Source organism: Bactrocera oleae, chromosome 2, assembly GCF_042242935.1.
Source record: "Bactrocera oleae isolate idBacOlea1 chromosome 2, idBacOlea1, whole genome shotgun sequence".
Lineage (NCBI taxonomy): Eukaryota > Metazoa > Arthropoda > Insecta > Diptera > Tephritidae > Bactrocera > Bactrocera oleae.
Window position 1 is genome coordinate 9131927 of NC_091536.1, and position 71775 is coordinate 9203701.

A 71775-nucleotide genomic window follows, 5' to 3' on the forward strand; every position below is an offset into this window, starting at 1 on the left:
TTTATCACCCCCAAGATAATAAATAAAATTAAAGTAAACATATTATAAAAAATAAATATGTTCATATGGGCAAATATTTAGACTTGTTGGTGGCTTAAATTCTACTGTAAAACAGTTTTTCTTTCAGCAATTTAATGGTTAAGACAGAAGTCTATCTGCTGTATAACAGTGGTATATGATTTTTTGCTTCACTTGTTTAAAATTTTTTTTTTTGTTGTTTCAAGGATTGTACTTTTACACAAATTTCAACTTTTGCTTAGTCTAAATCAGGGCTGCGCATTTTTTACTTCAAAAATTGGATTAAAAAATACGAGTTTTAATTTTTAATCTCAAAATACGGAAATAAAAATTGAAAATTTTCCAAGATGTTGGGATTAAAAATTAGATTTTCAACTATTATTAAACATTTTTTAAAATTGAAAATTTAAGTTTTAATCCAAAATGTTTAAGATTAAAAATTGCAAATTTTATTTTTCAATTTAATAGTAAAACTTGAAAATTTTACTTTTAATATCAAAATCAGAATAAAAAATTGATAATATATCAATCGTTTGAATGTATAAGTTGGCCGATTAGGGCTCTGGAGTATAGAAAATGGTGGCTCTGTGCGAGTTTTATTTTAAAATGGTAGAACATGAAGTACGCAAACACGAAATATGTAAATTTTAAAACAATTTTTGTTTTAAATCTTCATTATATGCTTGGGATTAAATTTTTTTCAACCCAGTATTTTGCGATTAAAATATTTTTAATCCCATACTTCCGATATTTGGCATTTGAAATTTAAAAATAATTTTTAATTTATATTTTCGTGATAACAAAAACGAATTTTATCTCAAATGTTAATTCAATTATTTTTTTAATGCATTATTTGCAACCCTGGTCTAAATGCGATGCGAAAAATTTTAATAAATTCAGTATGCTGTTATGCATACAACAAATTAAGCGGAATATCTAATGTAATTGCGTTTGGCCACCTTTTTGAGCGTTACGTTGATTTTCTATTTAAAAATTAACCTATTTTGTGTAATTGTATCACAGATTTGTTGCGCTTAAAGCATTTCAATTACTTAATCTAAAAGTTTGCATTACTTTAACTGTAATATAAAATTAAAAAAAACAAAACTGGCATAAATATAAAACATAAAAGTCTGTGAAACTCACTTTCACTCTTTTTGCTTATGCCAAAGCGAATCGTTGCCGCTGCATTCACATATATATTTGCATATATTGATTGCTTAATGTAGGGATTGCGCTGTTCTTTGCGCAGTTATTATCGTTATTGTAGTATTTTTTATTTTATTTTTTTTTAATGTCTGTAATTTGAAGTAAAATTAATGAGTTACAACAATTTGGGTACTACTAGCTTTTTATTGAGTTTAAGCATATACTTTTTGTGTTTTTTCGTAGTTAATATTTGAAGTTCTAACTTGCAGCATTTCTAAACATACACCATATCCAATTTCATGTAAAATAATTGCTAAAATGTTCTACAATGCGTTAATGTTTTGAAGTGTGCTTGCTTTATATTTTTTTTCATATAGTATATAAGTTTTTAGTGTTACACATATGCATATTTTGTTTAACAGTGTGTTATCAATTCTTTTTTTATGTGTGGAAAATTAATTTAATATTTTTAAGTTTTTATACAAAATGTATGTAGGTATATTGTTTAGTCATTAAACAAAAATAAAACATAAATTTGTCGGCCACGAAAATATGAATTTCAGCTTAAAACTAAATACCTATAGCAATTTGGGGGTCACTACAATTATCAACTAATCTATTAGTTTCATACATTCGGTCACGCTTTCGCCGAAAGTCGCTTAAAATAGATAAAATAAATTTGCTTCTTCCTTAGTTTGCCTGCACTGTATTACAAAAACAATAATAATAATATAATATTCGTTCCTGCTAATTAAAAATAATGAGTTTAGGTGCAATTCATGTGTTATTTATTGCATAGTCATTCAATAAATTGTATTCTAGTCAAAATTTTAAAATATATGTATATCGAAAATTAATGGTCAAAAGTTAGCCTTAAATATAAGCTAAAATAATTCATCAGAATTATCTGGTTATTTGCATAGCAAGTTACTTCTTTTGTCCGTTTACTTTTTGCTTTTTTTTAACCGAGTTGTGAGAGGATTGGTTGATTGATTGGGACGCTAATGGAGGGAGGAGTTACGGGACAAAATTCGCTTTTATTATGTTGATAATTTATGAAAAAAAAAAATAAAAATTTGATTACTTTTCTTTCTTAACACTAAACATCTAGTAGATCAAATGGATTATACATTATGTTGCTGAATATTGCATATGATATCTTAATGCACATATATGTATATAGTGGCTTTTCACTTTAATAAGAACTTTTAATTCTTGTATGTTTCATCAGCAGTTTCTTTCAACGCACTATAGTATAATCATCCATATACATATAGATTTTTAATTGTTTCAATTTTACTTACATCTAAACGTTAAATAATGAAGTTAATTTATATGCTCATCATATTTGGCATAAACTCTTACATGTTTTCACTTTCACATTCTATTCACACAACAATTGCAACAGTTACCGATTCCTTCCTGCAAATATGTATAATTTGGAAGTTTTTTACGCACAGCGTTGAATTGTGTTCCATCGTCAAATAGTTTCGAATTTTTGTTTTAATAATAGCCAGCTGCATTTGAATAACCTTGCTGATACTGTGAATCTGTTTTAGACGAATTGGAAAAAATTGTGAATAGAATTAGAAATCTTCACAAATTATGACTGTGTTCAAACTAAATAAGATTTTGCACTATTTATACGTAACTTCAGTTGTAAATTTGTGTGGCAGTGAACTTTATTTAATTGAAACATATGGAAGTGGAACTTACCATATCCAGCGTAAGCGCGCTCGTCATAAGCTTGCTGTCCATGCTGCGAATAGTCTGCTTGAGGTGCTGTATTGTAATCAACAGCTGGCGCACCATACTGCTGGGTATAATCTTGACCGTACGTCTGGTAACGCGTATCTTGTTGTGTGCCATAGCTACTAGAACTGCGGAAATAAGCCAAAATATGTTTACACAATATTCTAAACGTAAAATTAATTCTTACCTATAGGTTTGGTATTGGCTTTGATCGTATTCGGTACCCTGTGTGGAGTAAGCACTACTGGCCTGTGGTGCTGCTTGTGCATGTGTAGCATACCCACTTTGTCCATAACCATTATAAGATGATTGTGTTGCTGGCGCAGCATACGATTGAGCATACGGATCGACTGCTTGGGATTGATCATGTGTCGCATAACTATGATGGCTATATATGCATATAAGCAATATTAATAAGTATCATTTATACAGTAGCAATAATGTATACCTTTGTTGTTGTTGATGGTGACTAGGTGGAGCACCATAACTAGATGGTGGAGCCATTGGAGCTGCATGTTGCATTGGCTGGTGATATTTTGGCACCATTGGTCGTTGTGAATAAGGACCACCCTCGTAACGACCACGTTTTGGTCCCGGTGGACCACCTGGTGCACCACGTTTCAATGATGGTACTGGTGCAATTTGTGTATTAGCGCTATGCGGTTGTGAGTGCATAGGAGCTCGCGAAATTGATTGACCATAGCCACCGCGACCACGTGGTGGACCTCCGCGTCTCATTGGCATTTGAACATGTTCTCCACCAAGACCCATGCCATGCATACCACCATTTAGGTGGGAATTATATCCGCCACGTCCCCGAGAGAAGGAACCACGTCCACGAGGTGGTCCTCGAGATGGCAAACTACTTACACTACCATTAGAACTAACTGCCACCGGTGCTGCAGCAATGACTTCAGGTGCTGTAGCGCTACCATTGTTCGTTTCTGCCAATTCTGGGACTGTGCCATCAGCTGCTGGGGCTGGAGTGACTGAGCTTGCTGTTGGTACAGGTGAAACTGTTTTATTGTTTTCAGCACCCGTATGTTGCTTTGCTATTGTGTGTGTATTGTGAATGATTTCATTGATATAAACAAAAATCTAATATATACTGCTTTACTTACGTTGAGCATATATGGGTGGGCGTCCACCGCGCATTGGTGGTCCACCTCCGCGTGGCATATAACTTCCACGTCCCTGATAACCTGAACCTCTTGGCGCACGCATACCACGTCCCCCCGGACCCATACCTTGAGGTGGGGGACCACCACCTCCCATCATACCACCACCCCGACCCATATAATGGCCCCTACCCATGCCTCTACCGCGACCGCGTTCAAAGCTTCCACGCATTGGTCCACCTCTGCCGCGATAACCACCACCACGTGGTGCTGGTGGACCTGAGGGCGCGACCATACCTGCTGGGGGTGCTTCCATTTTTATATTACTTCAAATTTTTTATCAATAAAACCTTTCAACGGTTCCTTTTAACACAATTCTTTTCTTTTGTGTATACTTTTATAGATACATTCAACCCGGCAGTTGTTCAGAATGACAAATTTCTTATGCAATTATGTTATTAAATTAATTGGTTGCACACTTTTCACTTATTATGCTAAGATATACACTTATATTGAATTTTATTATAATTTCATATTATTTTCAACACTTTATTCCACAAAATTACTAGATTTACTGGCAGAAAAAATTACACCATTCAAGAACTTTGTGAAAAAATATGGCGTCGCATTTGATATCGATTTTTAGTTAACAGGGATGTATTTAGTCCACCTCTCAGTTAAAGTTGTCACGACTAGATTATTCACACATAAACGTTAAAATTTCATGTCTATTTTATTTTTTATTTAAAAATAATATAAATATTTTATAGGTTTATAATGCAAGAACGAGAAATACAAATTTATGTTTGCTTATAAGAATTTTTTTATATATTTTGCTCATTTTATTAAAATATATGTAAAATTTTAATTTATAACGACATGATGATAATTTGCGTTTTTATTTAATAGCATTATTGTATTGAATATATATATATACCAACATAATATAAATTTTATAAAATATTTGGAAATTACGCGTATGTTAAGTAATTTCCTACATGGCTCCCTTTACTGATCCCACTTTTGACAGCTTTTATTAAATATTTTGAGAACAGTATGCATAGATTTTCCTCACAATAAATTTCCGTGTTGAAAGGAGGTGCAGTTTTCTTTTAATTTAAATTAGTGCTAATAACTTTTGAAAATTTGAACATACTTCATTCCAGGAAACCGAGGGTTTTCTTACTTTCATAAAGGCGATCGTTGTAGTCGGCACACATTGCTGCAAAGAAAGGAATTGCATTGATTACTGCTAGCAACGTGTGTTATATCGTTCGCCAAAATTCAGAGCCATTTGTGTCTGCATGTGTGTGTAAAATAAATTTAAATCGGTCAGGAGGCGGGGGAGCACCAGCAGTGATAGTCAGCAGCTGTTAAAATGCCAGGCAAAGTCGGTGTAAAAATTAAAGCTGGGCGCAATTTGCCCGTAATGGATAGAAGTAGTGACACCACCGATGCATATGTGGAAATAAAATTGGGCAATGTTACACATAAAACGGATGTCTGCCGTAAAAGTTTAAATCCACAGTGGAATACTGATTGGTAAGTGGAAGTAACGACAGTAGACCTGCGGGTTATATGAATATGCTTCTTTGTTCACGCACCAAATTTAAAGTATGTAGCAATCTGATCAAATTTGATAATTTGACAAGATAAGGTAGTATAAGCGCAGAGATATAATGCCAGTAATGTTATTGTTTTGTATTTCTTAAATAATTAAAATTCCACAATCTTCATATCTTAGTATGGACTCGTAATAACTTAAAGCAAATTTATAGACCCTATAAAACATATATATAATCGAACTAGTCCCTCAGTTTTGTAGACCTCGATTGGAAATTTTGCAAACATAGAGTATATACATATGTAGCTGCCATACAAACTGAATGATTTAAAGCAGGGTCTTGTCTGGCAATATTTTTTTATTAGACAAAATATCTCCACAAAATTTGCACGGATTTTTTTCAAAGGGAACAAATCTTCTTCGAACAAATTGTTCAGATCGGACCAGTATAGCATATAGTTGCCTTACAAATTAACTTATCAAGTTTTGTATAGAAACCGAAGTTAACGGTTTTTCTTGTACTAATTAAATCTTTGAAATAGGTTTCGCTTCGAAGTGGACGATGCAGAATTACAAGACGAACCGTTGCAGATACGTTTGATGGATTATGACACATACTCAGCAAACGATGCCATAGGAAAAGTGAATATAAGTTTAAATTCGTTATGCTTGGAAATGTCTGGACCAACAACCCACGGAAAGGGTACTGTACTATCTGGTTGGATACCAGTTTTCGATACCATGCATGGCATACGCGGCGAAGTTAATGTGATAGTCAAAGTAGATTTATTTTCGGATTTAAACAAATTTCGACAGAGTTCATGCGGTATACCGTTCTTTCACTGTGAGTTACATGCTACCGAATGGTTTTTTTGATACTAAAGAATTTTTGAATTTACAGCACAATGTATACCTTATGGTTATCGCGCACAGATGATACATGGTTTTGTCGAGGAACTGGTAGTTAACGATGATCCTGAATATCAATGGATAGATAAAATACGTACGCCGCGCGCTTCCAATGAGGCAAGACAAGTGGTGTTTCTGAAATTATCGGGACAGGTATGGGTAATACAAAATAGCGCTGCATTTTTAAATACTATATCAGTTTTTGTTATATATTTGTCTACATATATATTTTTTCTCTCACAAAGGTGCAACGAAAAATGGGTCTAAAGGCTATTAATATGGGTGCAAATGCCGTTATTGGCTATACGCAATGTTTCGACTTGGAGGGCGATGTAGGTGTGGTGGCGCGTGGAATTGGCACTGCAGTGACCTTGATCAAAGATACAAGCAGCAGCCAACCAGCGGCAGGCACAGCTGATAATGCGCTAATTGAAGAGTGAGTATTTCCTTTTTATATATACATACATATGTTTCCACATACCTATGTATGTTCACTAGGTGTGTATATGCATGTTTATGTGTTTATGTGTGTGTGTATGCCCCGTTTGTAGCAGCATAAAGCGTGTTTAAAAAATTGCGGCTGTCATCACTGTTGATGATATAAGTTTATGAGCAAACAAATGTGTACGCACACAGACGCATACAAATACATTCTGGTGTTTATGCAGGTATTTTTGCCATAATTGCATGAACATTGGCAACACATATTTACACACATGCTTAAATAAGGCATGCATATACAGATGTGTCTCATTAAAATTGATTGTAAAAAATAACGGCAATATGGAGTAAAGAAAAGTGTGATGATTTGATATGTATGTATGTGCCATATCTATTAGCGTACATAAGTATGTATAACAAGTTATGCTTTGGCGCTAGCTTGGTCAAAATAGATTCCGCCGCGTCGTATAAGTAACATAATTAACTAAAATGTTTATATGTTTTTCGATTTGTAGTGTATTAAGTTTTTTTTTAAATTAATTACATTCCCTCTGTGTTTAATGTTGTTAAAAGATAATTAAAATTTATTGCATAATGTCAACTTTTTAACATAACTAGAGATTTAACGGTGACCAAACTCAAAATTTTAATAAGGGTTATTGTTGATATTATCATAGTGCTGAACGTCTTGAAGAACGTTAGGAAGAATTTTTTTCATATTAAGGATATAGGTTTGATGTTAACCCATTTTAATTTAAAGAAAAATTTAATTAAAAATTAGAAAAAGCGTTAACTTAGGCTGCACCGAAGTTAAAATCCCTTCACAAATACAAACGATACTAACAAGGACTGGATTCTGATCGTTTTTATGGGAGCTATATGCTATAGTAGTTCGATCTGAAAAATTTCTGCAAACATTGTACCGTTGCTTTAGAAAATGCCAAATTTCGTAAAGCTATCTTGTCAAAAAAAAAAAGTCTTCCATACAAGGACTTTATTTTGATTATCAGATCGACATATCAAAAACTAAGGGGCTAATAAAGTCGCGTATATATAGACAGACGGACGAACAGACATGTCTGAATGGACTCAGCTCTACACGCTGATCTTTTGTATAAACATACATATACCATGTAGGATTTCCGACGTTTCTTCTTCTATACCCTGCTCAAGATATAATAAAGTAGACATGCAAAAAAAAAAAACTTTAAAATGAAACGAAATGTGAAACTATGTGCTAAATAATTATAAGAATTTATTTTTAATTTAAATTTATTTTTAAACTCTTATTTCGACATATCAAAACAAATCTTCATCCAGTTCTCAATTTATTCCCAACTTTCATCAAGTTATTTCAGCATGAAATATCTTCTATTTATGCTAGTTATCAGCCTAAATTTTGTGAATTTGTGTCAAATATTATACTACATATATATTTATTAATATTTCTTCAAACACAATCATAATATTAAATTTATAAATATCTCTTCCCTTTCCTTTAAAACCACCAAAAAACCAAAACAAAAACTTCTTCTCACCCCAATCATTTTGTGCGCTGCTAATACAAAATCTTTAACGATGTATGTATGTAAATAAATTCAAATATTATAATTCTATTTATGAACTGTCCATATTAAACTCGAACCACTTTCATCAATATATAAATCAAATTAAACACAATAAAAATTTATTTGTTGTACTGTATTGTAAATCCCGAATGGCTCGTATACTCGCCACTACGTTCGCATAACCTATGGGCTTATGTGCTTGCGTACATCATATGTACATATAATCATTTAACCTGCTCGTACTGTGTTATTTTCTCGTTACCGTTATTCATTATGTTATGCTCAATAACAAAAATTACGCCCCCTCTACTTACCCCTTGAATTGAACTTGATACTGCTATTCATTTGCATTTGAAATGCCAATGTTGTTGTTGCTGGCTTCAGGCGTACGATGAAGTACATAGAATTTCTAACAGGTTCGCACATCAATCTGGCCGAACAACCGCCACCTTGTGAACTGCAAATACGCAAATCACGCTCATCGACACTCTTCGATCTGCAGCACGCCAATACGGGCGCAATGGAAGATAATGAAATTATGCACGATCTAATGCGACAAGAGGATGAGCGCGGTGAAAAGCCGGCGAAAAAGTTACGCCATCATATGAAACGATTCACACACTCCTCACGAAATATACTCAACGAAAAGTATAATGCATTCATGCGTAAATTCGGTGAGAGCGTCGAGTCCAAGTCGCCGAGTAGCACTTCACGTTCGTTAAGCAGCCTCTGCGCCAGCGGCGGTCTGATAAAAGATGACGCCATTGCCTCAGGTTCATCGAGTCGCAGTTCTACTGGCACTGCGTATGATCTGCGCCGGCGTCCCAGTTTCAAGGCTAAACATAAAATGTTTGGCGTTGCTGTTGGCGGTGTCACAGCCAAGCCAGCGTTCTTGCAACGTCAATCGACGGTGAAGCGTAGTAGTGGCAGCGGTAGTACAGGTGGTAGCGCAGCTGCCAATCCACATGCCATTTTGCGCTCGGTGAGTGCCGAATATAATGCAGCGAACAAGACAGGCTCACCGGCTATCGCGTCGATATCGGAGTATTCGGATAGTACACGCTCCTCCCCTAACATTTGCAGTGATGGTCACGATGATAACGATTACGATGAAGAGCAGTTAGCAGCAATGCTTGAGCTGCAACGCGCACATGGCAAACAAACACAATTAAACTATTGTCATAAAAATTACGATTATAAAACACCATCGCTGGCGAGTGGTAGCTGTGATCGTAGCGATAGTAGCAGCTGTGTGGATGTGTTGGCCGCTATTGGTGGCTATCATCCATTTGGTGAATTCTCGCAACACGAGCCGCATCAGCTACAGCTGGACGTACACGATACAGTCACGATTCGTTCAGGCTCGCCGAATACGTTTTCGCTAAGCAATTCAGACAGTTCTGGTTCGGAGGCAGAGTTGGCGCGTGAATTGGCGCGCGGCGAGGCGGAGGAACGTATCAAAATGCAGAAATATTTGAAGATATGCAAGGATACCGAAAGAGTTGATGCCAAGTGGATACAGCCGAGCGATTTGGAGGGTTTCGATGACAGTTTAACCGATTTGACACCACGGCGCTCATTGCTGCGCGACCTGAAGACATTGTCGCAACATGTGCAGGTGCAGTTATGGGCGTGAAGCGAGTGAAACTATATTTCCCCAAAAGTTTTAAGTAGCCAAATCGTTCTTTAAATGCTTTTAACTTTAGATAGCTCGGTGGTTGGATATGTTAAAAAAGAAAATTTGCAAAAGATTGGCCAAGCCAAGTAAAATTTACTTGCTATACTTTTTTTCTACTAATGCGCCAAAAATTATGAAATAGCAAAATTTCATTGTCTACCATTAGGCGTTATAGTAAAAAATTTAAATTAATTGACCTGTCAAAATTCTGACTGTAAATTTATTTATTAAAAAATATTGATATAAAATTTATAATTTGATTACTAAAAGTTTTCGGGAAATATATCTCGAAATATTCACGGCCTTCGTGTAGTCTAACGGATATACCGGAATCTCATTTAAGTACGTCCATTTAAAGCCAACTGCTTACCTGCCTTGCTGCTTCTTTTCCAGGATTTTATACATTCAAAGCCAAAGAAAGTGGAAAAATCACCAACGCCATCGCCACAACAACAACGTCGCGCTGCAGCGCCATCTCAGGAAAAAAATACTTTGCTCCTACAACCGCCATCAGAGGCGAGTAAAGCATATTATTCCTCACAACCGGAGATTTGTCTAAATTGGGAAGGCGATATGTGCGCACCACCACCAACCACACACATTTCCCATTCACGTTCGCTTATCAATCTTAGACGCAGCGACGCCAATTCGCCAACAACAACATATAACAATGCTAATGCGCCAGAGCTTGACTTAACCACCACAAAAGATGATATGTACGCTACTAATGCCTATGGTTATGGTTACGTTTCGGATTCAGATTCCAGCTCGGCTTATCTGCCAGTCACCGTTAAAACATTCGCTAGTAATGCCAAATGTCCTGTATTTAAAATTTGTCCCTCCACCCCCTCACCTTCGGAGACAGATTTGAAGATACCTTTTATAGAAGATGATGCCTCGACTGTGGTGGATGACAGCGCCTCTGAAAGCACCGAAATACCCACACCGATTTTAGGCAACAGTACACTTAGCATAGCTACCGTTAGCGCTGCAGCGCCGCTAGACGTTATGGATGTTATTGCTAATTCCCCTGTAAATAGCAGAAAGTACGTAGTAGGCAATACATCCAATAGTAGTATTAGTAGTCCACAGCGTTCTCCTAGTACTCCTAGTGTTCCCAATCCATATTATTCAAATGCAATTAAAAAGTCTACTAATCATAATAGTAATAATATTGTAAATTCACACTTGCTTGCACCACCGCCATTGCCATTGCCATTACCATTGCCGTCATCGCCCACGCTATCATCATCGCGCTCGCTATCGTCAACGCAATTGTTCGTAAACGCGCCCGTGCCTACCTCATCGCCATGTACACCGCTACTTTGCACCAAAAATCGTCAACATCGTACGCGCGAACATCAATCGCCACATCATAGGTCATTGAATGAAGTGAACGCCGCAGCAGTAGCTTCCAGCAATGCCTTTGTGGCAGCAGCAGCCGCAGCGTCGTCGGGCATCACAGACAGTCCCAGTTTGAAACGTTTCGCATCACCAGCACAGGCCGCTATAGTGGCAGCAGCTGCCGCCATGCCCAGCGCCAATACAATAGCCAGTGCGCCGTCGTCAGCATCACTTGTACCGGGGCCCAGCAGCAACGGTGGACGTGCCAAACTCACCGCAAGTCCGTCGAAGTTGGCACTGAATTCAGTAGGCGCGACAGGCGCAAGCAATACAACAACAACTGCGGGCACTGCACTTAACACGAGTATTTCATCAACGGCTTCGACCACAGATGGTGGCGCAACAAACTCAATACCAGCGCCGTCGAAGGATACGATGCCTACGGAAATGTGTCGCCGCTCATCCGACTCCGACTTGAGCATAACGCCAAAAGGTAAGACTGATTTTTTTTGTTACTATTTATATCTTAATTGATTACAACGATTAGTGCTTTGTAGTGTGTGGTGAAAACGAGTGTAGTATGCCTGAATGTATGCTATCTTTATATACGATATATATATGTATATTATAGGCGAAACGATCGATATAATAAAGTTTTTAAAATATATTCAGTGTACAGCTAGTTTAATCGAAGTAAATTATATAAAATATTTTCTTTCTTTTCCCGTTCTTTTCTCCAAAATATCATGTTTGAGATCGGAGAAACGTGTTCACACATTTTTTCCTCTCACCTGCCACTAATGTGTCATATCCCATATATTTTTTTGCACAATTTTTATCTCTTAGAGTCATCTAATCGTGTCTACTTTTGCGTAAAGGTCTTAAAGAAAGCTTAATTAAATGTATTTACATAAAACCCTGGTTTCAATTAATTTTTTTTTGTAGCATTATTTCTATAGCATTGTTGGTATTGTCCACTGTACGTCAAAAGACATCCCTGTCGTCGTAACCACGCGCGAATCCGCATAGTATCTCTAAATATTCCTTCTTCCTTGAAAGAGCCGTTTTTTTACTTCTAACTAAACCTGTACGAGTGTGGTCCGATAAGTGCTTATTAGAAAGACCGTTTTCCCGGCTTTCTCGGCGAACCAGAATATTTCAGCGGAGTAGAGCTCTGCGACCCTTTCGTCTTTTCGTCTGCTTGATTTTAATGTAAATATTATATTTCCATATATTTTCGTTAAGTCTGAATATTGAAAAAATCAAAACAAAAAAGAAACGTTATTTTTAAATGCATTGGTATGACTGAAGAACTTTTATAGAGTGCTGCCAGCGTACCATAAGTTGAATTATGAATATAAAAACATACAAAAATACTGACATAAAGAAATAAATATTGAGATGTTAAACATAAAATAAGTTATAAAAAATAAAATAAACTTAAAATTATGACAGCATTATGAACTGAAATTTAATTTCTTACTTAATTTAAATTATTCAATTTGCCAATTTTTATGGATATTGGCCGAATGAACTAAATTTTTGTTCCCGACCACCGCAAGGCTAATGCACCAAGCCGATATTTAAATAATACATATTTCTGTGACATATCAATAACTTCCAAAATGTATTATTATGATAAAGCGTCCTATATTTTCTTGAATAACCACTGGTAACTGATCATATTATCAGTGGTTTAAATGAATATACTCGTATTCTTACTGAAATAACACCCGCAATTTGTTCTCTTCTCATGCTATCCGCACAAAAAAAAAAAAACAAAAACAAAAAAAAAACTATTGTCAAAATAAATACAGTTTTACATCGCAAAAGTAAGTAGAAAAAAAAATGGTCTTGTGCCTCTTTAATTTTTGTCTCTTTGTCTTTGCGCTCTCTCTATTTTACCCGTAATTAATATTGATGTAGTGTGTAATTTTTGCTGTACTGAAATATCAATACAAAATATTCGTAATTCTTGTCTAAGCCTAAGTGCATAGTAGAGCGACGAAGTGCGTAGCCGATTCACTTAAATTACAGTGAAGCTCGACACAGCTCGTCCTTCGATAACATATGAGTAAAGACGTGTTTTAGGTATAATAAAAATTTTGATTGATACACTCAAGATCAAATTTGACTGGACAGGTCATCGCACTGCGGGCGCATACCGAATTGGTAAACATTTTTTTCCTAGGTTACTGTCATATTTTTTATGTTCAGTTTCGAAAACGGAAAAAATATCGAACTTCACACGAACATAGAAAAAGGTTATACCAATATACGAAAAAAATTGTATCGATTCGGTTTGGGTGCGCTGTTTAAATAGGCCAGTCCGGGTGAAATTTGGTCTGGCGGTATTTCATCCAATATTTTTGTAAATTAATTATTATTGTATAACTTCACAATAATATTTTTATGTTATTATTTTACCTTCTCGTTCTTTTATGGCTTGGGCTTTACTTTAATAAATATCGATTTATGAAACATTGTATCGATAAAAAAGTAGATGTTTACATTTTTCATATTCGCTGTTCTTTTTAATGTTGCTCGATGTATTATATTTTATATACACTCAAACTGAATCTAGAAACAAGGATTGCATACAGTTTCCATCCAAAAAACCGTATTAGGCCTTGAATCAATCTTATTATTAAAAGGTAACTTCACTTTAAATAAATGCTTGATTCTCTAATTTTCGATATTCGTAGTCTTATTTTCTCTAAAATGTAAATCAGCCAGCTGATTGTTGGTGTGGGCAGGTTTTTTTTTAATGCTAACTAAATCCTCCTAGCAAGTTCAATGAAATGCTGGATTCGAGCTTTTAAATCGCTAAAACTTACGATAAGTACATTAAAGCAGGGCCAATACCCCCAATTAATACCGATTTAATAGGTAACATGTAATATATTTGCAAAACAAGCGTTTTACCGCTGGAAATAAAACCAAATCTTCGTTATTCGAGGAGCGCTTTAATGAATTCAGATTTTCGTTGTGCCTCATGTCATGATATTCCCTTTCATATTAAATTTCAATTAATTCAAAAAATTCTTGAAATATTTAATTTTTCACATTTGTTATTGTTTATTGTAACATATCGATTATCAAAAGACGATTATTCAATACCATTTCATTGGCGCTGTTGACAACAAAATAGCGGAAATTTATAGAACTATTCAACTTTAAAACTAAAAACAAAACAATAATCAAAAATTAATTATCAAATTAATTTCGATACTCATAAGTGGTTAGAATATTTATGAAAATTTTTAAGCTTAGATTATCCTAATAGAAATTGGGACAATGTGCAAATGTTATTAACTTGTCGTTGCTAATAAGGGGTATATGTTTAATATTGTATTTGGTATGAATGTGGCATGTTGATTATTTTATATGCATACATAGTTACATATATCTCCTCAGAGCATGCGCATATTTTTGTTTTAAATACATTCAGTTAACATCAATATAACTATCCATACAATGTCTTTTACATAAAAATACATACATATTTGTATACTTACTTGTATATTAAAAATTAATAATTATTATTAAATATATTTTTTGGCTCATGGAATTCGAAAAACATTTACATACCTACATATTACCTTCAGAATTTCGATAAGAGTAAACTTTTAGGAATCAGAATGAATTCATTTTCACAACAAGTCTGCTTTATAATTTTGCTTAGAATATCAGAGTTCTTTAAAACGTAGCATAATTAGTGGACGATTGTCAGAGGATATCTACTTTTTCGGTATTCAGAGGAATTTCTGTTATTCGGCACACGGCTCTACATTGGTTGGCGTTATAATTTGAATACTAAGTTCACCTAGACTACTAACTAGAAATAGAACTATCACAATGTTATTCACATCCCTAGATGGGGTGAAAACTTCGTATTGTTTTATTATATAATATATTGGTTCTATAACTGTATTCGTGCGGTTTTTTTTCTTAAAAATTTTAACGTTTATTTAAGAAAAATGTATGTATGTATTATTCAAAGTACTGCCCATTTTTCTGACCATTTTTTGAATTCAATTCCAAACGAACTGCGCCAGCAGAGAGCCATAATAGCCAATATTTAATATCCTTTTCCGATGTGAGCCGTATTCCAGTGAGGGCTTTCTGCATTCACTTGAACAAATGGTAGTTAGAGGAGACAAGGTCTGGGTCATAAGTCGGGGGAGGCAAAACTTAACAGACGCTGTTGTCTAAATAGTTTTTAATCGGTCATTTTGATGAGTTGTTGTCGGTAGCATTCCCCATTAAAAGTTTCACCCGATTTTAAATGTTTATAATATAGCACGCCCTTCTGATCCCAACAAATACAAAGCATTGCCTTGGCGTCATGGATATTCGGCTTTGCCGTTAATTTGGCTGGTAGTTGGTCAGGTTTTACATACAATTTTGTGCGTTAAGAGTTGACGTAATGAAACCATTTTTCACACTCACAATCCTATGCAAAAACTAGTAAAAAAAAACAAGCAGCATTTTTACATGAAAAATCGTCTTTCAATGCTTTAATTCAGATGACAACCAATTTTCGTGCTTTAAAGTGTATCCGGCTGTTTTTAAACGTTTCGTTGTGTGAGTAACTCCGAAATACTTCGCGAGATCTTCTTGTGTTTGGCAGTCATCGTCATCAAGTAATGCTTCTAGTTCCTCATCTTTAAACCTTTTAGCCAAACTCACTAATTATGCACGAAGGCCATACATACACCACCCTTCTTATTGCGATCTTCCAACTTTTCGTATTTCTACTACGATTCAAAACATCTTTTCAGCGATAATTTTCTTGAGATCTGGGAACAGTCAAAAGTCGTTGGCACGTTTCTGCAGAATTCGGTGGCTACAAAAGCAATTTTATTTTACGATCGCTTTTCATCCACTTCTCATATGATCTCTACGAAATTTGGCAAATCACCCACGAATGGTTACTTCGCTTGGCTCCGAGCCGAGTTAATGCTCATCAAACAGTATCAGCATCATTTTTTTTTTCCTCAAAAATTATTTTTTGTTGTGTCTTTAAGGGTTAAATACTAAATGTTTAGTTTGCGTAACAGTTGTTTTCGCTTAATGGTTTTTGAGCCCTTGAAAGCCTTAAGGAGACATTATTGTTTTTGCTTTGCGAAGACTGCATTGTCTAACCGGAACCGAGTGAGGCGTGTTTCAAATTTGATAACATTCAAATAAATTACACCCGTTCACTTTCCGACAATATTCCGTTATGTAGTTTTTATAAAATATATATCTGTCCTTGGACATCTGTCCTGATTAAAGCGCATACAAACTTTAGGCACTGTGTATTTTTTATGGTTGCTGTTCGTTAAAAGGATAATTTCGTAAATGATTCACGACAGGTTTATGTATTCCGATGTTGTTCAAGGTTTATTTATTAGTTAACATGTTTTGTAGAAAACAAATCGTACACTGTTTCCTACTCAGAAGTGAAACGACGTTTAAATATTATTAAGCATCTCTTCAAGCCAAATATTTTTAGCGTTGTTTCATGATATCAAAAAACTCAAGACTTCAGTAATATTTATCCATCTATCTGTATGTATGTATGTATGTAAGTCGGTGGTGTACTTTACATCTCAATTAATTTGTTGTATTTCTCAATGTACCCAATTGTTACCGCATACAAACACACACAGACACGCCCACACAAGGTCCTTAAATCTCTGGTACCAGTTGATAAATCTATTTTTATAATTTTTGCATTATTTAACACACAACTATTAATAATTTTGCTTTCCTTTTGCTTAGGAAACTCATTGTGTGTGGCCAGTGAACGTCTGGTAGCCGCTACAGCGTTGATGCGTCTCAATCAACCGTTAGGCGCTAAAAATACCAACACCGATGGCATGGATGGCCTGTTGGAATATCCCTTCCTAACCATGACAAAATATCCTCCCGGTTTCATATTGCATCTGGGTGCGACTGTAGCTGCGCGTTCGGTGAAATTATTGGAACGTGTTCCCAATCCCGATGAGCCGGAGGTGCGAGACTCGTGGTGGACCGAATTGCGTATGGAAATACGTTCGCATGCGCGTGCGCTGGGTTGCAATGTGGTGCTGGGTTACTCCGAAGCGACGACCATTTCGTAAGTGTAAATTCTAAAGTTGTATCAGTATTGTGCCCTTTTCATCGTATATATAATCGGCAAATAATATTTTGAGTGGAGCGTATTAGTTCAAAGCAGTTGAAATTGATATTAGCCGCCTTAATAAATTTGTGGCAGGCTCTAGGCGCTTTGTCGATATGCGACGTTTTAGCTGTTCAAATGAGATTTTTCATAGTCTCACGAAAAAATCAACCTATTTACCTAATCTAACCTAACTTATTAGTGTTGGTATCACATTTCTATATTTTTCAATTCCTAACCTAACAGTAATGACTTTCGAAATCATACTTCCAAGAAAAAACGTTTACTTCACCACAGCAGAATTTGATTATTTTTGTATATCTTTTGAATGAAAATAATTTATATTTTGATCCAACCATAAACAACAGTGTAGATGTTTAAGTGCACCTATTATAAACTTGTTCTAACTTAAAATATTATTTTTCCTTATGTTCGTACAATGTTTTCTACTTTTCCAGTGACGATGTTTGCGTGCTCTCTGCAACGGGCACAGCGGCCGTTATTAATATGGCCTACAATCGCTCCGTATCCCAAACTGATATACTCAACGCAGCGGTAAAGCCGGTCGGCATTGGTTTCGGCATAGGCAGTACAGGTGGCACAATGTCAGCATCGCTCGAAGAACGCGAAACGCTCAAAGATATGCGTAACGGCATTGCAAACGAAACAATTTTATCGCATACGAAAGATACAACGATATCCTCATCACTTGGTACTACAATATACAGTTCGGTGGGTAAGAAAAATGGGATACCGGCCAGCATGGGTGTCGTGAAAAGTTCCGCGTGTAGCGTCTGTCATGTACCGTACAATTTGGCGTCGGTGCCGTTCAATGTGAAAATGAAGAAATGCGCCATTTGTCGGAAAGGACGCGTGCCAGATGTGTTATTAGCGACACTCGAGGTGCCGGAACGTCTGCATGTCACCGGGCGTGGGTGTTTCATGCAAGCACAAGTGGTACGCGCTAAAAAAGACTTACGTTCAGAGCTAAATGCTAAAGAGATATCGGATGGTTTACCATTTCTAGAATACGAATTACATCGTGTGCTAATCAATAAGTTGAAGGCGAAGGGTATGAATGCCATATTCGGTTTGAGAGCACAAGTAGCCATTGGTGAGCGAATGATTGCGCTCATAGCGACGGGCACAGCACTTTTTCTGAGTGCTTTGCCAGTGCCACAGGTGCCGAAAATAGTGGCTGGCAATTCGTGGACGGACAAGCAGAAATTGAATGAATTGCAAAAGAAATTGCAGGAAACATTCGAACGCAATCAGGAAGTTTATCAGCTCAAATGTATTGATCCGGATGTAATAGGCGGCGGTGTGGCAACGCTCGACAAACAATCCGATACCGATGAGTCGGATGATGAAGTAATCGAAATCGATTTGAATTGTGGCAATAAGGATACCTGTGTGCTGGAAGTAGACGACATTGAAGATTTGGAAATTATTTCTTTGCTCATGGAAACATATCCGCCAGAAGGTTTCCACGTTGTCAACACACAAAGTGTGCCCGGTATACTGGAAATGGAGGCGGTAAAAAATCTGCAGATGTTCACACAAGTATGGCGCGCCAAATTGGATGTCAACCAAAATATTAATGGATTCCCCAAACACTTTCAGCGGTGAGTATTCCAATTGTTTATACAGATCAATAAAAAATTACATCGAAATTGTATTTTCAGGATTTTACAGACCATTTACTTTAAACTGCGCACAATGATACCCTGTGCCATTTGCGATCTGAGATTCCGACTCGATCTGCCCGAGAGTGTAAGTATTTGCTTTTCATTCAATTTCTGAATAATTTATTTATTAACCTTGAAAATCCGTAGGATCAGATACAGCTGCTGGTCACTGGCATGGCACTCGGTTTGGATGATGCAAATAAATTTAAATATCGTCGCAAAGCGGCCGTAACTAGTTTTACGAATGGCACAGTAACCGATGCGCCCGATGCGAATGGTTTGAGTGCAGGCAATAAGCGTACGCTACAGGAGGAGGATTACATTTTCCCGCTAGACGAAGATCAAATGGTGGAGACGCCAACACCGACTTCAAATCTTCCGCCTTACGGTTTGAATAGTTTTAAATTGGCGAAAACTTCTCCATCACGACAGCATAGCAAGAAAGGCACTCTTATTAACCGCAACAATTACGTGAGTGTTTACATTAAAAAAAAAATTGGTTTAACCAGTAATACACTGTTTATTTTTATCAGTTCCCATTACGCGATCGCTATGGCGTTGATATTACACCACTTAGTTTTGTGCCAGGCGGTCGCATTGACAAATATCTCGGTAATTTGAACTTCTTTTTTATACGTGAAACGACTTCGATACGAGAGAATGGCGGCATTAGCGGTTTTGTGCATTCGTTTATAACGGAGGTAAGTAAAACCGTGGTGATATTGTTATAAATTGTATAAAAGCTCAAGGAAAGCGTAAATCTACAAAAAAAAAAAATTTTTTTTGTTAAAATCGTAAAAAATTTAGACAATTTTACTATTTGACCACGAAGTTTCGAACATCTAGAAGGAAACGTCGGAGTCTCTATAAAATGTATATATAAATGATATATATATATATATATATATACTGTCTGTCCAAGTCCCTCAGTTTCTGAGATATCGCTCTGAAATCGCTATAGCATATAGCTGATATACAAACTGAACGATCAAAATCAAGTTCGTGTATGGAAAACATTTTTATTTAAGAAGATATGTTCAATGCTACTATATTCCGAATAAAATTTTAAGATCGGACCTTATTAGCATATCGAGGTCATACAAACTGAACGATCAAAATCAAGTTCTTGTATGAAACTTTTGTTTTTATTTATTTGTTACATTTTATAGCAAATATGGAAATATAGTTTTTCCTTAATGGCTTGTTTCAAATTAGACTATAATATGCACTATACACTTCATAACAGAAATAACTGAAATCTTCAAGTTTTCCGTTAAACTTGTACTCATAAAAGACTCTACAATACAGTAATGCAATTGTGGCATCACATAACCTAAAAATTATAAAATCTATTTTATATAATAATAATACAATATAATCTTTATTATTGTCTTTCAAGTTGCTGGCGGTGGTTCGTGCCCACATATCAGCACTCGGTGGCAATGCTATGGTGTCATTCTATATGAGTGAATTGATATTAGTCGATAACCAGCATAAAAATCAAGTAAATGCCACACATATCAAAACCGTTTTGTACATTAATAATTGTCACTATTACTTTTACTATTTTTCAGGGACAATGTTTGATCAGTATTGGTGGTGATGCTGTCTACGTTTCCTATCACACCGATGACTGATACACGCGCCTAAAAGGCATATAGCGCTTATTTTTCACCAATCGCCCAAAAAGCCTATATTATTAGGCGAAAGAATCGGATTAGGCGGTGGAGAAAATGATGAAAGCTCAATAGCAACATAAATACATTTTAAATGTTATGAAAATGCTAATCAAAACAAACTATATAAAATGCCAAAACTATATTTTTTTATCCGAATGCTTTATGCAGGCTTATCAAGAGTGTGCATATTAATTTTTAAACTTTAGTTTACCCAACATTTCTTTCATTGTTTACAACGAATTATGAAACTTTGGTTTGCAGTAGGCAAAAGAATTAAAAAAATAAATTATTAGTGCGATTTTAAAAGAAAACACATTAAGTGCAAACATTTATATAAAAACTTAAGCTTAAAATATAATGCTCTGCAGTGGAAATGCATGCTCTCTCCAAAAATTAAGTGAAATTGTAAATTAATAAGAGATAAAATAAAAACTGTTGTGAATTTGCATGCTGTTTCTTTGCCCATTTAGTTGCTATAATTATTGTACTTAAATTGTCAAACGCCAGCATATAACTGTTATTTTTGAAAATTGCATAAAAAAACTGTAGTTAATGTAAAAACAAAAATTAATAATTAATCTGTGTAAATAGCCAAACAGAAATGAACTATTACATTTCCAATGTTCATTGGCGAAAAGATGCTTTAAAAAAACGAGCTACTAAAAATAAATTTAAAAAATCAAAAAAATAGAAAATTGTACGCGATAATGCAACCTTTAAGAATTAAAAATGGGAAAACGCTATATTTGCAATCTACTTACACTCACCACATGTTGTGTAAAACAAAATAAATAAAAATCAATAATAAAAAATAACGCTAAAACGATATTATAATATACTTAGATATGCTCGTATATAAATTATTCGGAACAATTTAAATTATGAATTTCTTTTCGTTGACATGTATGTAACTGTTTATTGATTTGTTTACATTTTATGAGAAACATTTTTTCATACCCATTTATTTTATGCAATAAAGACAGTAATTACATTAAAAGTTTCTCCAATGTTGTTGTTATTATTAGACCTTTTGAAGCCATATTATTGTGGTTTAAATACTATAAAGTTTTTGTTTGTCTGTGGATATGAAACTGTATATTTAAAATAACTAATCAGCTAAGAACACACGATTTTACTTAAAATAAGATTAGGATATCTAGCAAACTAAATTAGAAAACTCTTAATATGTCGTCTTGAAAAAACCCTAATCAAGATATTTAAATATAACTAGGCTACTAAACAGCCTGTTTTGCGTTCAGTCATGTTATTTACCGATACAAAAATCTTTGAAAACCACATCTAGAATGTCATCCGAACTAACATGTCCCGTTATACGTTCAATACATTTGAGCGCATTTCGTAGTTTTTGAGCCGAAATTGCAGTATCTGGGAAAATATCGGGCGCATATTCATTTAGAAAAATATGTATGTGCTCAATGCAGCGTTCTAATTGTTGGCGATAACGCGCATGCGTAATGCGTGGATGTTCAGCAGTTGGTTCACCGCAGCTTGAGAGCATAGAAAAAAAATCAAATTGATTACAGAAATATGTATCAATAATTTTCAACAAATAACATAACATACAGTTCGCACAGGAGTTTTTCAAAGTGTCGTAAAAATGGCTGCACAATATCGGTTGTTGGTTGTTTGCATGTAATTTTCAGTACATTATCAATTTGCGCCAACTTTTGTAGTTCCGTCATTGAAAGTAAATCAATTTTGTTCGCTATGAGTTGTATACGCTTTCCAAGTAATTTATTCGCATCCAAGTCTAATTCCTGTAAGTAGTCGGTCTGATAATCTTGAGCAGATTGTTTGTAAGTAGAAATATTTCGAAGTAATTCGCGGGCATCTGTTAGTAGCAGTATTAAATCGGCATTATGCAAGCATTCTTTTGCTCTACTTATACCTTCCAACTCAACAACATCCTTTGTGTGCTTACGCAAACCAGCTGTGTCTGCAAAAACAACGGGGTAGCCACCAAAATTATGTGTACTCTCTATGATGTCACGAGTTGTGCCAGCTATTGGCGTTACAATGGCGATTTCTCGCTGACAAATCATATTTAGGAAACTACTTTTACCAACGTTTGGTGGGCCCACAATGGCAGTGCGCACACCATTCCTCAGCATTTCACCCTGACGTTGGTCATTCAAATGATTACGTATTTCAGTTATGATATGACGTAACTCTTTGGTTAAATGCAACACCACATCATCCTCAATATTTTCTTCTTCGGCGAAATCAATATACGCCTCTAAATGAGCAGCGCAGCGTATGAGTCGTTTGCGCCAATTGTCGTAAACTCGTGAAAGAGCACCTGCACTTTGAAGCATAGCCTGTTAAAATGTGTTGATGTTACTATCTATGGAAATACGATTAGAAATATTTATCCGGCAACCTGCTTTCGTTGCGCTTCCGTTTCAGCATGTATTAAGTCTGCTAACCCTTCTACCTCAGTTAAATCAATCTTACCACCATAAAATGCACGTTTAGTGAACTCACCAGCCGTTGCCGACCGTAGACCTGGTACTTTGCCTAATGCGTCTAACATTGCCGCTATTACGGCCAATGAGCCATGTATTTGAAATTCACATGAATCTTCGCCGGTAAAAGAAGCTGGTCCAGGAAACCATAGGACTAAACCTTTATCAATTATTTCTTTTGTCTCTGGATGGTAGATAGACTTAAGATAGGCATAACGAGCTTTTAGTTCATGCCGATTGCCGAGTAGTGTTTGTAGGGCATGCCTGGTTCGCGGTCCAGAAACTCGAATTACAGAGACACCGCACTTGCCGTAGCCTATATAAAGAAACATTTTTGGCAACCAATAATTTTTGCAAGATGTGTTCTCCAACCAACCTGAACTCAAGCTAAATATTGTGCAATCCGCTGCAGCATTTGTTAAGTTGTACGTACACCGTCTGGAATATTTAAAATATTTTACCATTTTAAAGACATTATTCATTTTTAGGCTATTGGTTTAATCGAAACAAATGGAAATATTTTTGCATATGTAAATCGGAAAGTAAACATTCCAACATAAGTTTACAAAGATATATATAAACAGCTGATTGGTGTAGAGTGTTGCAAAATGCATTCTTATCGATATATTTGACATATTTTCGATTTATATTCACAAAAATTTGTAAAAGACAAGTAGACGAATTTGCTGAATCGTTTTTTGACACTTTTTGTCATTTCAAAATTTGTATATGTACATTTTAAAATTATGAATCAAATATGCATACATAAAGTACGTGAGCCATATTTTAACTTCCTAATTTATATGACATTAGATTAGATTAATTTTGAGGTATGCACCGCGACCTACGGTCTATTGTGCCCTAAGATTTATATGACATATTATATATTGTAACGGATTTCTCGATAAATCGTCCACCTATAACTCACTTTTGAGTTCGATCACTGGATTGCTAAATAAAAGTCCCAATTTAATAGCTATACACTTATCTTTATTTCTAAATTCCAACAACCTAACGCTTTACTACTTATTATTCGAGCTTACAATTTCTTGCTTATATATCAATTGCTCTTAACACGACAACATTCCAACTAGAACTGTGTGTGCTGCACAACCTGGCAGCACTTATATAGTTGATCTTTAACAAAACTTCGCCTATAGAACATTCTGGCAACTACGAATTTGCTGTCTAGTTGCTTCTAGAAATTTATCGTTAATTAGATTTTGTTCTATCATCCGTGTTCGTCACAATACATATCTCCCATATATAACTATAAACCCCTGGTACTGGTAGAGAACGTGTATTATAGAGCAGGTTCAATTGCGGACCAGCGTGTGAATTGTCAAAACCTAACAAGATTCGATATGATATATGATATACGTTCTCTGGTACTGGCAGCTCTAATTGAAAGTAAGTAGTCAAATAAAATTTTTCGTTATTTCTAATAATCTATTTAAAGAGTTTAATTACGTTCATATTAATTTGAAGATTATTGAAATCTCTATGATAGAGTTTTCGGTCAAAATCAACCAAGTAGTTGGCACATGTCTGCTATATTCTTATAAATCTAACATATATATATTTCTGTTTTTCAGTACTATTAATTACTTTAGTTGTTTTCTATTAACAGAGAAAAATATTAGAATTAAAATAACAAAGATAAATATTAATTTTTGAAATGATAAACTTTCGACTTGCGTTCGAAGTTCGTTGTAAAGCAAGGATTTAGCCTATATATTGTTGTTAAATGTTTTATTTAACAAATCATAATTTATTTAACAAAAATAATAGTAATTGTATGAAATGCAATGTTAAGACTATCATTTCACTTATATGAATATAAATAAAAAAAAATACTTGTTTCCTAATAGTTACCACATTTTTTAGAATTTTGTGTAATTTGTATTAAATATATGGCAGCACAATTTTCTCGATTCCTTTTTGTTCCAATTAGCCTTTCGAAAGTTACTGTCAGACGGTGTGTATGCGTAAGCAGTCACACAGAAATATTCGCGGCGAGGAGAAAAATAAATTTTAACACTTAAAAAGGTGAAAAACGCAGTGTGTTTTGAAAATTATGTAAAAAGTTGTACGCGGAAACGTGTGTTTGTGTTATATGATATAAAATTGTGTGAAATTTTTATGCATTTAGTGGAAATCAATTTCCACAATGCATTGAATCGCTAACCTACGATAGTGTTGGTCTAAAATGGCGTCGAACTTCATGGAAGTTAAATGGCGTCCCATTAAAAAGAACGGAAAAGTACACATTGTATAAAGCAAGAAAGAAAGTTCTAATGCATAATTTTCACGTTTTCCGTGTATATTTTGTGTATTATACTATGATTTAGTAAAAAGAAAAAGAAGGTTTTTATGGTATTTCAGAATATGGTGCAATATTTGTAAGCAAAAGGTGTAAAAAAGGAATAGTCAAATGACTCGTCGTAATCACAATCGTTGATTTCGTCGCAATCGCCGTAGTTTATGTGTGTGTTTCGTACGTTTTTGAAAAACGATGCTGGTAGTAAAAGTGAACAAAAAAGAACAGCGAAAATAAGCTAAGTAATAAGTGAATAACTAAAACGTACATATAAAAGTAGAAAAGGCGACTTGTTCACGTCATCGTGTCATACTGGTAATTGAAATTTTGTATTTAAAATATATGTATGTACATTTATGTTTATATATAACCGGATGGCAATTAGCTGTGGTTATTTGCGAAAATGATCACCCGACAGATGTATGGGTACCAAAGGCTAGTAAGAATTTTATTTTCCTACATAGAGTAATGAAATTGACAACCTTGGCAGTTTTGTCTAAGTTTCACGCTGCCAGATCAAATCTTCGTACCGAAAATACTTTGAAAGACTACCGAAATTCCTTAAATGGAAATGTGTTGTGAAATTCGATTTCTGCTAAAATTGGGTAGAACCTTGTTCGCAAGATAAAATTGGTGGTATGAGGATCTCATGAAATTTCCGTTTTTAGAAAACTTAAAAATATTATACTTTTGTTTGCTTAATATTGAGACGTAACCTGGCAGCACTATTTTTTATTCTTTCCATTATTATTATTATTTAATCATGCACCGTAATTTAAAAGTACTTTTTTTATTTTATTTTATTTTTTTTTTTTTACCTACACTGATTTCACTTGCTTTAAAGGAATGTGTGTGTGTTAATGTCGTCTGTTCTCTGTCTGGTGTTTGTTGGTGTTTATCATATTGGTTCGTGCGACCATTCCCATGACTGACAGTTTGTATGTGTGCCTTTGATTTTTTTTCTTCTTTGCCAATTTTTGCACATAGTATATAATTGTTGTTACGAACGCAACAGAAATTTCGTATTTAGTGCGGTGCGGTGTGGTATGTGGGGTGCGGTCGTCGGTAGAGGGCAACCTCACAGGTAGACGACGGTATATTAAGCAAGAAAAACATTGCGAAATCAAAGAGAAAGGTATGAGGAATAATGTATTGTGGCGCTTGAATTTGTATTAAAAATAAATTTACAACACGTAAGGAAGGGCTAAGTTCGGATGTAACCCAACATTTTATACTCTCGCAAAGTCAAATGGTATACTCGTATGAGATTTCTTTGTGGATTGGCTGATATTTTCGGTAGAAGGTCAACTATAGGCACTGGGGTCCACATATTCAGTACTTAGGGGCTTGAACAGTTTTGGTTCGATTTAGACAATTTTTAGTCACAAGGTGGCATACTTTAAACGTATTAATCACGCAAAGTTTTACCCCGATATAATCATTGTTGCTTGATATGCATAGCGGAAAGTGAAAGAATCAGATGGAATTTAAAATGGTGTTATATGGGAAGTAGGCGTGGTTGTAGTCCGATTTTTGCACTAAAACATCGAAATATGAGAAGAATGTTACGTACCGAATTGGGTTGAAATCGGTTAAGCAGATCTCAAGATATGGGTTTTCACCTAAAAGTGGGCTGTGCCACGCCCACTGTCTAATTTTCAACGCGGTTCCTATAAAGTCATCTCATACCATCCCAGAGATAAAATTTAATGTCTCTGGCGTGCTTGTTGCTTGATTTATCGCGCTTTAAGTAGTTTTTAACAGTACCGTTATATGGGGAGTGGGCAGAGTTGCCACCCGATTTCAACTATTTTCACACTGTGGGCAATTGCTTGGGTGAATTTGCTTCCAGTGAATTTTGTTATTATAACATTAGCGGTTTAGGAGATATGCACATTAAACCGATTAGAGGCGGGACCACGCCTACTTTTAAAAAAAAATTTTAACTGCAGATGCCCTTCCCTAATGTGATCCTGTGTACCAAATAACAGTCTTATATCTTATTGCGGAGCTTAGTTATGGTAATTTATTTGTTTTTGATTAATGGCGTTTTGTGGGCGTGGCAGTGGTCCGATTACGGCCATCTGCAATACCAACCGTCTCACGGTACCCAGAAACAGGTCCACAATGTTTCATAAAGATATCTCAATTTTTACTCAAGTTACAGCTTGCACGGACGGACGGACGGACAGACAGTCACCCGAATTTCATCCTGATCATTTATATATATATAACCCTATATCTAACACGATTAGTTTTAGGTGATACAAACAACCGTTAGGTGAACAAAACTATTATACTCTGTAGCAACAGGTTGCTAAAGTATAATAAAAGGGAGGTTTGTGTTGTGTCGCCACCACAGTCGCCGGTATTTTCTATTGCATTTTCTTAGTTCAATTTATTTGCTCGAAATTCTAACTAATAGCTTGTTTTTATTTTGTGTTTCGATATTTGTTAGAATTAATGTCTGCTAAATGCTGTAGCTTGTTCGTAAGCGAATTTTCATTTATTTTTACACATGTTCAATATATGCAAAGATTTTTTCTTAAAATACATAATATGGGTATACAAATCTTTAGAAGCGATAGAAACGCGCGCTGAAAAAAAAATTTCTGATGGAGTACATTAAGAATTTGAAGCTAATAAATGTATATATTCTTATGATGGTTCAAAAAAAATTACCAATACAATATGCAGGCAGTCTAGACTGCAATATAATATTTTTTTAGAATTACACTAAATTTATGCATGCTAATTTTCATTATTACATGCCAATTTAATATAAAAAGGTTAAACGATTTTTATATTTTGTTTAACAATACTAATAAGTAATATTAAAAAAAATCAAAGTTAAAATAAGAAAAAAGTCCCTTCAAAGTTGCATTTTATATAGCATAAAAGTATATTTTTTATCCCTATCTTGTATGACAGCTATATGTAATAGTTGTCTGATCTAAACATTTTGTTCAGAGATTGTAGCAAAAGCTGATAATAATCTGCGTTCCATTTCGTAAAGACATTTCGTTATATTATACTTAAAGAGTTTCCATACACGAACTTCAGTTTGATTGGTCAGTTTTTATAACATCTATGTATATGCGATAGTGGTCCGATATCGGCGGTGAGTAGCTACTTTTGGAGAAAAGAAAATATTCAGGGTATAAAAAGTAGATATTGATATGGGGTAATTTTTAAATAGAAATATAAATTGTATGAGGTTTACATGGCGCACATGTATTCCCAAAGGCCCAGCACTTTGATGAATTTCAGGAACTATTGAGATAATGTGTACCCTGTGTACATAAATAGATCCGAGGGACTTGAGCCTGCGTCTACAAATTGCTGTGCAATCTCGAATCAGGTATTATGGTGACATGTCGCAGAACTTGCAGTTTTCACAAGAAGCAAGGCCCATGTTTAACAGGTGTAGAGCGGGACAAGGAACCGGAATTTGTCTCTGGAGAGGTTGACTTTGAACCTAGCTATATTGTAACCTCCCAATAGCAGTTTAGCATGGCGCTTACCTGTCGCTTGCTGCCAGTGACTTCCTCTACCCAGTCTCTACTCCGTGCGGAGTAGCTCCTGTATGGTGTGTGACGTCACCCCTATGATTGGTTCTGGCCCCATCCGTAAAAGCAGCAGCAGAGCGTACACTCCTTCACTAGTAGCAATATATATTCTCATTGGCTGAGATCGCTGACTCTTGTTACGATAGTTGCGTTGCAGATTAATTACTGTACACTGACTCATGGCAAAGACTTTTGCTTGAAAGATGCTCGGTAAGCATCCCAATGACCTCCGGTGTTTTCGAGCCGTCAGTGTACTACTAAATAGTGCTGCCTTTCAATAGTGGGTCGAGTGTGGAATTACCCCAGTCCGCCTTACTGCCGAGAGTAACTTTAAACTTCCTCGTTAAGTTTACCCGTTTTGTAACGCCGTCTTTTGAAATAAGGGCCAGTGGTGTATTTACCTCTAACTCTTTCATTTGTTGAGAACAGATTAACTTTCCATTTCTATACCCCTCTCCTGTCATAAGCAGCATGGTATGCTTCGCAGTCTGTTTAATCACTAGATGGAGCGGTGTGAGCTCCAGCATGACCACAAGTGGTTGGGCAAGTGCGCATTGACCCAGAGGCGTTGGCGCAGGACAGCCTTTGCAACTTCGATAGTTGATAGACGAAGTCTGTGATGCTTTCGATGCTCAAACCACCGCTCCATATATAACGATAGGCCTCAAAATCATGGTATACAGCCACTCGATGATACTTGGCTTGCAGCCCCAAGATCTGCCGACCAGGCGTCTGCACACCATGAGTGCCTTTGTGGCTTTAGACAGTGTTAACTTCTCATGCCTATTTCGCCATAAGGTGGAGACTAATGTGTTTAACTTCCTTAGACACCTCTAACTCTCTGCCACCAAGAGTAAGGGTCCTTAAGCCCGGAAGAAATCTTCGTGTTGTGAAAGGGATGATGGTTGTTTTTAACGGGTTGATGTTTAACCCTACCGTATCGCACAATCCTTTTGCTATTCTTAAGCCCCTTTAAACTATATCACAGAGAGTGTTTGCGTACTTCAATCAAATCAAAAAAAAATTATTTTCAATTTTTAAACCCAAACATCTAAGTTTAAAAAATGAAAATTAAATTGTTATATTTAACATCGGGAAATGAAACTCTAATTTCTAATCTCAACATCGAGATTAAAAAATAAAAATTTAATTATTCATTCATTTTTGAATTAAAAAAGTCGCAATGCTGTTTGCAAGTCGACACACCGTATATTGACTCTGAATAATCGTTACATTTAATGTAACGATTTAGAATTCTTCCTTGTACAAAATTAAGTTTAATCAGTATTACCATATTTCTGGAATCACATTGTATATTTCTGTGAATTGCTATTCACTATTTGCGCTTACTTTTTTGATTTTTTGCGTTTAATTTGCCCCATTTTTTATTTTTAAATTTTAGTGGCGCGTTATTCATTTGACCTGCAGACGCTCAGTATAAACGAAAAAAATTTGCAAAAATAAAAATGTAAAAATATCACAACGAATTCCAAACGTATACAACAATGTTGAAAGTATTGTATGTTATATACAAACCATGTTGCAATGTCGTGGCGAGTAGCAATTGCGTGTGTTTTTTCCTATTGCGGCGCCAATAATACATCTCGCGGTCCGCTTTAGTGCACTTCAATGGCTATGTCTATGTCTGTGCATTTGGCGCTCGTTTTTTGTTTTTTTTTTTTCATTTAATTTCTGCAGTCTGTGAAAGTCGAAATTGCTTGACTTGGCCTGGCTGCTTGCTGAATGTTTGGATGGTTCGTTCTTTGTTAATGTTAATGGGGGAGCGTCTCGTAAAAATAAGACAAGACATTTTCCTTACTTACCTCCACCACCTCTCAAACTATTTGAGGTCTATCTTCGGTGGTTCCTTCTTTTCTTTTGAGTAATTAAATTGGTATTTTAAAAGTGGGTTTCTCCCCTATGACTGGCTAGCTAGCTGGCTGGTTTGCTTGTTGGATGACTGGCTACGTATGAGGTGTCTCATTCGAATGTGCTAGAGCATGGTGAATTACTAAATGCACATCAAGAAATCATGAAGAGTCGCCGGTTTGCGTTTTTGGGTGTTTGCGTGCTATTGTGGCTATTCGAATTGCTGCAAAGAGTTAACCGCCATGTATATACATATGTATATATGTCTTTACACATACTTATGTATATGTGATACATGTTGGCAATGGGTGCATCCATTGATGCAACTTTACGATTTGTCAGTCTTCTTATATTTCGCTTTGACCGGCTCTGCTTTCCTTTGCTCTGGTCTGATCTATTCTTGTGAGCATCTTGGTTTGCCGGTGGCTGCCACACTATGTCTTTATATTGTTTAGCGCGGTAAATATTGCAGTAAAATAAAACAAAAATATGCAGAAGTACACAAATAAACAATTAAAAGAAGGCAGACTATTTCTCATTTAAGTAGTATGTTGGCGTTGTTATTGTATGCGAAATAATGATTTTTTCTGGTTTTATTTTGGTACTGTTGATTGCGAATTTCAAAATTTTACGATCTTTTGACGCGATGCTGATATGCCGGCCGTAGCAATAAATGAAAACCAACTGTGCCTGTAACTAACTTTTCCATTTTTTTATGTTTGGTGCTTAAAGTTAACCAATAACAACTGATTCGTTGTGTATTGACTACTAAAGCAGCGGCGGCAGCTGCTACATATGTATGTCTTTCTTTGAAATTTCAGAAAATAGCCTTTTTTATTTGCAATAAATATTAACGGGTTTTTGTTTGTAATTGCTTTGCCGGCATACCCGGAGGCTTAACGTACTTTTGACAAAGTTGCCAGACCGAAAATATTTTCAAATTTATTCAGTAGTGATTTTCAAAGTTCAGTTGCATAGTACATACAGCAAAGACAAAACTCTCACGAATTTAAAATATTCCATTTTATATACCTTACAATTGTATAACATACATAGAATTCGAAAAAGTATCCAAACCAATGTAGATGTTTAAATTACCATATTTGAATCTTAAAACCCACAAAACAAAAACTTAGACGAAAACACAATTTTACCTTTTCTTGGAAACATTTTTGATGTAATTATTATGTGATTTGGTTATATGCCAGCAATGCTATGTTTTCTGTATTTATTGTATTTATATACCGTTTTGTTTATTTTACATAAATAAAATTATTTAAATACAGTATATGATTTAAATTTAAAAAAAGTTCTATGTTTAAATATGGCATCACTAAGTTTATAGTGTTGCTCGCAACAATGTAGCTTTTATTGACGTACTCCTGTTTTTTTTTTCGCTATTCTGTCAAAACTGCCATTGCATTGCCATTTACACTGTTGAGACTTTGTTTATGTGTCTGTTTACTGCGCCCATGCAATATTTATGACTTTAGCTTAAGGTGAAACTCTTTTACTGATTTCTTTCGACAGGCAAGGGTATTATAAACTATGAAACAGGTCGAATTCGTTGAAAGTGTTTTAATGGCCGCATTGACGACCATAATGCTAGAAGGTTTTGGAACGTACATACCTATTCCCATTTTCAGTAGACAGACAGCATCTAGCGCATACAATTTGAACTTTACTTTTTTCGGCACTTACTTCTTACTCCGTGCTTACATCAAATAATGTAAATAAGCATGGCTTACCTGTCTGGAGTTTTAAGCGCAAATTACAGCGTATAGTATTGTGCAGAGTATTATTGTTAAAGGAAAATACCCTTTGCAGTGAAGCGCATCAATTTTGGTAGTTTATTTGTAACTTTTTAATTAACTGGTTCTAATTTGTTTTGGGTTTAAGTAAAATGTGTCAAAATTGATTTGTTATCCATAAATTTTTAAAATTTTGCTACTTTTTAAGGTTATCTACACATTTTTCATGCAGAAATGCGTATACATACATATGCTATGTATGTTTAGTACATACGTACATATGTATATGAGTTTGAGTGTGCTTTGAACTTGCTTTTCTTAAATCCATTATCTATCCATATTAATTGAATTTCTGCCGTTCTTTTTGCAATTATACAATTATCACTTTATCCCCAAAAGATTCGCCCGCTGTGCCTGAGGAACATGTATATTATGATGATGATGTTGTGTCTGATGTGCCAACGTTTGTTTGTGTTGATTGCAAAGGGCAGTTTGATTAGCTTTTAATTAGTTGCAGTGGTACTGTGTTGTTGTAATGGAGAGGAGGCAGCGTAGCTCCGTCGCATTACTAACTGACTTTTCTTCGCTGAATTCTTTGTTTTCTCACATGCAGTTAGGCAAGTGTTTGTATGTGCAATATATACTTAGTAGGAGGCACTAAAGTCAGTTATCGATGCTGTAATATAATCTATTAATTATCAATTTAACTTAACGTCTGTTAGTTTAGCATTCACCATATCCATAATTAATGTTAGGAATCAATAAATTGGTTAATGATTAACTTTAAAACCACCCACTGAGATGTACACAATAGCCTCGCTACGACAACAACAACAAGCAGTAAATGCAACGAAGTGATTATTCACAGCATTCGTGTGTGCCAGGCCACAATTTCAAAAATGTTACTAGTAGAATAATTGGCGTATTGAAACGTTCGTTTGGTGCTCATATTTATATACATACATACGATATTTTCTTAAGAAATCAAAGTGAAAAATTAATTACTAACGAAGTAATCATAAAACCGGTTAAGCAGAACCGAATGTGTGGGAACGTTCTTTCGTAATATTTATTTCTCCGTCAAAGTATATTTAAATATAGTTAAAATTGTTAAATTGAATTTGACCGGACCTACTTACTTCCTTTACCGAGACATAAACCTTTTAACTATTTTGGTCCAATTTCAGCTCCAATTTGATATACTCTTTTGCTCAAAAGTTTTACACCGACTTACGGAAATATCTTTGCAAATTTAAATTAATCAAATATGCTAATAACAATTTAAACACGATAATTACACCATGAAATTATAAATTTTGTAAACTGAAAATGTTAAGTCTCGCTGACCCATTTCTTTCTCTTCGGTTTTTCTGAGCTGGCATTACTCAATTGCGTTCAAGTGCAAAATATCAACATTTGATGGACAAATCGGCTGGCGCGTCGATCAAACGCAAGCCAGTACACTTAGATACAAACATTCGTACATATACATATGTACATAGGTATGTAAATCCGTACACGGCCGTTGTCGTCAGGGCGTTCTACTTTTGCTTTTGAAATTGCCCCTCTACTTCACCAAACCCACGTATTGCGTTGAGTTTTGTTGTTGTTCTGTGTACTGTCATCACCTACATTCGAATTACTCGTTGATGACAATTCGCACAACAATGCAATGCAATTCAGGTGCAATCGAAAGCGATTCTCGCGTACGCTTTGCCTCGTGCCACATATTTAACGTGTTTTTGTAATAAACAAAAACAATGACAATTGCTTTGTGCAGTGCAGTAACAAAACAACAAACGGCGCGAATTGAAAAGCGATAAATGAAAACAACAAAAATTGCGCGTAGTTTTTTTTTACAAGAAAAATAAAACTACACCCGCGCTCACCGAGCGATTCACCGACTGAACGACTCACCGGCATCAACGTAAACTGTGGCTGTTGTAAACAAAGTGATTCGATTGTAGCACATAAGCACATACATATGTACATATATATCGCTGATAAGCAGCGCAACAGCGGTGCTGAAGTCGAGGCAATTGCCGAAAACTCATAAAACGAACTTGTACATATCAAATATATAGACAGTCAGGTGCACTACTGGTAACCAAAATGAATAATTACTGAGCTTATGAATTTTCTTATTATACATACATACATATGTACATCTGTATTTACATATCGTCTACATTTATTTGCATTTTTTCGTTCGCTTTTCGCTCTCCGCTTTAGGGTTGATAAACTATCCTCTATTTATTGTGAAATTGTATACGTTAACGTAGCCAACGCCAACACCAACGGTTATGCCAACAAAAACAACAATTCATAATATAAATAAAACTTCTAAGTGTTGACAGTGACGATTGTAGCCATATTTGCAATTATATTTAATGTTGATTTAATATTTTGCGCTTTGTTGATAGTGACGATAAATATGAAGCGACGAGAACAACCGATCATTTTACTGCCGCCCTGCTATGTGTACACATACATACTTTTAATCACATGTGTGTGTGTACATATTTACTGTAAAAGAATAGGGGCGCCATTAAGGGGTGTACTGTTTCTTGTTGCTGTTATATACACCTTTGCTTTTGTGATGAATGATTGTTTTCGAGTTGAACAAGAAAAGTGCTTGCACTAACACTATGCCAAGGCGAAAACTCTCATGTAAAATCTATAAAAAATTGAATTGGCTTTTTGGAGTAATTATTTAAAACTATTGTTGACTTTCCATTTATTATTAACCTTGTTAAATGTTTCGAATTATTTAGTACAATGTATAATTGATTTGGTCAAAATGTATACATACATACATACATACATACATATGTACGAGTACATACATATATATGGCAGATTATCTAGCATATGGTTTCACCCAAACTTTGTTGCTTACTTTTGATAAAAATAAATTGGACCTTTCTAAAATATTATTTAATGCAGATAACATTTTCCGAAATTTCCGAGTAGTAAAACTAGGCAACAAACTTTTTCGATTTAATTCGATTGTTGTCGTGTACTAGCTCAATTCTTTATAGACGCAGCCAGGTCTACGTAACCGGAATGAACCCGGTTTTGTGTTCGGTCTACGACTGACAACTCGACTGTATTCATCAAAATTAGTTGAGGAATGTTTTCAGCAACAACAACAACAACAAAATTAAGTGCTTTTCTTGTTCAACAACTTTTTAAAATTACTTTAACATTGAAACAGAGAGAATTTCACTAGTATTCTCTAACTACATCACAAAAGTGCATTCATGTATGATCAATTGTGCGTACTGTTCACGGGTATACAAAAGAAACCAATAAAGTATATATGCTTCCATACATATTGGTTGGTATGCATTTAATTTAAACTATGACGAAAACAACACACTCACAGTTGTTTTGAACGAACAAATAGCACAAAAACTAAATTAACAAATAAAAAAACTTTTACGCGTGGAAAATTCGCCGTTTTATTCGCTGTCAACATAACGAGCGCTAATGACGAGCTGCACGCGCATGAAATGCATGAGATTACATACTATACATACACATTAATATGCGTCGCTCAATATCGTTGCATTTGCATCATTATGCATTTTTTAATTGTACCCATATGTGACAGGTGTTTTCAAAGTATTTAATCTATTAATTTTTCTGTGATAGCGTTTCTGCAAAGCCATATATTAAGTTTAACTTTTATCGACTATATATTGTGTATCTCTCATAACATAGTACGGAGAAGATGTTATGAAGGTGTAAATGGTGTTAAGTGTTCAATTTCGCTGTTAATGCACCGATTTTTCATTTAATATTAAACATTTTTATAAATGTTACATAGTTTACGTTACGGGAAACGATAAACCTTAATTATATGTAGCATAATAAGCAACATATTGAAAATATCGTGCTCTACATTCTCAAATAATTATAACAAAATGTGAACAAAATCTAAAGAAAGTTGTAGAAAAATATTAAAATTTGAATGCAAATTGTAACATGGTAACTTTATTTCGAATCTGTCTACCATTAGAATTATGTCGCACGTTATATACGCGATGTATTAACGTGCTAACCAAAATCTCTATTTAGGAATAGTAAAGGATATGCCAATGAATCCAAAGAAGAAGATCTAATACTGACAGGTTTCTTAACCATACCATTTGTTTTTGGAAAAGATATCATATTTTTCTCAAATATATCTTCAAAATATATCTTCGTACATCTGTATCACGATTCATGATAATTGTCATAAAAATTTTTTGCTGTGCATTGCATACAATATCACAATGTTTCTCCATTGTACCGAAATGAACGATAAATAATATCGACAGCCGTATCGTAAAAATACAACATACATGTTAATAATTTGGCGTACGACCATATGCTGTGACCATGGGTCCTGCTCTGTAAATAGCTCTTAAGGGGTTACATGGGTTTCCTCGGGCAAAAAACGGTCTTTTTTCAATAATTATTTTTACATATAAAAAATGAAATATTTTAATGAAACTTTTTTTATTTAAAAGATACATATTTAATAAACATTTTGTGAAATTTTCAAAAAAAAAATATCAAAATGGCGGTCATTACGACGCAATTTCCGGCAGTCCCTCGGAAAAAAGGTGCCTCCGCGTTGTCAGCAGCACTTCTTTCAGGATCATCAGAAGTAAAAAAGAAAAATTCCGTGTTTTAGTAAAGACAATAAACTAGGTATTGGACGAAGGAAAAAAAAAATTGAAAATTGGATTTTTGGCATACGTTTTTATAAAAAAATTTAAATTTCGATGAAAATTTCTCGACATTTTTTTTTTAAATAGTTGTAATTAAAAAAAAAAACCTTCGTTCCAAACCTTGTAAATGATATCACGAAGAGGTGTAAAATTTCATCAAGATCGGTTGAGTAGTTCGCGAGAAATCTTGACAACCGACTTTGAAAACATAGTTTTGAGAAAAACGCGTTTAAAGTTTTAAGAGACAATAAAAGTGCCTATACCTAACCTCGAGCGTCCACCTTTTCAAGGCTGTATCTCCGAAACTATTAGTCGGATCAACTTGAAACTTGATATAATATTGTCGAAATAATTTTTGGACTTTTTCTTTATATTTCTATCATTTGATGTGAGACCGTCATATAATGAATTAAAAAAATCATTTTGTGTTAATAGTTAAAGATGGACTTAACCCTTATGACAACATATAATAAGAGAATTTGTTTCACGCCTTGTAGACTCTGAAGCAAAAGGCTTGGCTAAACAATGCCTACAAACCAAATTCATAGAACCAATATGAAAGGAATCAAAATTAGGCGATATTTTAACCAATGCACATTTGAACGAACTTCGCAAAGGAACTGCATTATTACCAACATTAATATATCATCAACTTCAATTAAATTAAACTTTTTAGTATTAATTACATTTCGTTTTCTGCTCAATTGCATATTTTCTCTATTTCTTTGTCTCTGTACTCTCCCTGTAAGCGATTTACGGTAAGGCATTTTAAAATAGATGTATGTGTGCGCATCGACGACACTACACTTACAAAAAAAAATTAAATTAATTTAATTAATGACTGATTAGCAATAAATATCGCTTACCGACGAACAAACAAATTATGTTCACAATTCTGTTCTGTTTACAAATTGAAAGTAAAGAAAAAAATAAACTCAACAATAATAAGGGAAGTAATGGGATATCGTCAAAACACACAAATATATTAGCTCTCGAATTGAAGTGTTGTTGATATCGATTCTACCAAGTAATTAACCTTGGAAAAAAATGTTAAAAAATAACTATCAAACAAGCACTTGAAAATTACCTAAAAATTTCTAACTCACCAAAAGAATGTTGTCAATTTAATTTTCGTTGCAAATTCAACAATCCAACCGCATGCAAAGAAAATGGGAAAAAATTCAATCACTTGCTATTTCGCTGTTGTTTTTGATATTGTCGATTTAACCAACTGCATAAAATTAACCTTAGAACAAATTAAAAAAAAAAAAATTAACTATTACACAATACACTTGAAATTAATCAAAATTTGTTTTAACTCACCAAAATAAAACGAATGATATCAAAGGTTATTTCCGCTTCAGTCGCTAAATTACGTACATGCTTTTCCTTTACAACGGTATACATTTTATCCCTATATGTCAACGGCAACACAGAAAAAGAGGGAATATAAACTGTAGAAGTAGATTTGAAACACCCTGTTCACATTTAACATGCTCCGTTTCGTTGCTGCCATAATAATTGAAACAAAACTAGTACAAAAGAAATGAACTCTTTACAAAACAGTTCCATGAATTATATTTGTCATCCGTTTTACCTAAAGTTAATCCAACAGAACATATGTTATTTGCATTTTTCAAAAATTAATGCTTGTGTGTTTAGGAAATTTGCCACTAGCTCTTGACCCTGCACTGAAGGTCACCAGCCGCTGGACAGATACAAAGAATGCAGTAAATTGGTTTACTTACTTAACAACAATTTTCGCTAACTTCTTTCGTATGAAAGGTTGTCTCTGCAAATTCTTAAAACAATAGCTCTTCGCGGGTGCGCCACATGTTGAATTGACAAAAGGTTAAATTTAAGCCGATGCCAAGGTTTGCTCTACGTAATGCGCTGTATTTAGAAATTAGAGTTGCACTTAACTGTTGGTGGGCGGGTTCGGCCTAATTGTTTTGGATTTTTTATGAGAGAGTGCGAAATTAACTGTTTATTTCGTTGTACCATTGTATACATGGCTGCAGAAGTGCCTTGATTTCAATTTCCATTCTATATTTAATTCCTTTTTTATATTATACAAACATTCGAATAGCTGGAAGTCGTTTGTTAATAGTAACAAATTTCAGTGTAACAAGTGATTAGATAATATTTTTCATGTTACTTATATTCAAAACTTAAAGATATCATTTGCAGAAAGTAGCTGCATAGTGTTGATGAGAAGTTTAGACCACAGTTATACAAGTAATACAAAATTTGAGTAAACATTTTAATCTTTTTGGAACATTTTGAAGGAAAATCGCCTAGCTTGTTATTGATAAAGAGTTACACGATTTTTGGAATGTAACAGGCAAAGAAGTCCGCTGGTGTTGTTTTAATCGTATATACATATGTAATTCTTCTCTTACAATTTCGTGAAGATATAACGTTAACTTCGGTTCCACCGAAGCTATAACGCCCTTCATAAATAAAATAGTTCTCCATACAACTTGATTATAAGCTATAGTGTTCCGATTTGAATAATTTATAGGCAGATTGTAGCGTTGTTTTAGACAATAATCTATGGAAAATTTTGTGAAGCAATCTTATCAAATTAAAAAATTTTCCATACAAGGGCTTGACTTTGATTTCGACAAATGAGAAGCTTCTTGGAAAAGAAAAATACGCGTAAAAAATTTCAGAATGATATCTTAAAAACTGAGGGACTAGTTCGCGTAAATATAGACGAACATGTGGAAATCGACTGTGCTCGTCATGCTGATCATTTATATACTCTGGGTGTTACAAACTTTGCCACAAAGTTAAATATACCCTCTTCAGGGTACAATTTCAATATAATTTTACATCTAGACTTTCCTTTAAAAACCGCATACATTCCTAATTATGTATGTGTCCAACAGACTGACAGCACTCAACAGTGTGTTTAATAATTTTTGCGAAATTGTTTTTATCATTTTCCTTTTTTGTATAAGTTAAAAATAACAAGAAAGAAATACAACTAAGTCAAACTAAAATAAAACAAGATGAATAAAGTTAATCAAAATATTCTGTGGTTTTTACAATGAAAATATTATACATAAGCGATAAAACCGATATCGTTTTGAGGTTGCTTTCAATGCTCACCAAAGCATAGGGCGGGCAATACAGCGTTGATGAAATTGTTATAGCGCAGTTGGGGGGGGGTGGGAGGTGGGAGTTAGGTGCAGATATGGCACTGCGGTTGCCAGCGATCGCATCCGATCAGCGCCGTTTTATGACTGTTCTTGGCACATAGTGGCTTTATGGCGGCTGACTTTTGGCGACTGGTGGTGACGGCCATTTGGGTTTTTGTTTGTTTGCCTGTATCTGGTATTAGTGGTGGCGGTGCGGGGGCACTGCTGCAATGACGAGTAATTTTGCGCCATGAATCATTTGCGACATTTTAGACTTTACGCGTTGCGCATAGTAATGTGTATGTGTATGTGCTTGACTTATGAGCCGTTTTGCAATTGTTTCTTGTTGTTGTTGTAGTTGTAGTTGTAGTCCACTGTTTGCCATTGTGCTGTGTGCGAGGTAGGCAGGTATACACGAAAGTGTGTTCGCACATACTCGTATGCGCTCAGCGTTTTAGCGGCAACGGTAGTAGTGTATATTTGTTGTTGTTATTTGCTTACTTTTCTGTAGTATGTAATTTAAATTTGTTTACCTTTTTGGTAGCGTGACAGTCTCTTCAACTAATAATGTTTCTTCACTTCCATTTCAGAAACCGAAGTGCACTGAACGAACAAACGCACGGGCGCTTCATATGACTCGCCTAGAAGTTGACGTATATAACTACAAGTACATGCACATTTGCATATCGAAAATTGTTTTGAAAAAATACTAATTCTGAAAAAGTTTAATTAAACATAAAATCAAGAAAATAAAACGACACAGTAACGACAAACGAGGTGATTGTGAGCCAGTTGAGAAAAAAAATAACAAGTTCCAACAATTGAACAGTGACTCTGGTAAATCTCTCTACGCATCTATTGTTGTTGTGATAGATAATAAAGCACAAATAAGTCAGTGAGTGTGACCAGAGCGCGTTTACAAGCTGTGCTTGTTTACATTGCAGTGTCGCTGGCTTTGTTTTCGCCACTTTTACATTTACCGTATAGTCGTATCAACGCTGTTTGTTGTTATTCTGGGTTTTTTTTTTTTTTTGTAATCTTTTTTCTGCTTTTTTTCGTATTGCATTCCGTTTTGTTCAATGGTCGTTTTGAATGCCAACATAATCATTTGTGTGATAAGTCAACGCGTTGTTATCAATTTTGTTTTTTTTTTGTGATTTGTGTTTATTGAAAAAAGCCTCACCACGAATTACCTGACGTTCTCTTCGTCGCGGCGGTCAACTGTAGTCGCAACAAGTGGTGGTAAAACACCAGCCGCCAGCACCACCGCGCTCGCAACTTCAGCAGGAACTGCCTCTGCTTCATCGAGTGTCTCATCGTCCTCGTCAGCGCTTGGATTGCTGAGTTCGAGTTTCGTCGCCACATTCTCAAATCCTTTCAGCAGCAGTAATAGTAGTAGTAACAGTAATAACATTAGCAATAGCAACAACACTGCCGCCTACCCAAACATAGAAGACCCGGCAATAATAAGAGATACTGCAAACTCTGCTTTGCCACCAACATTGTACTACACAAAACCGCAACAACAACAACAACAACAACAAAACTATCAACATCAAACACAAAATCGTTCGTCAACTGCTACAACTACGAGTACTTATTTTCATCACACGCCAAACAGTAGTGGCAGCATACAACGTGCAACAATGGCTGCTAGTGGCACAGCTGCACCGAATAGCAGCAGCAGTACAGCTGCGCTTGGCCTATCGCCCACATATGAACCGCTTGGCGGTGGTCCACACGCTACCATCGTTAAGGAGGGTTGGTTACAGAAACGTGGCGAACACATAAAAACCTGGCGTTCACGTTATTTTATACTGCGCGATGACGGCACCTTGATGGGCTATAAAAGTCCGCCGGTAAATAATGCACCCGCTGATCCATTAAATAATTTCACAGTACGCGGCTGTCAAATTATGACAGTCGATCGACCCAAACCGTTCACTTTTATTATACGCGGCCTACAATGGACCAATGTTATCGAGCGTACATTTTGTGTGGAAAGAGAGATCGAACGGCAACAGTGGACCGATGCCATCAGGTGAGTACCGCAATTGACTGCATATGTTTCTATGCTCATATTGTCTAATATTTATTATCTTCTTATTACTATGTATAGAAATGTAGCGAGTCGCTTGAGTGAGCTGGGCGAGACGGCCATGTCACCATCGACCTCAACAGACATGTCTGATGTGGATATGGCATCTATTGCTGAAGTGGAACTGCGTAACAGTTTTTCAGTGCAGGGCACAACGAAACGCAGTAGTGGCGGCGTTAAAAAAGTCGTAAGTATTGCAAAAATATTGTATATACTTGTATATATATGCAGGTCTAAGACGGTATAAGTGATATGACGTAACGTTAGTCAAAAAGCTGTATGTTTTAGTAAATTATTTTGCAAAAATTAAATTAAAAAGATAATATAATATATAAAAATATTCTTTTAGCTTTTGTATTTGGGCTTTAATTATTTCAACATAACCTCAAATTTTGACAATGCATATTTTAAACTCAGCATATTAGGTTCATGAAATGACATTTCCAGTGCGCAATGATTGCGAGACGCGAAATAAATTGAAAGCAAAAGTGGGAGAAAGTCCGAAAAGGTTATTGAATGTGAAGTTAAAAAAATTGCGCAAGTAAACAGCTGAACTTTGACAGCTACAATACTACATATTTGTTAGTAAATATTTTAAGTTTGGTATGAAGTTTGTAACACCCAGTAGGAAACCATATAACGTATATACATATGTTTGTATATAATTGATCAGCGAAACGAGTTGAGCAGATTTAGCTATGTGCGTGGGGCGCTCTGTATAAACGTGAACTAGTCCCCCAGTTTTTGAGATAACGATCTGAAACTGCTCATTTGTCAGAAGCGCCGATATCGGACTACTATAGGATATAGGTATGTAGCTGCCGTACAAACTCATCGATAAAAATCAAGTTCTCGAAATTTGGCACGGATTATTGTTCAAGACAATTTACAAGTTGAATAGGGTATTATTGTTTTGCTGCAACCGATGTTAACGGTTTTTCTTGTTCTAGTTACGAAATCAATTCTGGTAAAAATTGCAATTGTAAGCATTTTATTTTTTACTATTCACACATATTCATAATCGGCACGAGTCGTAAAAATATTTCCGTCATTATTTTTTTTTAATATTTTCACGATATTAAGTCGAGTCAGCAGAAATGTTTTGCGTCATTATTTTCACGATAGGAGGTCGAGTCAGGAGAAATGTTTTACGGTTTTACTGTCACGTTTTTCACTACAAGTCAACTCGTTACAATGCTGTTGATTTTTTGTCGTCGACATTAGCTCATTATTTTCATTACTTATATCGTATGATCTAAAATAAAGTAATGGAAATAGGTATTACTAAAATTAATTGAATATGCTCTACTTTAAACTATCTAAAAAATATAGTTGTGTTGGCTTGTCGTTATATATTTCTTAATTTTTAAATTTACATATGTCTAAAAAAGTAAATTTTTTCCTCTTTTGCAGACGCTTGAAAATTTCGAGTTTATAAAAGTGTTAGGCAAAGGCACGTTTGGCAAAGTAATTCTGTGTCGTGAGAAGGCCACTGCAAAGCTGTATGCAATTAAAATTCTGAAAAAAGAAGTTATCATACAAAAAGATGAGATCGCGCACACCATCACCGAGAGCCGTGTGCTGCAGACTACGAATCATCCTTTCCTAATTGTAAGTTGGCACGAAACCTGAACCTGAGTTCTCACAAATACGAAAAATTTAATAAATGCAATTTCTTCTTGTTCTTCTTCTTCCATTTTTTGCAGTCACTTAAATATTCATTTCAAACAAACGATCGTCTGTGTTTTGTGATGCAATACGTAAATGGCGGTGAATTATTCTTTCACTTGAGCCGTGAACGTATTTTCAGCGAGGATCGTACGCGATTCTATGGTGCTGAAATAATTTCCGCCTTGGGTTATCTACACTCGCAAGGCATTATATATCGTGATTTAAAGCTGGAAAATTTATTGCTAGACAAAGATGGACACATTAAGATCGCTGACTTTGGGCTGTGTAAAGAGGATATCACGTATGGTCGTACAACGAAGACGTTTTGCGGTACACCCGAATATCTGGCGCCTGAAGTATTAGAGGACAACGATTACGGGCATGCAGTCGATTGGTGGGGCACCGGTGTCGTCATGTATGAGATGGTGCGTACTCATATTTGTTGGCGAAAAATATTTAAAATGTGCACATTGAGAATTTTAATTTTTTTTTTGTTTTAAATTTTCAAATTTTGTAACCTTTAATATTCCAATTTTTTTTTTTTTTTAATCTTAACTTTTATATTATTTGTCTTTCAACAGATATGTGGACGTCTTCCTTTCTTTAATCAAGATCATGATGTACTTTTCACACTTATCTTAATGGAAGAGGTAAGATTCCCCCGCACAATTTCTGATGAGGCGCGCAGTTTGCTTGCCGGCCTTTTGGCTAAGGATCCACGTCAACGTTTAGGCGGTGGACAAGATGATGTTAAAGAGATACAAGCACATCCCTTCTTTGCGAGTATTAATTGGACGGATTTAGTGAATAAGAGGGTATGTTGTTGTGGCGTTTTTTGTTTTTTTCTTTTGCACAGAAATGTATACAAATTATATTTTGTACAACTTCTTATAGATAACGCCGCCTTTTAAACCACAAGTAGTATCCGATACAGATACACGTTACTTCGATACAGAGTTCACGGGTGAAAGTGTGGAATTAACGCCGCCAGATCCTGCTGGTACATTGGGTTCCATAGCAGAAGAGCCACTTTTCGCACAGGTGAGTTGAAGGCAAAGCGAAATATTAGATATTTTCGGGAATGGCACATAAAAATTTGTTTGAAACCGTTTATTTATAGCGGTATGCACCGCGACCTATGGTCTATTGTGATTGAAACCGTTACTTTACAATAAAATAATTTGATATTTTTTTCAAATTTTTCGTGTTTTAAGGCTACGAAGATCAATAAAACAATTCGTAATTAAACGTATTTTAGCCTGAACAGGGCACGTTATGTATGCCATTAAGTTTGTAACACTCAGAAGAAATGGTCGATGACCCTATAAAGCATATATATAAATGATCGGAGTGACGAGCTGAGTCGATTTAACCATATATGTACGTATGTCTGTCCGTCTGTATATAAGCCAACTAGTTTCTCAGTTTTTTGAGAAATCGACCAGCAATTTTGCATACGACCTTTTCTCACAAATAACCGGAACTGTCGGAACTGATATCGGACTATTATAGCACATAGCTGCCGTACAAACTGGCCGATCAAGATCAAGTCCATGTATGGAAAGGTTTTTATTTAACAAGATATCTGCACGAAATTAGGTATGAGTTATTGTTCAAGGCAACACTATAATCTCCGAATAAAATTTTCAGATAAGACCACTTTAGCATATACATAGCTGCTATACAAATCTACTGAGCATAATCAAGTTCTTTTATGGAAACTTTTTTATTATATTTGTGAAGGGTACTTTAGCTTCGGTGCAACCCAAGTTAACATTTTTTCTTGTTTATTTTTCAAATTGTTCGTGTTTTAAGGCTGCGAATGTCCCATAAACAATTCGTATATAAACCAATTTTATTTATTTTTTCATATTATATAATTTGTTAAATATATACATATATCTCATATATTCCACACCAACAGTTCAGCTACCAGGACATGGCATCCACATTAGGTAATTCATCGCACATCAGCAGCTCGGCTGGTCTTGCATCGATGCAATAGAATCGAATAAAATGCGTATGACGTTATAATCGCCAACGTCGTTACCAATATGTTGATCGTCCTTATGATCATTACTGCCATCATCGTCATCAGCATCATCGTCATCCATATTTTGAGAAGCAACAACAACAACAACTGCAAAATAACAAACAAACAAGCAAAGCAAGTGAAGCAACCACAATTGTTGTAGAATGTAAATTCTGTAACGTGGATGCTGCCGCAAGCCAAGTCACCGCCACAGCAACACCACATAGAGGAAAAATACAATATTGTTTTGGCCCTATCAACAAAGCTGTAGCGCTCGTTTTGTGCATTTGTGCATTTGTGAGTTGCAGCATCTTTTCTACTACTAAGGCAACAACAAAAAATTGCATGATAACGGACTATAACACCGCAATGTGTATGCACTTGTCAAATGCGTCTGAGCGTCCACCGACCGGTGATTCATTGTTCGCATTTTCGTTGTATTGAAAGCGAGTGGTTTTATTTTTTACGTTTTTCACTGGTTCTGCGTAGTTGCGGCGGTGACTGCAGCAGCTTTTGAGATACTCACTGTGACAACAACAACAAAATAGTAAACAAACAAAAAATATATAGCTATGGCAGTAGTGGAGGTAATGGCGCGCACAGCCGCATAAGTGAAATGAACAGCAAAAGCAACATGATAAAGAATAGCTTATAATAATAATACAATTTAAAAGTAAAAGTAATAAATAAAAAGTTTAAACCGCTAAAATACATCTACATACATCATATATTATATACATATATAAATATAATTATAATAATGAACAGCAACAATTACTGCTACAACTACCAATATTAGTACATATTGCAACTACAACTACTACTATTAAATAAAAATTAAATTAAAAAAAAAATAGAATTAACACAATTAAAAGCAAAAATACAAACCAATAAATAAACATAATTTATTTTTTACACTACAGTTACAATTGCAACTACAATAATAATAACTGAAAACAAAATTACAAGAAAGAAAAAAAAACAAGAAACATCAAGCGATAATATAATAAGTGCATACATACTACAATTTATTATTATATACATACATATACAAGAAATAAAAAAATAAAAATAAATAAAAAAAAGGTAATAAATTTAAAATAAAATTGATAACTGCGAAAATGGTTAAAGTTAGTTATAAACAAATTATATATACATACGTACATACATACATACTACTATTATAAAAATATAAATGAAACATTTTAAATAAAATAACTAGTTAATTTAAAGACTCTTTCTGTGCCGCACTGCTATTATTTCATGTTTTCTAAAAATAATTATGCAACTAATGTACAAAACCCAAAACAGCAACAACCACAAAATTGAACTAAACATACATACATACCTACCATATATGCGCGCATACTTTTGTATACTCTTCAATTTTTTCTGTTTGTTTTGATTGTCGCAAAAATTTTCATTTTGTTTATAATTTTACATTTAAACCGTTAAACCGTTATACCGTTGTACCGTTGTGCTGTGCGCTTTAAATGAATGATTTATAGACGATTTTTATGTTTCTTATACAACATTTTTCTATATTCAGTTACTATGTAACATTTATGTGAATGTTCACAAAAAAAAAAAAATAAGTAAAAACAAAAAAAAAAAAAAACCAAACAAACAAAAAGCAAACGCAGTTATGTATAAAGTTGTCAAGGCAGTAGAAAAAGAAACGAAAAGATAAAATAAAAATAAAAAACTAAAAATAAAAAAATAAAAATAAAGGATGCTACTACAAAAAATATGTAAGTTATTTCAAAATTTGTTATACATTTTGGTAATGTTTAAAGCAACACAAAAACACAAAAGCACTCGAAATGGCCGACACTAAAAACAATGCTGGAGTATCAATTTTTTGCAGCGTTGCAACGTGATATTTTAAAAGCTGAATACGTTCCAATGCCTGCCTTGGATGAGGAATGAGTTGTACATGCGCTTCGACTTTCTTTGCATTTGACGCTGAATTCAGTTTAGCGCTTCAATGAGTGGATATTACAGCGCTGCTTAGGTTGTGGACCTTTGCAAGCATACACATACAGTTAGTTCGATAGAATCATACAAAAATAAACACAAAAAAAAATTTTTGTTTTAGCAAACGTAATGTACAAACAGCGAAAATATATAATTTAACTTAGCCCATGCCACATGCATAGTTAAATATCAACTATAGTTAATGGAATTCCAATTGTGTAATTTGTTTCATTAAAGAAAAAAAAAAACAATAATAAAATGTGAAAAAAACTACCATACAACACAAATGTTTAAACGTTTACAGTTGTAAATGTTATTTGTTTGTTTTTCTCATTATCATTTCACCATACAACCATATGCTATATTCATACATACATATAATATACCGACAGCTTTCGATATTTGTTTTAAAATTATTTTTTTGTTTTTGTAATTCGAAAATATTTGTAACAGCGTTGTTGTGCTCTACAACAAACATTTAAAATATATATAATATATTATTTTTATATATCTAAATAATTTAATCTCAAAAACACGCCATTTAATTCGAAAATTTTAAATAGCTTATTCGTAGCATCGATTTAAAACTTCTTTTGATTATTTCTGATTTTTAACAGTCGAAAAAACTTTTGAAATGTAGCTACCTAATTCTACTTTTGACGTAGTCAATGTTGTGCTTTGTACATTTCGATAGAAGCTTTCTGAAACCACTTTTTTTTTTAATATACATTTAGATTCGCTTTTCTACTTTCCAAAATCAATACCGAAAAATGTCTTATCGCACATTTTGAAATTTTTTTTTACCATTTTTGAAATTCGTGGACGTTTTAAACTTTTTCAAATATTTGTTTATAATTCGAAAATACCCAACCCGCTACTTTTTAGATATACATGAATATTTTAATTAAAAATCACAAAACATTTCAACTTAATTTTCCTTAATTCCAAATTTTAAAAATATTTTGAATTTAGTTCGAAGCTTTAATTTGAACAAACTTTGTTGGACCAAACTCGTATTTTATATATTTTTTACATTCAAATTCGGTTCTGTAATATTTTACGTTTTTTTTCGAGCTCAAAATTCAAACTTATAAATATTTTTGAGACAATTTGCTTATATTCAAATTAAATTTCGAAGAATATCAAACAGGCACTTTCATAAATTTTCTAAAAAACTTAAATCATTTTAAAAATCCGAATATTTTGAAGAATCAAACAGAACATAGGCTTTTACTTTAAAAGACGTTTTGGAAAACTTTTTCAAATTCGTTCGATTGCAATTTTTCTAGTTCGAAGCTTTATTACTTTTATAGATATAATAAAGAACCAAAACATTTTGAGGATTTTTTTTTTTTTAACTATTTTTACACTGAAATAAACATGTAGTTAAACCAGATGGACAAATATTTTTTATTTTCAAAATGGTTTTCGAAACATACTTAACCACTAATTTTATAATTTTTATAGTCCTTACTTAATATTTCGAATATTTTTGAATTCATAAATAATTTTGTTTAGTTTTTCAACATGTTTGTTTCTAATTATGTTTAAAAACCTTTTTTAGGTTAGGTTGAAAACTGAAAAAAAAAACTGTGATTTTTTGTTCAAAAGAAAACAAATTTTAAGTTACAGATCGAAAGCGCTAAGAACAAGAAGCAATTAGTGAATTGAGTATAACTAAATATTATTACTAATTAAAGAAGAAACTGTAAATGTTATGGCGTCAAAACTAACCTCAAAATATGTCCGAATCACATTTCTAAATAGGCATGAAACAAATTATTACACAAATTATTTACGTGTGTTGGTCAATACTATAAATAATAAATAGAGTACCGTTACTTTGTGGAAAAAAAGAAAGAAACATATTTGCAAATCAAAGCAACTGAACAAGTGATTGCAGTTGAAAGCACTGTTCCACAAAACATACTTGTATAGTCTTCGTCGAATATGAAGCAGTTCTAACGATTTATTAAAAAAAAAAAATTAGCTTGAAATCATGCGCAGAGAAACGAATTGTAATAAGAAAAAAATATTTATATGAAATTCAAGTCATAAATAAGAAGCAAATTTTTTGATATTTTTATACACGCAATGAATTAAAAAAGTGAAATAAATTGAATTATAGATGAACAAAAAAAAAAAAAAATAATAAAAAATAAACAAAACACTAAAAAAAGCGATTTAAGAGAAAATAAAAATTTTGATGAACAGAAAAAGATTTGAAGCAGCGTTGAAATGGGCAGAAGAGCGGCTGGCAGAAGGTTTTTCAAGAAGGCGGCCATAAATTAATATTGAAATGCTTGATTGTGAAGCAAAAACCTTAAAAAAGTAATTATGCGTAAATCATAAATTATTTAATAATTGAAAATGTTTAATGCTGAGTAATAGTGTAGAAATTGCAGCATGAAAAAATTTAAAGAAAAGTACATTTTGGCTTAAAATGTAAGATAAAAAAAAACAATTTTGGCATTGCGCTTAGCGTAAATGAGGTGAAAAGCGAAAACACTGCAAATAAAACGCGCAAAATATTTATACAAATTAGTAAAGGCAAAAAAAATATTTAAAAAAAAATTGTGAAATGCTTTAAAAAAGACTTAAAATGCGTTAAATATACGGGAAAAGTATATATTTAAAAAGTCGAACACAGTAGTATACAAAATTTTTCGAAAATAACTAAACTAAAAATAAGGATGTATTGCTTTGGGCAAAAAAAAGAAATATAAATATCTATATATTTTTGGAATAAGTGTGGTAAATTAATATAAAAATTAGAACACTTTTCGGAACTAGTATTAACTGAAATCAATGTAATGCTTTCAACTAAACTTTTTTTTGTTAATTTTTTTTTTTCAAAAATCGACTCAGCTGTAAACACATTTTTTGGAATTGAGGTAAACAATTTGGTAAAAATACTTTAGCTTATACAACTTTTTTTTTGTTTAATGGGAAAATAAATAAAACAGTATATTCCAAAAAAATCTAACTTTTGAAAAGGAAACAAACAATTGACATATAATAATGATTTTCGCAAATTATGTTTTTTCGTAATTGATAACAGAAATGAATATTATATTTTAACACCAAAACCTTTTTTGTTTTTGTTTTTAAGAAATTGTTACTAAATTGAAAATGTTTAATTTTCGATACTTGTTCCATGCAAAATGTATGGAAAATTTTTCGGAAATAAATTTGTAAAACAAAAAAAAAAATGTAATGTAAGAAGTTTTTAACCATTTATTTTTTTTGCAGCAAAAGAATTACAAGTTGGAAATACAAAAGTGAGCAGTCGGTCCTCAAACACAATATTTTCGTAAAGGAAAATTAAAAAAAAAATTGGAAAATTATAGGAGGTTGTTATTTCAAGAAGTTACAGCCCGTTTACAGTTCAAAAAGTAAAAAAAAAGTTTTAGTTTAATTTTGAATTCTCTTCGGTATCAAGTTTCAAACATACGACTGCTCACTTTTAGGTCTGTTAAAAAGAATATAAAGTCGTAAGCAGAATGCTGGATGCCACTTAACATATGTGTATATTTTTGTTGTTTAACACTATCCCTCCCTATACCACTTAACTCTTATACACTATATACAAATTTCGAACTTCTTATAATAAGTTGTAGAAGCGCTAGTACAGTAAGTTTTACTTGTTTTTAATTTTGAAAATATTTATTTTAAGTAATGTAAAAAAAAAATGCATTAAGAAAACAAATTGTGTATAATTGCAAATTTTGGAATACAGAACAAATAAAAAGCGAAGTTCGAAAAATTTTACAAGTGAGATATATATATATATATATACATATATGTATCGTAATAACAACAATGCAATACATTTAGAACATGTATTGTAATATTTGATATTTCAATTGAAATTTAGGAGCGAGAGCAAGTAGCGTAAATAGAAGCATATGCCATAAGTGTGTGGGTAATTAATTATCTGCATACTTATTTATACATAATAACAATTATACATGTATACATACATACATATGTATGTATATGTATATAGAATATATAAGCTAATTATGACAATTGAATATATATTATACAACAAAAACAACAATAACGTAAAACAACGGAAAGAAAAATGAAGCGTATCTATATATAGAGGTGAATCTTATCAAACAAGAAAAAACCAATAAATTAAAGAATCGCGTAAAGAGTAATAAAAACACAAATAAAAACTGTAATAAAAACAACAAAAATATTGTTTTTTTCTGTTGAATGTGCGAATAGAAGCTGCTTGGTAGATTTTACCGTTGAATGATAAATTTCGAAAAATCAACTTGACAGGTTAGACGGTTGTATGGAGGTCTTCGAAAAAATTCCAGATAAATGAATTAACTAAATAATAAAATTAATGTTCAATATTTTAAATTCGTTTTGAAACGCTGGTTGTGTTTTGGCAGCATTTAGTAAAGCGTCTAACCGTCATAACTTCAAAACTACTTCATCGTTCCTTTTGAAATTTTCAATGCTATTTCTATACATATGTACATAATTTACGAGCTGAGTTATTTTCATGCTTTTCAATAATTTTTATTTTCCTTTAACAAATTATTCGATTTTTTTCGCAAAATATCGCGTATTTTCCTCTCATAGTGTTATACAAAAATGTAAAATTGAAATTTCGAAACCTCGTGGCGTGTTCTGTTATTTAAAGAATGAATCTTGAATTTTAGATTTTGTATGAACGGTACTAAGTTACCGCTGCACTTTTTAGTTTCGAGACCCGTTCGAATAGTTGCTGCCATTGCAGTATTTTTTAATATTTCTTTGTAGAAGTATAATGTATGGTACTATTGGTTTTAAAAAAGAGATTTTGACCGTATCGTCACAAAAATATGCCAATTTTTGCACAAATCAACCCCACACACCCTTTAGTGGATTGTATTTCAATATTTCAAAAGCACTTTTTATTTGTATTACAGTTTAAAGTTTTCGATTTTATTTCAATTTTATTGAATTAGTAAATATTACATCAATTTAGAATTTGCTTGTGCAATCTTACGCCAAGAGCATACCTTTGGCTACCTCTTTGGCTTTATCAGCGCCCGCCAATACCTCAGCCAGTTTCAAACCGAAATCAAAAGCTGTACCAGGACCACGGCTAGTAATTAAATTGCCATCCTGCACTACTTTCTGATCGTCAACATATCTATACAATATTATAGAATTTAGATAAATATTTTTTTATTTCATGGTTTACATTTTCGAACAGAGTACATACTTGTATGTGTCCACCAATTGGTTCTTAACCAACGGATATGAAGTCAAATTCTTGCCACTGAAGATGCCATGTGCCAAGAGCGCTGTCGGTGCCGCACAAATCGCGGCCACAATGCGTCCTGCCGCCTCCTGCTCTTTGAGCAGTGCACCAAGTTCTGCACTCTCACACATTGCCTGGGAGCCACCAAGACCACCGGGTAAAACAATAGCATCGTAAAGACCGCCCTTAGCTATATCAAGCGATGTGTCTGGCACAATGCAGACATCACGTGAGCATTTTACTGCATCGACACCAGCCAAGCCAGCAACGGTGACCTTAACCTTTAGGGAGATGTGGTTGCTAGTGTTTAAAAGTAATACAATATATTACTTTATCGCGGTTTCACTTACCCCGGCGCGACGCAAAACATCAGCGGCTATAACGAATTCCATCTCTTCGGAGCCGGGTGCTAGTATAACCAATGCTGTTTTAGACATGTTGCAAGTAGTGCTATAGTTGAGATTCCAATGAGTTTTACTTGATAAGACACTGAATTTAGTTTTTGTTGCTACACTTTTTCTACTTGCAAACTGTGTATAAACTTTGTCTAGTTCGCGATTATTAAATAATAACCTTCGCAAGGCGACAAACATTTGCTTTTATTTGACAGAAAATATTTAGATTAGTGTCAAATTGGCATAATCAACTGGTTTTGTGGTATTTTTGTTAGACATTGCCAGATAAAAATAATAAGCGAAAAGGTTTATGTCTTGGAAGAGGTAAAAATGTAGCTGTAGTTTAAAGTTGCCGCAACATTACGTATTGCTTAGCAACATACCAGCTGAAACATGTTTACCAGCAATGCTATTCTAAGCAATTAGTGAAGGGGGTGTAGGTTAAAACAAGTAAAACAATGTCCATATTTATGATTTTTTTTATGAAACAGTCGAAACCTATTTTTAGAAACCTATATACTTGAAGAATATTCTGTAAAAACGGCAATGGCAACAATAACTATGGAGTTTCTCGGAAATTATATTGCTAGGTAATTGCTTTGTTTAGGTAACGCATGGGGTTTTCGAAATTTTGATTTTAATTTTTTTGGGAACATTTTGAAGGGAAAATAAATATGTATGCAAATACTGTTCTAAATTTCAAATGGAGTTTTGAAGTTATGAAGGACAGTGACTTTGAAATCGTGAGTTGTGGGCAGAACGCTTTCATGTTTTGAACTCTAATTAAAAAAATCTAATGTAAAACGTTCCCAAGGACAAGTAGTCAAAATACTCGTAACTTCGTCAATTTTGCTAGAATCGACTGAAGTTTCGACACAACATTTTTAAACATTCGTTTAAGATAAAAAAATTTAAAACCCTACCTCCCTTAAATTTGTTATTATTTACATATGTATGTATGTTTACTCTGCCGAAAGATTCGATAAAATCTCAAATTAGTTGATTTCTTTTTAACTCAGCAGTCAAATTGATTTTTGTGACATTTTTATGCGTGTAAATATTGACATAATGGCATTTAAGTCTCATTAATTTATTTTCCAGCACATTTTTCTTCTTATCAGCTTTAAAGACTTTCACGTCTCCAATAGTTCTGTGTGTCTGTACACATGCGTCTTGGGTTACTGCGCCAAACGCCTTTGACACTTTGATTGATACAATGATTGATCGTTAGATGCAGCGTTTGATTTAAGTTACTTTTTACTTGAAATTGATAGTGATATTACACAAATGAAAACTTTGATTTTTCAATGAAATATTGACATAAACGTTCGATAGAATAAATAACAATGAAGTGGATCTTACCCTGAATCTCATAAATTATCTTTGTTCAACGCTTAAACTCTGTTCTATCGTCCAATATCGGTTAAAATAACTTTCAGAAACGTTAAGAAACATCACAAAGGTTTCTCGAAGGTACATTTTTCCTACATTGTTACCGAAACCGAAGAATCAATCATAGCGCGCCTCTCTTCTTTGAAACTAGATCCACATTCAAAATTATAGACACTGATTCATTCTTGTAATATTTATGACATTCAATATTAATGACCGGAATTTAGTCCCTATATCAGAGGACTTTACATATCAGGTTCATGAGTGTAAAAGACGACCGCAGACAAAAAAGTTTAGGCGGAATGTAAAGTTTTATTTTTGTTCGAGGTAAAAACTTCAGGTCTAACAAAACTCAATTGAAATGGGTTGAACCAGCCCAAAAGGGATCTACGGCTACCTCTCTCATGCTAGCAAGACGAATTTCAAATACAAACTCGGCGGTAAGAGATATTAAGTTAATATAACTTAAAATGTTACTATTTCTAATTATCATTAGGGGTAGCTATGACCAGGTAGCTGGAAACCATTAGGATAGGCACTCTTGTTTTTTATTACTGTAATGACAGCTTTTTATATGTCCTTTCTCTGTTGGTGGTTTACTTTTCACATGTGGATCTATTGTGAACTCAGCGATCACTGTCGCCAATATTTAAACAGTCGTAAAGTGTTCTAAGGTCATTCTTGCCCTCAGTTAAACAAACTTTTCTCCAATGATTCGGATTGCGATAAGTGTAGGTCGAAATGATAAGGCTGAAAATTTTGTCTGATTTCCAGATGCTGTTGAAGTTGTTTGGAAGATGGTAAAGTGGAATTATCTCAGCATTGGATACTAAACTGTCCCTGTTTCTTTACGACTATCTTGCTTCCCTTTTTTACGGGTAATTTTCATATGAAATTATTCGTTCAGCAATTCTATGATGGATTCTACGATTCATTAATATGTGCGGTTTCTTTTCTTACAAAAATCATAGCAACACATGCTTAAATATGCCTAAGTGTGATTTTCTGCTCAGGAATAAACCAAACTAACATAACCTAACCTATTTCTAAACCTTATGATTGAAAAGCAATAACCGAAAAAGTGAGGTTATATTATTGTACAGCGAGTTCTTCCAACGCGTCCGTTAGCTGTTCGCTGCATGAGCCACGTGATTGCTTTGATTGATTGATCGCATACTGTTATGCCATTGACACATCGTGTGCGCTGCAATGCGTGCGGTGACAACTGTTGCAAGTAATAGTTGTGGTAGATTGGGTTACTTGGTCATTAGCTGATTTAAACGAATGTCAACCGGCCGATGCGCATAGGTGTGGCTAAAATGTCAGTTGAACGTAGCTTTGAAAAGCACAATAAATGGAAATGCAATCCGCAGTGGAAAGCAATAATCAAAGCGAAACTAATAATCAAGTAAAATGCTGTGCGAACGCGTTGAACAACCGGGAAGACAATGCTGAATAAGTGAACGCCGATTCTTTTGGAATAAAGCAATTAATTAGGCAAGAAAAAGTAAACAATTCGCCTTCTTCCTAATATGTAGGATCTGGGCACTTTACATGCGTCTTGGCAGCAATTGTGGAAAATTGTATACAATTGCGGCATTAAGCGCTAATTAAGGTACAAAATGCTCGAGGGAAGAAGCGTCAAAACGTGCACAGGCAATAATAAAAGCAATAAAAATAATAAAAGAGAAAAACACTCGGATTGCGTTGAGTACATGCGCTGCTCTGCAATCCTGCCGCATACATAACCTCTATGCTGCACAGAAAATAAATAACAAAAAAAGATAAATCAAAAATATGGGAAGCCGAAACCTGTGTACCGACTGCAAGTTGCATATACTAAATTTCGGCCACTAATTGGCCATAATATTATGTTGTCAGTGCTTGGGTCGAGATAACTTGACATGACAGCAATAGGTGGTGCATAAGCGGCAGTAGGCTGGAATGCGTGGTTAACCCTATCGGGCGACTAAATTGGCGTGGCCCGAAAAGCAATAAAATGTGTTGAAAAAATAACAAGAATAACAGCAACAATGAGAACACAACAACAAGAAGAACGCAAACTTAAACTGCAGAAATAATCAGCAGAAGAATCAAAGAAATCAACACAGTACGCAGCAAGAATTTTTTCATTGGAACTTAATCAACAGCCGCATCAGTAGTCAGTGCGGCGAAAGTCCGAAATGCCGAAATGTCGAAACAGTACAAAAATGGGCCGAAAAGAGCGAGCCACGGCAGAGAGCAGTGTAAAAGTGTCCAAGGCAATTGCCAAAAATGCATGTAAACCTGCCATAAAAGCAGTGAAAAACAGGAAAGAAAAAAGTGAAGTGCAAAAGTAAGCAACGTTAAAGTTCGCGCGGAGTCGAACATTACATTCTTTTGATAATTCTAGTAGTGTAAAACATTTTAAGATGTCCGCAGTAATTTACATCGAAAAATTTGTTCTTGGAAGTCAGAATTCGTTATTGGAAGAAATTTTGAATCGATTGCGCACTTTGTGATATAATCATGTGGGTGAACGGTGCACGGGAAACGGGCAACATGAGAAACGGGAAACAAAAATACACGATCGGATGATGACAGACCGATTGAAGGGGCGCGAGAACAATACAACAATTGCTGGAACAATAGGATGTTTGAAGCAACATAATTAAATTTCAAAGAGTTTCTGCTTCGTCTGGGGTTGGTTGGCGAAACATGGATCCACAAACATACATCAAAGAAAATAATCACCGTTCTTCACAATGTGTGAGTTGAATCCGATACATGGCGAAGGGCAAATCGGTTACAGAGCGCTCATATGCCGAACTATTGGACGTATTTGTGAAAGTAAAAAGTGTTTTCTCACCGTGACAACACATTCGCTTACACGAAGGTCATGACCACTTCCAAATTGATTGAATTAGGTTACGAAATTCGGCCCGTTCTACCGTATTTTCTAGATTTGGACCCGTCCGACTTCTATTTGTTTCCAAACTTGAAACTTGCCGGTAATTTCGCGTCGAATGTGGCATTAAAACATATGTGAACTATGACAAAATATTGACCGGTATTAAATTTTTTTGTTTAGTTGTTAAAAATGTGCCTTCCGAATAATAGCGGCTAGGACTATAGAATGGGGTCTCATTATTCTGGCAATTTTGACATGCAAAACTCTATACCACTTCAAACAAGCGCTATGTGAACAACGCAATTACACTTTGTGCAACATGCTGCGTGTGTATAAAAAAACAGCTAACAACAACAAACCCTAAGTTTGCATGCGAAAACAATCAAAGACGTCCATTAAAGATGCGGGATAATGTGTGTGTACATTGATTGCCGTTTGCAGTGGCGAGTTCTTGTTGCTGCTGCGGCAAGTTGTTCATTTCAAAAATGATGACTGTGATTATGCAACTAACAAATGTACCGTGTCTTCACAAACATATGCATTGCACGATAAGCGTGCAACATTCGCGTACGCATGTGGGCTGGTACAAAAAATCTTGTTTTCCTTGGCTTCCAGTGCCTTGGGTTACTTTCGGTCGGTGGGCCCTTGGGGAATTTTTGGCGAATTAACAGTATTGTTATCGAACAGTCAAAAACAGAAAACAATGTTTAATGAGTTGAAAGCTGTGCACGCAGTTTTCGTACTCTTTATATGCCTGATTTACATAGATTAAATTACAATGAGAGGTGTGGCAGTGGTGAAGTACATCTACTCATGCCTGAGATTTGTTAAAAAAGGTCTAAAAAAATCGCTTATCCAAAATTTATTTTACTTTTGAGGTAGCTTGAGTCAGTATATAATGTTATTCTCGATCTTCGAAACGTTTCGGATATTTATCGGTTCAATAATTTTAAGTCTATTCAAAGTGCTCTGTTTATTTTCAGTCTACAGAACTTGATAGCTTCAATACTGGAATATAAAGGCTCTACCAACAACAACGACATGATGTTAAAATGAAATAAAACCCTAAAATTTGGTCAAAATGAGTTCTGTTTTTTTGTTATGCAGACAATTTTATGCCACTTATGACTTGAACAAAATGTCGGCCAAATAGTCACCACGGCTACGTTTACATATCTCCACCCATTTACGGTAATTTTCGATGACCCGGTGCAGCATTTCGACTATAGTGCACTGAAATTTGTCTTCGAGCTTCTCGAGCATTGTTGGTTGATTGGCGATGATGCCGTCATACCACAATCCGCACCAAACGGTACATTTTTATTGATGCAATTGCGTTCCCTGAACCACACACATGATGGAATTGCAAACCTTACTGAATGCACTGAGAAAGTTTGGCACAAATCCGTAAATAAACATAGCGGCTACGAGCTGTCAAAATCACGTCAACCCTTTTGGTAGACGTTGTATGTATTTGGAAAACAATTCAACAACTTAACTTAATTTCTGATGATTGAACTTCACTGACTCAGTCAGTTGAGAATTTTTCAGATTCAAGACTTCAGCTGTATTTATCGATCACCTAATAATATTCTAATATTGGTTCAGACTCATTCTAAAGCTGTTTAAAATTTCGATTAGTTCACCAATCATTCATCATAAATGATCCTAAAAATGTAGTTCAGTTTGTAATGACTTCAAAAGGTTAAAAAGTGTACTCGCTTTTGTCCGAAGTGGGCCTAAGTTCTTCAATAACTTAAGTACAAGGAAACTTATTTTTAAAATCATTCTCATTTACTGTACAACTATAGGTTCCAAAGCTAACGTAGTATAATATCTTTTCGAAGATGAAACAGCATGTCATTCTCTGCTTCAATTTTCGAGTCCAGAAAGTTTCTTAAGTGCCACTCTTCTACTCGTACATCAGTTGCTTGACTCTTAAAACATCATTTGTGATGTGATTTCTAAATTTTATGGTCTTAAGAAATTGATAGCACTGTGTAAAAATATCCTAAAAATATATAGTAGCAACGGAACTGAGTGCTTTTCGACTTTGCTGGAGCTCAAAACTTAGTCGTTATATAGAACGAAATTTCGATTGGTTGAAATAATAAACAAATAAATAAAGAAATTTTTTTTAAGTTCACTAAGGATGAAACGAAGGAATTCGTTTGAGGCTCTCTGTGTCACATCGGATCATTCGATGAAAGGAGGATCCAGTGTGTGTCTCGTGAAACCTCTATGTCTAATTTAGAACAAGGATGATTTAAAGTTTATACTTATGTAGTCAAACTTTTGGAATGAGCAGAAAATCGAAAGTGAAATTCTCTCTCGAATCAGAAGATACATGAATGTTGAGTCACTCCTCTTTAAACTTCTGACATGTCATATTGGAAAATTGCAAATGAGAAAAAGAGAAAGAGATACATGATGGCTTCTACTCGTATGTATCAGTAGTTCGGTTCCAAAAATTATTGATCTGGTATGATTCGGCACAGTTAGCTGTAGTATAAAAAACATATGGGCAAGTTTATTCAGAGATGTGTTGATGCCTGAAATTTCAATGAAAGTTTTTTCGATGAAAATTAAATGTTTCGTTTTGCATGCATTTTTTAAAGAAACATCATTGTCGTCTTTTTTTTTTAATTTTTTCCTCTTTCTATTTCGTTATATTTGCGCTTTTTCCCGCCTTTGCAACAGAGCAATGACTTATGTATGTGGCAAGTTTGACATTTATAGCTTTGGTGCAAAAAATGCAAAATAAACAAAACACGAAGAAGAAGCAGACAAATTGTGGCCTTACAAATTCTTGCAAAAACAATTGATGAATGAAGGGTATTGACGGAAAAAGTGATAGATTGCTACTTAGTTTGATGGCGGTACAAACTTACAACTTTTTACTTGCCTACAAATCAACCGTTGCTATTTTGTTATAATGGTTATGCATAGTGAGAGTGAGAGTCCGTCGTTCGATGACAATGGAGGAAAAGCTTGAATGCATGAATATGCTTTTTTTCCCTGTTTTTGTTGTTAAGCAACTGTAGAAATGAGGCCATTAAAACTGAAAGGGAAAATGTTGAGTTCATAATTGCCAATATTTGATGGAAAATATGTGAAATGTAAAATATTGTGTTGTTGAAGAGGATGGAAAAGTGTTCGGGAATTTGGGCGAAGGATGTTACAGTACCAAATTGGTTAGACAAACGCTAGATTACAAACCGTTTTCAAGATATTAAAATCTGCGTAACATAAACAGTTCCAAGGTATTATTTAATGCCACAACAACAGCGTTAATAAAGGTAGCCATTTTTAGATAAAAAGGCGACGCCGGGAGCCTTGCTAGTATGCGTTTGTCATTAAACTGAAGTATATGCTGTGACTCCTATGTAACCATAAATTTGTAGCCAATCTTGTTGACCTGAAAATTGGACTCAACAAATCTTGTAATACATTGGAAAGTGCAATTAGTCTTTTTTTTAGGGTTCCTCAGCACACATACGGCTGGTACAGGGGAAGGGAGACGACTTTATATAGACCAGGAATTCATTTGATATTATCAATTGGTGTACAATTTTGAATAAAAAAATGACAAAATGCATATTACGCGATACTCTCGCAATGGCTGAAAACTTTTGTTTACTCAGGGGGTTTGTAGGGTTGTAAATTATAAAAGTATATAAATAGATTTTTCTAATATATGGTTCTTTTAGAAATTTAGAAAGCTCCGTGATAAAATCACAAACTGAATTACAAATCAAGATGAAGCCACACCGAAGCTATAATATCCTTCACAGTTTATATTGCAGCTATATGCTATAGTGATTCGATATCCGCGGTTCCGATATATGAGCTACTTGTTAACAGTGAAAATTTTCAGATCGATATCTCATAAACTGAGGGACTAGTTGGGGTATATAAAGGCGAACGGACATAGCTAAATCAATTCAGCTCGTCACGTTAATCATTCATATGATTTCTAGGGTCTCCCAAGTTCCTTTCTGGACTCTACAAACTTCGCGGCAAACTTAATACATGCTGTGGTGGGTATAAAGAAAACATTTGTGTCTAAATGACGGCTATAACAACTCGTGGCAGTATATAGCTCATATATTTATATAAATACATAGTATGCTGTCTAATTTAAAAAAGACAAACACAACTGTTTAAGATTGTGTCAATCCATTAGATATGAATTATACAGTACACTTTATTTGAAGTATGTTTTGAGTATACATATGTACATGTATAAAGTGTCCATATCTATTGGTTAGATCAAAATCAACTGATTTTCCATATTATTCTAATACTTTAATGAGCATATCGGACGGTTTAGCAAATGATTTTGACAAACATTTATGATTCGATGTTAAAAGATTGCTGGCGTATACTTTTTGATTTTTAACTAAGAACATCATGATTGAAAAAATGTATATCTCAGGTATCAGGTTCTATTCTCCATATACGGAAATTTTACATATTATGCGTACGTTGTCTTTAATATTTCGTGATTTGGTCATCCTAGTGTTGCAATCTGGCAACTCAAAACTTTATGGTAAACTCAGAACGTTTTGACATACGAGCGCTATTTGTGTTTTATACAGTACATTAAAATATTCATCTTGTCCAAAAAAATTGGAATTAAATAGCGAACAATTTACTTAAATTTTTGGAGATGAAACTCCATCAAGGGCTAGTGTTCATCGATGGGATGGTGTTTTCAATCGAGGTAGTAGATCACTCCAAGATATATTTCGTGAAGGTAATCCAAAACCAGTTGTTGTTCCGAAAGCTATTGATGTTGTGTGCAAACTAATATTGCTAGATCGTCATGTGGCATATCATGAGATTGAGACAACTATAGGCTTTAGTAGGACCAGCAAACATTCAATATTGGATGAACATATAATTGTAAAAAAAAATTGTGCACTTTGGATCACACACAATTTGCCAATCGCTTGAAAAATGATGCTGTCGATTACTCAAGAGAAATTTTGAAAAAATATAATAGCGTCTATGACATCATGATAAGTAATAAATCGTGGACTTACGCGTATGACTGCGAAAGTAAACAACAGTCGACTATAGGGGTGTTTCCAGATGAGCCGACCCCAACAAAAGTTGTTCGCGCATCTAAGCAAATGTACAATCGATAATATGCACAACTGTTTGGATATTGTACTCTTGAAGTGAAAATTGGAAATACTGGAGTTTTTTGTGCATTACTTTGATACGAATATAATATATATTTCATTTCAAAGTTTTCTACTTCTTAAAAAAATACACAGAAAATTCAAATTTTATGGGGAATGTTTATTATCATTCGAAAGAATATGCTTTGACATTTCTTTTTTTGAGATTGTCTTTTTTAAATGGTGGCCGCGGCTACGTCTCAGATGGTCCACATTCTTTACAGATCGTGAATTTTCGTAATAAAGTTGAATAATTTATAAACGTTGTTCAGGGGTAAGACTGATGAAATACTAAACAATAGTCAACAACAACAACATTATAGCTTAACACGACTCACGCGTGATCTGTCAAAGAAAGGCTATTGAAAAAAGTATCTCTACATGGAACTCCCGTTATTTATAAGAACACAATTTTTTCTGATGCGTTTTTCTGATACTTAAACGTGAAGGCGTCAATTCACTATAAATCCTTCAATTTAGAAGCTAAGATCATTCAATTTTGTATTCCATCAAAATTTACATAAATGTGAGAATTTAAATAATTTTCTCGGTTTTATACGAATTTATCTCTTTCTCTTCATTCCACGTAATTCACAGAGCATACAAAATATGACATTTACAAACTTAACAGAAAGTGCAAGTATGAATTGCGAATAAAATATGACGCATATACATATTTACACACACATACATATACATACACATATGTATATATGAGTACAGGCAGAGTACAGTATAAATATGCATATTCGCCGACTTGTCACAGAAAGTGACAATGATTTTGTGAAAGTGTTTACAATGCAATTGCAATATTGCATACGTGTTTTTCACCCTACACACCCAAGTACACAAAAACGAACAAAGCGAATGTACAAATATGTATGAGTGTGTGTGCGGTTGTACTTACCGCTATGTGAACTATGTTGGCCTGTTGGCCCATATTGTGCGCAAGCGCTACGATCAGACACTAGAGAACAATGGTTGCATATACAACAAATAAAAACACATAAAAACAAACAAAAAAATGTTTAATATAATGTTTAGATTTGTTTTTGTTGTGCATTGTTGCATTAGCTGGCGCGCGTAGCTTGTATAAATCATCTCGCTATTAAAAGTGACAATTTCAACGTACGCACACGTAGCATAGCTGGGCGCAAATGTATGAGCCAAGAGCAAGTTCGTTGCTTAAGTCTTTTGTTTGAACACTACGAGATGCTGCGCATAATGAGCAGTTACTTGCTACTACTTCTTCTTAGTGTTGCCGGAGCATTGAAAATATTTCCATTTTGGATTACAAGTGTTCGAACAACAATGAGAAATACCAGTTAAAATAACAACAACAACTACGATAAGTAGTCGGTATAAAAGCCTGCGCTTGACTAAATAAAAAAAAAAAACAAAAATACAAAGACACAAAATAAAGCATCGTCACACAGTTGCGATGCGGCAATTAATCATGCGTACTTACTTAGCGGGAAATGTTGCGGCGTTGCTAAGCCGTTTTCAGCTAGTTAACTGTCACAAGCGCAGCATAAATAGTTAAATAGTTAAGAAGGCAAGCAGCTGCTGTGCAAAGTCGCCCAAAATGTCTTCGGATAAAAATGTAAAAACAAAAACTTAATAAATACAAAATTTATGAAAGAAAAAAAGAAAACAACAACAACAAAGTATATAAAAAAAAAATAATTATAGTGTTATATAAAAAAAGTTAAGTATACAAATAAAAAAATAAAATTTGTAAATAAATTAGTTAAACAGCAAAGACAGAAATATGTAATTGTATCACAAAACAAAAAAACATAAAGAGATTAGTAAAAGGCGTGTAAAAGCCGGAAAATTCATTTGTGGCGTTCGTGAGCGGCCCATTGCTTTCCAATTAGTTGCATGTTTCTCTTTGTAGTGGCTTGCGCTCACCTTCGTTACACCCATTGTGTATTTTCACCTTTTGTTAGATTTTGTGTTTTTGATTTATTTTTGTTGTAAGTCAAGCACATAAGGCTGTAACTAAATGCTTGTCATTGAAGCGCATTTTCATTTATTTCGGTATAAAAGTCTTTCTGAAGCAGCTGATCTATTAAAAGAAAAACATGAAAAAACGTTTAACTACAGCTGCACCGAAGCCATATTACCCTATACAGGTGTATTTCTTATAGCAGCTATATATAAAACTGAATCTGATAGTGTAACTGTTCAGCGATTTGTATCCAATGCAAAACATTTTGTTGGGTTTTTCATGCCAGGTGGTTTGTTATAAACAACCTTCAAGTTGAATTAATGTTTTTTAATTAGAAAAAATATCTATTTTTTATGCCATAGTGGTCCGATCTGCATTTGCTAAAATATCTTGTCAAATAAAAAAGTTTTACATATAAGCACTTGGCTTAAATCGATCAGTTTGTATAGCAGCAATATTCTAAGTGATATGTTAACGACGAGTCCGGCAGATAAAAAAGCTTCTTGAGGTCTACAGAGCGTGTTCAAAATTTCAGATCGATATCTCAAAAACTGAGTTACTAGTTCGCATGTATACTGACGGACAGACATGCAAACGGAGATGGGTAAATCGGCTCGGCTTGTCACTCTGATTATTTATTTATATAAGTATACTTAATAGAGTCTCCGACGCTTCTTTCCGGATGTTACAAAATGCGGAAATTCATATTCGAGTTTTCGGTCAACAACTCGTTCAAAATACTTTTACCAAAATACTTGATTTGCTTGCTATAGGAACGTCAGGTAAAGAATATAAATAGGTGATTTACATCAAGATACAAACCAAAGTCTATGCTCACAGTTTTGAAAGTATAGCTATATATATATAGTATAGTGTGGGCTTTAAGGATAACGAAGGATATGTTACGTTTCATTATCACTCGTCTAAACTTTAGTAGGGAACCCCAAAATTAAATTAGGACATTTTTTTTTTGAAAATCTTTGTTTAGCTGTGACCGATCTGTTACTGAACAAAGGCAAGCTCGGCCTTGCATTTAGTAGATATAAAGACTCGAAAAATGCCAAAAAACGGATGCAACATACAGTGGTCATGCAAAGCTTTGTAAATCTGGTTGCCAGTTTTTTTTATTTGAAAGGGCCACACCCTCGCTGCGTACTCCAAAATTGAAATCATGAATATTTCTTCCACCAATATACAGGATCTACAGCGCTGTAAAAATGGGTCTGCAATAAGAAATGCAGTGGATATATGGTAACAGTATACTTATATGCCCTCTCATTAACTCTATAACGGTGTGACTTTATTTTCCACTCTCTTTGTACCAACTAACGTTGAAGTAGTAAAAGAGCTCTTTCAAGCGAATAGATAAAATGAGAAGCCGACGGCTTTATAATGTAAAAATAACGTGAAAGAGAAGCTGAAATGATTGAGTAAGTGCAGTTTATAATAATAAAAGTTATGAAAAATTAAAAAAATGCTGAGACATAAAACAATCTTCTTGCTATATTCCATTTATAGTATAGGGAAAGTTCTTTTAAATCTGCTGACCACATAAGGTAGTGACCAAGTACATCAAGAATCATAAAATCATAGGCAGCAACCCCTATATAAAATATTGGTGGATGCTCTAAATTAGCGTTAGAATCAATAAATATAAATAAATAAAAACCGAAGAATATCAGCTCAATATAAGGATGAAGGCTGGAAAAGCCAACGGATACAGGAAATTGACTTTGTAGCATACTGTTGGCCTTAGCTCGGCTGTCGCTTAAAAAATGAACGACTAAGGGGCTTTAGAAAACTGACTAATACTCTTGCAGGGCAGCTATATGCTGTAGTGATCCAATCTAAACACTTTCTTCGGATAATGCCTTATTGCCTTAGACAATAACCCATGCCAAATATCCTGAAGATATCTCATCAAATGAAAAATTTTTCCAAGCAAGTACTTGATTTCGATCGTTCAGTTTGTATGGCTGCTATATGCTATAGTGGTCCGATATCAGCGGACCGACAAATACTTGTAAGTAGCATTTTGGGGAGAAAAAGTAAGGGACTAGTTCGCGTATATACAGACAGACATGGCTGAATTATTTAACTCGTCACGCTGATCATTTATATATACTTTATAGGGTCTCTGATGTTTCCTTGGGTGTTACAAGCATCGTGGCAAACCTAATATACTCTATTCAGGGTATAATTAGAGAAGTACAATAGAACGTGCTTCGTCAGGTGGTAGCAAGCTCTGGATGAATTCTGAAACATTTCTCTGAATCTCTAAGGTGTCTGTCAAAATCACGACGCCTTTCAAGAATTACACTCTCTTAGAGAGATCCATATAACACATGTATGCAGTTACAACAATACCACATCTACAACAACATTTATATTTTATTTCATTTAATTTAATTTTTATTTTATTAAACTCCAATTCGCGTTAATTTCTCAACACCTGCCTGGATTTTGGGTGCAGCATTTACGTAAAAGCTCTCGCAAGTGAAGCATTTTGCACAGCTGTCAAAATCGCGCTGCGCACGCGCCTACTTTCGCTTTCAACAAAAAGGCACTATAACTCTCTAAGCACACACACACAAATGCACTCAAAACGCTGCTGGGTTTTATAGCGCGTATGTAATTTTCGTTCTTGTTGTTGCTTTTTATTGCCATTCCATGTTGTTTCTGTCGCTGTCAATTTGCTTACATGCTGATGTAACTGAAATTTATTTTAGCAACTACACAGAGCGCCAACTGTTGTTGCTGCCCAGTTTTGTTTTGTTTTTGCTAATTTTCATTGCTTTTTATTGCCACATTTCAATTGCAGGAACGCTGTGCATGCGACATGTTGTTGCATATTGCACGTTTTATCGGTTTAGTCACGTTGATTTTCGCTTCTATTGACGCAGCTGCACAAGCACAAGCACAACACGAGTTGTTGTTGTTTGTGGCTGTTTTACAATAGCAATTTTTTTGAAACAGCGGCGCGCTTAATTAATTTGTGCACCAATGCCGGCTAACAAATACACAAATACGCACACATACAAACATAATCTGTAGTAATTTAAATTGGGTACATATATGTATATCTTATAAGTATATATATTTTATGTGTATATACATATGCATATGTATTTGTTTAGTATTAAAAAGTTTCAGTTGTTGTTGGCGCGTGTTGCTTTCTTATGCTTGCTTGCGCTTAATACCTTTACTGCGCATGCGTTTGGTGTCAACTTGTCACGTGTTTCTTGCCTGCATTGCTTTTGTTGTAACAATTTTTTAGTGTTATCGTTTTCCATGTTTTTTGTTTTTAGACGAAAAGTAGATGCACTAAAAATTGTAAATGGTAAACTCGATTGGTGGCATTAACGGTATTTCTTTACCCTTTCTTCTTGGTGCGTTCGAAGAATTCGTTTGACTTTTGTTGCATAACTCGTGCGCACAGTTGTTTTAACAAGGCGATGTGAATACAGATTTTTTTCTAAAATCTTGTTTCTCAGAGATATGGTGGAAAAGAGTTGATTCGTTTACACATATCTACACTAAAAATGTCGACTCCCTCCATATTATTGTTGTAAAACGAAGTGTTAATCGATAACATAGCTCTATAAAAAAAAAATATATATATATTTTTGTTGCTCTGGATATCTTAGCGAATTTCGATGATTTCAAGTGTCCAGATTACGAATTTATTCATGAAAGTATTGAATGTGCTGTTGTTTTTATGATATTTGTAATTCTTATATTTTGATCACAAGATCCCCACTCTCAGACTCTTTACTGAAAATACGCGAAAAATTATGCGGAATATTCTAAGGTTATATAAAAATCAAACTTGAAGATATCTAAACTGCAGTCTGCTAAATGTCCAGTTATATTCAATAAAAATCTCCTAATGGGTATCAAAAGTAATTCGCATGCGCTCAGAAACAATTATTGTCTAATTCCCAGAAATCGGTAAAATCTATCAGTGGAAGTGAAAGGTATGATCTACGGCAAAATTATTTCTCAAAATCAATTAAGGAATGATAAAGCAATGTGCCAAAGCGTTGGATGTGGAAGGATATTGTTTTAATGAGTACATTTTAATTACAGTTCCGAAGCTTGGTATGGAAAGTTGAAAGGGGAAATATTTGTTAAATGCTGTACGCCAGTGTAATAGTTGGATAATTTTTATCGGCTTTTCAAAAAAACATTATAGTTGGCGCCGATTATATAGTCGGCACAGCATCGCGCATCTTCGCAGCTCACTATTGTGATGACCGAGAGGAATATTAATAAGCTGTAAGCAGGGTTGCAAATAATGCATTAAAAATAATTGAACAACCATTTTTTTATTTTTTAATGCTAAAGACAGATACGGATACGGAAAAAAAAATATATTTAATCCCGCATACCGGATTAAGAAAAATAAATTTAATCTCAAGCATATAATTAAGAATTAAAAAAAAAAATTGTTTTAGAACTAACATTTTTTCGCGTTTATTCAAATCAAAAAAAAAATATTTTAAATTTTTAATTCCAAACATCTTAGATTAAAACTTAAAATTAAATTTTTAATCTCAACATCGGGATTAAAAAATTAAAATTAAGTTTTTAATCCCAAATAAATAAAGTAAAAAATGAATATTTAATTTTTAATCCCAACATCGGAATTAAAAAATAAAAATTTAATGCAACTCTGACTGTAAAGCCGAAGAATTAAATACGTTACCATCGTTCTTACACGAATGACTGACTTCTTTGAATTTAGAGGTATTAAAAGAAAAACTCTTTATTAATGTTTCGGATTGGCGGCAATTTTAGCCGTGAAAACGTCAATGGCGCAACGAGTAGTATGTGTAATGCCTCGATATATGTCAAAATAATTTGTGTAATTTCCTTGTAATTTATAATAATTTCGTTTGAATAGTCTTGCAGTCAATTAAATAAATTAGTTAGCATTTATTTTTAATGTAATTTAAAATGAATAAAGATTGCCGATATGAGGGTGGTTTGATAAATTAGTGAATATACAAGATTTCTATAAAATAACATTAAATGCAACACTGCACCTATTAACTATCTAATATTTACAGAAAATGCTAAAAAATTCGAAAGTTTTTTTAGAATATAAATATTTTTTTTTGATTACAAGAAGCTCTTTTAAAATTTTAATTCTTCAGCGTCTATTTTTTAATTTTTGACTTCTTATAACTTTTTAAATTATGACTCTATTTAAGGAAATACAATTTCAACCGAAATTAGTATACTTATATATATAAAGCCTTTGAAATAAGAGAAAATCTATCGCTCTTTAAGATTTTCTTTTAAAGTCACGTTACAATTTAATATATTTTTGAAAAGCAAAAAGCAAAGAAGAATAAATAGTTCGGTCAATCTAGACATTCAAAGGCACATACATTTATAACAAGCTAAAAGTGATTGAATATGTGTAAAAATATTATATTAAAGCTTCGCATCGATCCGGTATGTGGAAAAAAATTTACTTGAGGTCAAATGTCAAAAAATATTTTTTTCGTGATTTTGAGCGAATCGGTAAGTTTTATCATAGATTTATTTCAGATCATAAAGTTTTCTATAAAAAAATGTATTAATGTTTTTCTCCTAAGAGCCACCTATTATTTTCTTTATAATATTATCACTCGGCAGAAATGTTCTGCAAAATCTATGGAATGGTGCAGGAGGATTAGAAACTATTAATAAATTAAAGAGATAACGAATATAGTTTCTAGTGGCGGATTGAAAAATAAAAGCGCGAAACTCTGTACTCTCAATTAAAATACACTTGAGATGTAGCTCCTTACTTCAACTTTCCTCTTCAACCTGAAGCATTCAAAATCTTCCTGACTTATCGAACTGCTCTACTAGCTAAATATTTCTGTATGGCAACGTTTACAAAATTTTGACCTTGATTTTCGCTTTTTATTGTAATTAACTTGCGTGTGTATAGATATTGTTTCCTTGTCTTGCCAAATGCGACACGCATGCGCAAT

General features: G+C 34.2%; 5 protein-coding genes and 2 long non-coding RNA genes across 17 annotated transcripts; 3 read left to right on the plus strand and 4 right to left on the minus strand.

Annotated features, from left to right (window-relative positions):
- Positions 1-1351: 1351 nt before the first annotated feature.
- On the minus strand, positions 1352-4657 carry LOC106618352 (collagen alpha-1(I) chain). Of its 2 annotated transcripts, none has more exons than XM_014236071.3 (5): positions 4041-4657; positions 3368-3917; positions 3107-3307; positions 2884-3047; positions 1352-2717 (listed from the first exon to the last, which is right to left on the minus strand). In XM_014236071.3, the coding sequence occupies exons 1-5, from the start codon at positions 4351-4353 to the stop codon at positions 2671-2673; spliced, it is 1275 nt and encodes a 424-aa protein (XP_014091546.1). In that variant the 5' UTR covers positions 4354-4657; the 3' UTR covers positions 1352-2670. The 2 variants fall into 2 exon arrangements, with proteins under 2 accessions (XP_014091546.1, XP_014091545.1); XM_014236070.3 differs by having other exon boundaries at positions 3368-3971; positions 4041-4656.
- A 405-nt stretch (positions 4658-5062) lies between these two features.
- On the plus strand, positions 5063-21502 carry LOC106618347 (C2 domain-containing protein 5). 4 transcript variants are annotated; one of them, XM_070108395.1, is made up of 15 exons: positions 5063-5136; positions 5204-5579; positions 6144-6445; positions 6503-6663; positions 6756-6946; positions 8904-10137; positions 10591-11243; positions 11577-12034; positions 17311-17647; positions 18148-19314; positions 19375-19462; positions 19525-19848; positions 19911-20078; positions 20777-20881; positions 20952-21502. In XM_070108395.1, exons 2-15 carry the CDS (start codon positions 5416-5418, stop codon positions 21012-21014), a joined length of 5415 nt encoding a protein of 1804 aa, XP_069964496.1. In that variant the 5' UTR covers positions 5063-5136; positions 5204-5415; the 3' UTR covers positions 21015-21502. The 4 variants fall into 4 exon arrangements, with proteins under 4 accessions (XP_069964496.1, XP_036228991.2, XP_069964497.1 ...); XM_036373098.2 differs by having other exon boundaries at positions 10591-12034; XM_070108396.1 differs by lacking the exon at positions 20777-20881.
- A 433-nt stretch (positions 21503-21935) lies between these two features.
- On the minus strand, positions 21936-24161 carry LOC106618342 (tRNA modification GTPase GTPBP3, mitochondrial). Of its 4 annotated transcripts, none has more exons than XM_036373107.2 (5): positions 23919-24161; positions 23562-23858; positions 23458-23495; positions 22641-23395; positions 21936-22564 (listed from the first exon to the last, which is right to left on the minus strand). In XM_036373107.2, exons 1-5 carry the CDS (start codon positions 24022-24024, stop codon positions 22321-22323), a joined length of 1440 nt encoding a protein of 479 aa, XP_036229000.2. In that variant the 5' UTR covers positions 24025-24161; the 3' UTR covers positions 21936-22320. The 4 variants fall into 4 exon arrangements, with proteins under 4 accessions (XP_036229000.2, XP_014091527.2, XP_014091528.2 ...); XM_014236052.3 differs by having other exon boundaries at positions 22641-22908; positions 22966-23395; positions 23458-23858; XM_014236053.3 differs by having other exon boundaries at positions 22641-23013; positions 23140-23395; positions 23458-23858; positions 23919-24159.
- A 1421-nt stretch (positions 24162-25582) lies between these two features.
- Positions 25583-42125, plus strand: LOC138855700 (uncharacterized). Its single transcript, XR_011396026.1, has 2 exons — positions 25583-26177; positions 41509-42125. It is a non-coding gene; the product is annotated as an uncharacterized lncRNA (long non-coding RNA).
- LOC138857034 (uncharacterized) lies at positions 31034-41535 on the minus strand. 4 transcript variants are annotated; one of them, XR_011396029.1, is made up of 6 exons: positions 41452-41535; positions 39521-39861; positions 39096-39369; positions 38879-39018; positions 31579-31740; positions 31034-31523 (listed from the first exon to the last, which is right to left on the minus strand). It is a non-coding gene; the product is annotated as an uncharacterized lncRNA (long non-coding RNA). The 4 variants fall into 4 exon arrangements; XR_011396028.1 differs by having other exon boundaries at positions 31034-31740; XR_011396031.1 differs by lacking the exons at positions 31034-31523; positions 31579-31740 and adding an exon at positions 37547-38808 and having other exon boundaries at positions 39096-39304.
- Positions 42126-42387: 262 nt separating the features above from the next.
- On the plus strand, positions 42388-52901 carry Akt (Akt kinase). Its single transcript, XM_036373106.2, has 7 exons — positions 42388-42959; positions 43038-43203; positions 44430-44627; positions 44723-45112; positions 45269-45502; positions 45582-45728; positions 46612-52901. The coding sequence occupies exons 1-7, from the start codon at positions 42565-42567 to the stop codon at positions 46690-46692; spliced, it is 1611 nt and encodes a 536-aa protein (XP_036228999.1). The 5' UTR covers positions 42388-42564; the 3' UTR covers positions 46693-52901.
- Positions 52902-53609: 708 nt separating this feature from the next.
- On the minus strand, positions 53610-54591 carry dj-1beta. The gene is made up of 3 exons (XM_014236046.3): positions 54316-54591; positions 53927-54246; positions 53610-53854 (listed from the first exon to the last, which is right to left on the minus strand). The coding sequence occupies exons 1-3, from the start codon at positions 54556-54558 to the stop codon at positions 53704-53706; spliced, it is 714 nt and encodes a 237-aa protein (XP_014091521.2). The 5' UTR covers positions 54559-54591; the 3' UTR covers positions 53610-53703.
- Positions 54592-71775: the final 17184 nt, after the last annotated feature.

Coding starts and splice junctions, on each gene's coding strand:
- LOC106618347 (XM_036373098.2), top strand. CDS start 5,416: ATGCCAGGCAAAGTCGGTGTAAAAATTAAAGCTGGGCGCAATTTGCCC. Junction 12,035..17,310: donor CTTGAGCATAACGCCAAAAG/GTAAGACTGATT, acceptor CCTTTTGCTTAG/GAAACTCATTGTGTGTGGCC. Junction 19,849..19,910: donor TTATTAACCGCAACAATTAC/GTGAGTGTTTAC, acceptor TATTTTTATCAG/TTCCCATTACGCGATCGCTA.
- LOC106618352 (XM_014236070.3), bottom strand. CDS start 4,353: ATGGAAGCACCCCCAGCAGGTATGGTCGCGCCCTCAGGTCCACCAGCA. Junction 3,308..3,367: donor CACCATCAACAACAACAAAG/GTATACATTATT, acceptor ATGCATATATAG/CCATCATAGTTATGCGACAC. Junction 3,048..3,106: donor AGCCAATACCAAACCTATAG/GTAAGAATTAAT, acceptor TTATTTCCGCAG/TTCTAGTAGCTATGGCACAC.
- LOC106618342 (XM_014236050.3), bottom strand. CDS start 24,024: ATGAATAATGTCTTTAAAATGGTAAAATATTTTAAATATTCCAGACGG. Junction 23,396..23,457: donor CGGAAGCGCAACGAAAGCAG/GTTGCCGGATAA, acceptor ACATTTTAACAG/GCTATGCTTCAAAGTGCAGG. Junction 22,565..22,640: donor GAAAAACTCCTGTGCGAACT/GTATGTTATGTT, acceptor TATGCTCTCAAG/CTGCGGTGAACCAACTGCTG.
- Akt (XM_036373106.2), top strand. CDS start 42,565: ATGGCTGCTAGTGGCACAGCTGCACCGAATAGCAGCAGCAGTACAGCT. Junction 43,204..44,429: donor GTGGCGGCGTTAAAAAAGTC/GTAAGTATTGCA, acceptor CCTCTTTTGCAG/ACGCTTGAAAATTTCGAGTT. Junction 45,503..45,581: donor CGGATTTAGTGAATAAGAGG/GTATGTTGTTGT, acceptor AACTTCTTATAG/ATAACGCCGCCTTTTAAACC.
- dj-1beta (XM_014236046.3), bottom strand. CDS start 54,558: ATGTTTGTCGCCTTGCGAAGGTTATTATTTAATAATCGCGAACTAGAC. Junction 54,247..54,315: donor ATGTTTTGCGTCGCGCCGGG/GTAAGTGAAACC, acceptor ATCTCCCTAAAG/GTTAAGGTCACCGTTGCTGG. Junction 53,855..53,926: donor CAATTGGTGGACACATACAA/GTATGTACTCTG, acceptor AATATTGTATAG/ATATGTTGACGATCAGAAAG.